Below are 72,089 nucleotides of genomic sequence, written 5' to 3'. Positions count from 1 at the left end.
TTTATTTTTGGATGAATCATAATTTATATAACCAATCCAGCAGTTGACAGGCTTTTTCTTAAAAGGCCAGATAGTAAATATTTTTGACTCTGCTTGGTATGTCATCTCTATTAACTACTCAACTCTACCATTTTAGTACAAAAGCAACCATAGACAATATGTAAAGAAATGGGGTTTGCTGTGTTCCAATGAAATGTGCTTATAAAATAGGCTGAAATTTGCTGACCCTTGAAATAATCCCCTATTTATAGACATTTAATTGTTTCCAAGTACGTGATTTGTGTTTAGAATTTTCTTATCAATACATGTCGAAAGAAAAATAGCATAAATTGGCTTTTCTAACTCTGACATATTTTCTTAAACATTCTAATCCTTCAACTTGGTTTTTAACTTTTGAACCAATTAAAAACACGTATTTACCTTGTCCTGAAATGCAAAAGTTTGAATGTAAAATGTTAAATGTTGGATTTTACTTAACTAAGTATAGTTCCATTCTTAAAGAAAACAAAATGGATCTTTAATGCAAAAAATTAAATTTCCAGGCCTTAAGAGATGACAAAAATGGCATTGATCCATATAGTCCTTTTTATTTACGTGGGAATTTTAAAACGTGCAGTATACCTGGTAATAGGCAACTGAGGCAGACCAAAAAAAAAAAAAAAATACAAGGCATAAATTCCAAAACAAACTTCTCACTCTTCCCATCTCCCACAATTTCCTAGGTCAGGTCATGCCTTAATGGTAAAGAGCAAGCAATAGAGAAAAATCTGAGATTTTGACTTTTCCAATGCACAAAAGCATAGCTGTATTTCTGAGGATTTTCAGGATTACAAGTTCAAAAAAAGAGAGAATGTTATTTCTAAATTAACCATAGGAATTCAGATAAGCTAAGATTTTTTTCAGGGGGGAGTGGTAAATGTGGGCATAAATACAAATAAAACAAACAATCCTCTGATTACACGATTCACAAAGCCCACAGGAAGTGAAGAACTGCTGATGAGTGGGTTTGATAAATGTGTCTCATCCTTCCAACGTGTGTTGGCATCACAGAGACTAGCGGACGCTCCTCTCCTGACTAATGTAGTGACCCAAACTGAAGGAAAGACGCAGGTGGCAGAAAGAATGAGAGCAATGGATATTGTATTATTCACATCTGTGATTTCCCAAAGAAGAATTCAAGACTTGCTGTGTGCTTCAAAAGCAGATATTGCAATTTAACTGTTGCAAATTCATCACCCTACATTTTCATTGAAAGTTTTCTTGTTCTTGGTGCTGATTAAATCCGAGTGCATTATGTGCTTTTCTCTTATGCCTTCCTATGCTGTATACAAACACTCTAATCTTATCTTCCGCTACACTCCTTTCCAAATATTCTCTAAAATTTGATAACTGGACTTAGAGAAACAACAAAAACTAAGATGTACTCTAGACCTTTTGGTGCTCCTAGATATGAAAACCGAGACATACAGTAGAACCTACTGAGAGGTGACAATGTGCTAGCAGCCCTCACTCTCGGCGCCTCATCGGCCTCGGCACTCTGGTGGTGCTTGAAGAGCCCTTCAGGCTGCCACTGCACTTTGGGAGCCCCTCTCCGGGCTGGCAGAGGCCTGAGCCAGCTACCTCTGCTTGCAGGGTGGTGTGGAGGGAGAGGCACGGGCTGGAACCGGGGCTGCGCACAGTACTCTTAGGCCGGCGTAAGTCCCGGGGGGCGCCGCATGGGCTCTGCGGGCCCCGCACTCGGAGTGGCAGGCTGGCCTCCGCCCAAGGCAGTGAGGTGTTTAGCACCCAGGCCAGCAGCTGCAGTGGTTGCGCATGGTCCCCGAGCACTGCCGGCCTGCCTGCACTGCGCTCGAATTCTGGAATTCTGGCTGGGTCTCAGTCGCCTCTCCATGGGGCAGGGCTGGGGACCTGCAGCCCCACCATGTCCCAGCGCCCCCCTCCATGGTGGGCTCCTGCGTGGCCTGAGTCTCCCCCATGGGCGCTGCCCCCTGCTCCCTGGCACCCGGTCCCATTGACCACCCAATGGCTGAGGAGTGTGGGTGCATGGCAGGGGACAAATGGGGACTGGTGGGCAGCTCTGCCCCTGGACCAGTGCAGGATGCACTGGGTGAAGCCGGTTGGCCTGCTGAGTCTGGTGGTGACTTGGAGAGCTTTTATGTTGGCGGAGGGATTGTATCTACACCAATCAGCACTCTGTGTCTAGCTCAGGGTGTGTAAATACACCAATCAGTACTCTGATTGGTTAGTATCTAGCTGACCTAATGGGGACTTGGAGAGCTTTTCTGTCTAGCACTCCGTGTCTAGCTAAAGGGTTGTAAATGCACCAATCAGCATTCTGTGTCTAGCTCGGGGTTTGTGAACACACCAATCAGCATTCTGTATCTAGCTCAGGGTTTGTAAATGCACCAATCATGCTCTGTGTCTGGCTGACTTGGTGGGGACTTAGAGAACTTTTCTGTCTAGCACTGGGTGTCTAGCTCAAGGTTTGTAAACACACCAATCAGCACTCTGTCAAAACAGACCAATTAGCTCTGGTAATATGGGCCAATCAGCTCTCTGAAAAATGGACCAATCGGCAGGATGCGGGTGGGGCCAAATAAGGGAATAAAAGCAGGCTGCCCCCGCCAGCCAGCAGCAGCAGCTGGTGACCTCAAAGGGTTTTGTTTTACGGTGTGAAAGCTTTGTTCCTTCGCTCTTTGCAATAAATGTTGCTGCTGCTCACTTTTTGGGTCCACGCTCCCTTTATGAGCAGTAACACAAAGTGCTAGACAGAAAAGCTCTCCAAGTCACCAGCAGGTCTGCAGCTTCATGCCTGAAGCCAAGGAGACCACGAACCCCCCGGGAAGAACAAATAACTCCAGACCTGTCATCTTTAAGAGCTGTAACACTCACCGTGAAAGTCTGCAGCTTCACTCCTGTCAGTGAGACTACGAACCCCCCAGAAGGAAGAATCTCCAGATACATCTGAAGGTCTGAAGGAACAAACTCTGGACACACCATCTTAAAGAGCTGTAACACTCATTGCGAAGGTCTGCAGCTTCACTCCTGAAGTCAGCGAGACCAAGAACCCAGCAATTCCAGATACACTACTAGACAAATGTTTTTACTTTCTATGTTTTATTAAGTGATTTCAGTGTATTTCAGTTAGCTTTAATAAAAATGGGACTCAGAAAGAAAAGAAAAACTCTGGCTTCTGGGTGAATATTGGACACTTAAGGATATCCTCCTCCTCCTCTATTACACAGAAATTCTGGTGAAAATATGCATTTTAAGAAGAATAAATAGAAATAAAATGAGAAATCCACGGTGCTGAGAAGTAGTTGAACTACCACGTCATAAGGCAAGAGCAAGACCTGGATTTTAATGTCCATGCAGAGTTGGAGTCACTACCCAGTCCTTGGCTCTGGCCATTCTCACTAGGATCCCCAAGAAGCCAAGGTCTGGAAGCACCCTATTTGCTTGAAAAGTGAAACCTGCATCTCTCTCCTACCAGTCCTTGTTTCTTTTCCTTTTCTTTTTAAAATTAAATGTACAGGGTTTTTTTAGTTGATAAATAAAAAATCATATATATTTTTGGTGTGTTGTGTGATGTTCTGATGCATATATACATTATGGAATGATTCCAGTTCCTGTTTCTTGACAGAAGCCGGCTCCTTTGCTCTGGGCTGCTGGTGGAAGCTGACTCACCAGTGGGAAATCAGAGTTCATAGCCAGAGCTATTGATGAATTCCTCCTTTCCATCCTGAGTCAACTCCAAACCAAGGCACTCACATACAAACAGGCTCAGAGTTGGGAACTGTGTAGAAGACGGATTGACACAAGCACAGAATGGCCTCTATAGTGAGGCTTACACAGCCCAGGAAATGTGTCAATTAAAAATCTCATGAAAGTTAAATCCCATGTAAAATTAGCATGTGGACGTTACACATTAGCACATTACAGAACGTCTGAGTAGAATTCAATGCCAAGAAAGTCAGTTTACAGAACACAAAACTGAGAGAATGCACATCAAAGGAATTAAATCTACTGATAAAATCTGAGCTGTATTATAATGTAAAATCATTTAAAATGTTAAGAGTAATTAAGGAAATAAACTCCGTACAATCAAGAATGAGAGGATTACATATCATGAAAGTATACATGCATACTTACATACTTGCAAGTTTTTTTGTATACAGACTTAGCATTTTGACACTTTTCATCTCTTGTCTAGAGATGATGATAAAGGTTTAAATTTCTTTCTGTTATAAATACCTCATTTATTTTTTGTTTTATTGCATCATCTAAAACTTCTGGGTATAATTTGACTACAATGAATATTTATGAAGATCCTTGTCTTTTTATCGTTTTAATGAAAGGCTTTCAAGATTATAAAATTGAGTGCGATGCTATACCCTGTATTTTGTATTTTTCAGAAGAATATTCTTTGAAAAAATTCTTTTTTATGTTAGAAAAAGCATACTTATTTCTGATTTAACATGATATTCTTTAATAATATCAAATGCTCTTTTAAAGAATAAATCAAATCTTCATTTTAATTAAGAAATTCTAAATATTAAAGTACACTTATATTTCTAGTATAGTTCCTAATTAGTCATGTGTGTGTGTTTTGTGGTACTTGGAGAAGTCTGAAGCCTTAGAAAGTTTTCTATTATATTATTAATAACTGCTCTTGTTATGTTTGTTTTGGTGCCTTCTTTAAAAATACCAAAATTTATAAGTTTGTGTTCTTTTTTCTATATGATCTCCTGATTTCTAATAAGGTTTATGCATTGTTTGCCCTGTATTCTGGGAGATAGTATTTTCCCTAGATGTCATGATTCCATGTTCCACAGCATCACCTTTTCTATTTAATTCTTTGTATATGGATTTAAATTGTGCCATTGGTTTTTTATTTTTCTAGCAATATTTCCTTTTCTCACCATCTCTCATTTTATCTATTATCTTCTTCTCTCAAACTATTGCCTTTTTATCTCAGGTGGTTCTCTTAATATGGCTTCTAGTTTCCATTTTTAAATGTGCTCTTTTATTTTATTGACCTAACAGTGCCTGAAAGTTCTGAAGTTGCTGTTTTACAGAAGTGAATTCTTCCTCTAGTCGTGTAACTTTTATTCCCTTTCCATGACTCTATTCATTTTTCTCAAGTCAGTTGTTTTCCTTTTCCTTATTTTTAAATGATTACTTATCACCAATAAGGCAGGATCATGTGTTTGTCAACCAAAAATAATCTGAAACTTTCTTTACCTTAATGGTTGTTTCATTGTGTTTAGGCAATCTTATCCTCAGATTTAGTGCTAGACAGACTGATTCCTCTTCCACTTCATAATGTTACCACGATCTAAGATATTTTTGTTTGTTGTTATGCTTTACCTTATCCTATCCTCACTTTCTGGCTAAAAGATTCTCTGTAGTGGTAAATCACTGAAAATAATAATAATAACAGCATTGCATGGTTATGCTTCTTTCAAAGCTCTTCATTCCAACTGTAGACCTTTCCATGTAGGTACTTTTTCCTGAAGGAAGAAAACATAAGCCTTCAGAAGATAGGCTAGCATACAACCACAGGTGAACTAAAGCCAGTTATTCTATTATACAAAAAATATGTGACTAAAGGTATTTTGTGTATCAAACATGATAAAGGTTCTAGAAATTATGAAGTTGAGTAAAAAAAAATTGGGGGAGCAATGAAACTGACAGAGGAGATCTGGAATCTCACATTATCCCTAAGGTTATACACAGCCTGAGAAGAACAAATTGTGACACCACTCTATCAAAAAGCTATGAGATTGTTTTAGATTCTGAAAATTATGAAAAACAGAACAGGGGAATGGGTTTGTGAGAAATAGACCATGAGCATTTCCTGTTAGAAATTTAAGATCTATTTCCCATTAAAATGAGAGATGCATTTTTTTCTTAAACAGTACTCAAATAAGTTTATGAATGGAACTCAGTGAGTCATTGATAAAAAAAATATCAAGGTGATAGATACGGATTAGATAGATGAACTATTGATGCTAAAGGATAAATGGGATTTCAAGGAGGCATCTAGAGACTAGAGATGCCACTCATAATTATTTATTTTATTTTCTCAGAGGAAAGATGCATTTAATATGCCAGATTTCTCTAACAGGAATTCATATGAATAAAACAGGAACATTTGAGACCCAACATATCTTCCCACAACCTATGTAACTATGTGACTCTCCTTTCCCGCATCTGGCAGAAAACATGTTAACTCTGGAGAGGATGACCGGGGAAAAACTTGGAGTTAGCCAAGAGTGGAGATTAAATATCTTCCTAAAGAGAGTGGAATTAAGTAAATCTATGCATATCAAAGATACAGAATCCCATCTCCTTTCTCAGATCAGCTCACAAATGCTGTGGACCAAAGTGATGGTCCTCCAAGTTTGACTCTGGAGAATCACTCTATAAAAATCTGGTTAGCGTAGGAGAAAACACCTATACATACTGACATTTGGAGGTGCTATAATGCAGCTCCCCGCCTTATGCACGGGTCACAGAGTCCGCAAGTCAGTGATGCACACAGAGATTCTACTCAAGAGTTTTGGTTTCTTGGTCTTAAATATAAAAGAAAATTGAGGGATCATCAGATATTGAGGAAAGCAATTACAGTGAAATTAAATACCCAAACAAATTAGAAAAAAAAAATGTCCTCAGAGAAAATATATTGGGATCGGAAGAAGCTGTGCTTGTGCTTTGAAATACACCTAAACCTCCATGTACACAGATTGTGTTCTAAAAAAAAGTTCAAGTGATTCTTTACTAGAGAACTAGGCAGTTCAGGTGCTAAATTTAGTCATGTGGGCTATAGACAGGCTACAGAAAAATGAAGCTTTACACCTTAGTCTACTTCAGTGGCCTTTTTTTTGTGTGTGTGTGGGGGGGGGGTTGTTTTTTGGTGTTTTTTTTTGTTTGTTTGTTTTTTGAGACAAAGTCTCGTTCTGTCGCCAGGCTGGAGTGCAGTGGCACGATTATCAGCTCACTGCAACCTCAGCCTCACGGGTTCAAGCAATTCTCTTGCCTCAGTCTCCTGAGTAGCTGGGACTACAGGCACCTGCCACCATGCCTGGCTAATTTTTGTGTTTTTAGTGGAGACAGGGTTTCACCATGTTGGCCAGGATGGTCTCCATCTCTTGACCTCATGATCTGCCCACCCTGGCCTCCCAAAGTGCTGGAATTACAGGAGTGAGCCACTGCGCCAGGCCTACTTCAGTGGTTTTAACGCAATATCAAAATTCCCTGGTAGGCTTTTTAGAACACGTATTTCTGGGTGCTACTCTAGTTTTGATTCAATAGGTCTGGGATGAGTCAGATAATTTGTCTTTCTAAAAAAATCCAAGGCGATTTTGACCAGGAGAGTCCAGGGAGCCACACATTGAGAATCTGTGGTCTAGTTCTAGCATCTCTTTTCATCCAAATATTTCCAGAAAATTATCTTAAGAAAATAATTGGACAAGTGTTTGTGAGGAATTTTTTCAAACAATGAATATTAAGGGGAAAAAACACTTTGCAAATATTGTACCTGAATTCAAAATTTTTATATATATATAAATTATATATATATTTATATATATATTTAGATATAAAATATATATATATATTTATGGAAGAATCTAGATGATTATACACCCAAATATTAGGATCAAATGATATAGATGTGTACTTTTGTTTATTTTTGATTTGGTGGCTTCAAAATGTCATACATTGAACATGAATTACTTGTGTAACAATTCGAATACATCCTATTTTTAAAAGCTATGGCTCCACTTTTAACCTTATTCTAAACACATTTGGAAATGAAATGTCTAATTAGGTCCACCATATCCACATATCCCAATAAATGGGCGCATGTATATAATCTTATGCATGTATACATATATGTATTCAAACACACTGTCGCATTCATACACATGTTAACATTAGCTACGAACTTGGATACCAGTTGAAATTTAAAATACTCAGAGGTTGGAAAGAAAGGGAAAAACCTCCAAAAATGCACTTAGACAGTTCTTTTTGAAGAATTTTACATTGAATTTTAACATCATGATCAGTGCAGACTTCTATTCTAATTGAATGATGCCAGAAGGCTAAATTCTGGATCTTGCCTGCTTTATGCCTCATAATTTTATCTAACCACATGGTTCTCAACCAAGCTTTGTAAAATAATACTCTTTTTTTCTTTTTTCCCTCCGTGAAATAGATTTCTAAATATAGTGCATAAGGGTAGCTTCCTATCTTTTTTTTTTTTTTTAACAAAAGCATCACACACTCCAAAGCTTTGCTTTTGTTATTGAAGAGAGAGGAAGAGATATGTTGACCATAAATAAAATTTGACCTAGCGAACTCTGTTTGACTACCTTTGAGGAAAAGTAAACAATAACTTAAAAAGAAAAGTCAGATCCTGTCCTTTGTTTCCTTTCTCCTCTAGGACTAGGGCAGGAATTATTGTATGCACCCAATCCCATTTTGAGCAGTCAATATTAGCCAAAGGCAAGGGAGATAATATATGTCAAATATTTGCAGTGCAACATTATTTCAACTGGGTTACTAGTTTTCTATTTCCATGTAAAGTTATGACAATGTTAACTGACAAGAGATATATAGATGAACTTTACAATATTGTAGAATTGCCACAGATTGTCATCCTCAACTTGTGGAACTCAGATACCTAGGAAGGTTCGAAAATTCAAGTGTACTTAAGGTCTTGTCTATAGAATGAATAATGTTTTGTACAGAGACACAACCACCCACCCACCCACACACACACAGATACTTTTTTGTCAAATGATTATAGACATAATTGTGGGAAATAAAATACAAAGTATTCTAAAAGTGAATTTGTAGTTGCTTTTTCCCATAATGTATTTCCACACTCACTGAATATTTAAAATTAAACAATTGATAAGTAGTATCAAAAAATTGCTTGCCATTTTTTAACTTGAAAGGAGTTATTTTCACTCGTTAGAAAGTTAAAATACCATCAATATAAGTTTTGGACTTTGTTCAGTGAGAGATACAGTAAAGTGACAGGAAAGGATGCACACAGGAATATAAACAATAAAAAGCATAGAAAAATGGGACAAGATTGCCTGAGCTTATATACAGATTTCATTTGCAAGCTATGTGATATTGGGACTGTTACTCTCTGCTCCTCAATTTGCTTCTTTGTAAAATATGTGTAGGTTATGTACAGTACCTACCTCTTGGGTTTGTTATGAGAATAAAATGAGTGCTTATGTGTAAAAAGCTTAGAGCAAGTTCTAATACCTAATTAAGCAGATTAGATTATTATTTAGCACATGTTTCCTCTTTCCCTCAAACCATGCAAAGAATGTATATCTGCCCCATTGATGCTGATATTGGCTATGTGACTTGTTTTTGACCTATACAACATGGGTAAAAGTAGCAGTGTGCCCGTTCTTAAGGACCACTGCCTATTTCCACTTGACCTTTTTGTACTTCTAGTTCACCCAGGTGAGAAAGAAATGCCATAGAGAATGACTGGTCTTTTCCTTGGCCTCAGAATGTGTTGCAGAGTTTCCCCAGTCAAATCTGCCTTTTCATGCAAAGTTAATAATAGTCATTAGGCCTCTCCACAAATATTCTGTTCATGTTGCTTCTAAGCACATTGCAGGTTTACACTTTTTCTGCCTAATATAATTCAGTCATAGCCTGGTAAGCTGCCTTTGGTCAACATGAGCAAGATCAAGGTATGCTATTTCCAAGTAGAAGCTTCAAGAATGTAATAGAGTGCTCTATTACACTCTCTTTTTCTTCTCCTATGGTGACCCACCATTGCTCCATATGGTATCTCTAAATTAATCTGGGTCTCAGAGTGAGGATAGCAATAAAACAGATCAGAAACTTCAGACAATGTATAATCAACATATAGCATAAGTTTAAAATAAATGTTTTCATAAGCCATGGAGATTCTGAAGTTGTTTGTTACCCAAGTATAACAGCCTATAATGACTGCTAAAAGAAAATTGGCATAGGAATGATGTCAGCAGATGGTGAAATAGAAAATCCCCCAGCACCACTATCCCCAGAAAAATATAACTAGAAACTACTCAAAGAGGAGATTATCACCAGAAATTCACCAGAAATTAGAGGAGAAGTGGAGAAACCTTCTAGGCTTTCATAGTCAAGAGAAACTGTGACCAGTAGGAACAATTATTTTAGACTGTGCCAGCCCCTTCCCAAAGCCAGCATAGTATCACTCACTGAGAATTTCCCTAGACACACAGCTTCCAAAATGGAAGGAAGAAATTGGAGGTGGACATTCAATCTCCACACTGGTCTAGGAATCTTCATGGGAAGCCCACTATTGTCCCATTTTATGTGAATGATTGGGTATGGCAGGAGCCCTGAAACCCTTGGGGTGAATTGGGGAACCAAGAATGGAGGTGCTGATTGCAGTGAGTGGCACTCAGTTCATGGCAGCACTCTGCACTCAGATCAGTGAGGATGCTTTGCTGATGAGACTGGCTGCTACTGCAGGGGGGTGGAATTTGTGGCAAGGCCTGAATCCCTGGCTATATTTTCCAGAAAACCCAGTTGTCCATGTCCAGCCTTTCCCTGAGCAGGTAACAATGAAAAGGCTGGTGATTCAGTTCCAGTGCTTGCTTGAGTCTATCCCAGATTAGAAAACAATCACAGAGCAGTGACTTAATTCCGGTGCAGTGTTTTATTTTTAGTGCTCAATATAAGCCCTCCCTAGAATGAGAAGCAACAACAGACCAGCAATTAAGTTCTGATATTAGATAGTAAAAGTATAACACCATCTGCAAAGAACACCTACAAAAGCTGGAAAAGGTGGCAATGTTCTCAAATATGCAGCCATCAATGTAAAGACACAAACATTATAAAACCTTGGGGAAATATGACATCACCAAAAGAAAATAACAAGGCTACAGTAATGGTCCCAGAAGAATTGAAGACCTATGACATGCTTGACCAAGTATTCTGAATAATTCTCCTAAAGAAGTTCAGAAATCACAAGAAAATACGAATACTAAATTAAATAAAATTTGGAAAACAATACAGGAACAAAATGAGAAACTTGACAAAAAATAGAAACATTCTTAAAAAAACAAATAGAAATCCAAGAAATAAATAATACAATAACTGAACTGAAAGCCTCATTAGAAAGCTTCAACGAGACTTGATCAAACAGAGGAAAGAATCAGCAAGCTTGAAGACAGAACATATGAAATTATACAATCAGAGGAGCAAAAAGAAAAAATAATAATAATTAAAAAGAGTGAAGAAGGCCTGAGAGAATTATGGGACACATCAAGTGAACTAACATTCACATGACAGAAATTCCTAAGAAAGATGAGAGGGGGAAAAAAGGCCTAGAAAGCATATTTAAGAAAATAATGATTAATTATTTTTAATTTGGAGAAAGATGACAACATTCAGATATAGGAAGCTGAGAGCTAATCAATCAAATTCAACTCAAATTAAATTTACCTAAGTCACATAATAATTAAATTATCAAAAATCAAAGGCAAAGTAAGAATTCAAAGCAACAAGAAAATAAAACATATTACAGTCAATGGACCCTAACATAGCTTTCAGTGGATTTATCAGTAGAAATCCTACAGGTCAGTAGAGAGTGGAATGATGTATTTAAATCAAGGAAAGGAAAAACAATTGGAAACCAAGGATACCATACCCAGAAAAACTATTCTTCAAACACAAAGGAGTGATAAAGACTCCCAGACAAACAAAAGCTGAGAGTATTGATCAACGCTGTATCTGTTTCACAAGAAATGCTGCAACTGTTTCTTCAATTCGAAATAAAAGAACACTAGTGTGTAAAAATAAAGCATCTGATGGTATGAAGCTCACTGGTAAAAGTAAGAATACGTACAAATTCAGAATACTCTAATGCTGTAATTGTGGTATGTAAATGTGCTTTTATCTTAAGTTGAAGGCTAAAAGACAAAACTATTAAAGACAGTAACTACAATAATTAGTTGAGGGATTGGCAATATAATAAGTTGTAAATGAAAACAAAAAGTCAAAATGTGGTGGGAAAATGGTGTTAATATACAGAGTATGATTTTCTTATATTCATTTTCTTTGCAATCAAAGTTAAGTTGCTATCGATTTAAATAACCTATTATAACAAGAAGGTTTTTTTGTAAGCTTCATGGTAACCACAAAACAGAAACCTGTAGTAGATACACTAAAAATAAATACCACAGAATTAAAATATACTGCTAGAAAAAAAATCATTTAACCACAAAGGAAGACAGGAAGAAGGTAAGACAGCAAGAGAAAAGCAGGAAGAAAGGATCTACAAAACAACCTGAAAACAAAGATGGAGACATCATACTACCTGACTTCAGGATTATACTATAAAGCTATAATATCCAAAACAGCATAGTACTGGCATAAAAGCAGATACATAAACCAATGGAACAGAATAGAGAGCGCAGAAATAAATCTCTGCATTTATAGCTAACTGATTTTTGTCAAAGATATTAAGAACATATATTTTGGAAAAGACAGTCTCCAATATTTGATGCTGGGAAAACTAGATATCCACATGAAGAAAAATGAAACTAGATCCTGTCTCTCACCTTATACAAAAAATCAACTCAAAATGAATAACAGACTTAAATCTAAGACCCAAACTATAAACTACTAGAAGAAAGTAGAGAAGAAACACTTCATGATATTTGCTGAGGCAAGGAATTTTGGGGTAGGATCTCAAAAACACAGGCAATAAAACAAATATGGACAAATGAGATTACATCAAACTAAACAGCTTTTACACAAAAAAGAAAACAGTCAACAGAGTAAAAAGACAACCCACAGAATGGAAGAAAATATTTCTGAATTATGCATTCAACCTAGGGTTAATATTCAGAATATATAGAAAAATCAATATAATAGTACATAAACAAAAAAATAAAATTGAAAAAATGGGCAAAAAACCTGAATAGACATTTCTGTAAAGAAGACATACAAATGGACTATAGGTATACAAAAACTGCTCAACATCACCAATTATCAGGAAAATTCACAATGAGGTAATACTTTATTCCACTTAGAATGGCTATAACAAAAAATAACAAATGCTGGCAAATGCGTGGAGAATGAGGAACCTTTATACACTCTTGATGAGAATGCAAATTAGTACAGTCATTATGGAAAACAATATAGAGATTACTCAAAAAACTAAAAATAGAACTATCATATGATCCAACAATTCCACTACTACATATATATCCAAAGGAATTTAAATCAGTATATTGAAATGATATCTGTGCTCTCATGTCTATTGCAGCATCATTAACATTAGCCAAGTGATAGAATCAACCTAAATGTTCATCAACCATAAATAGATAAAGAAAACGTGGTGTGTATACACACACATACACACACTCACAGTGGAATACTATTCAGCTGTAAACTGTAAAAAAGAATAAAATCCCGTCACTTTACCAACATGGATGAACCTGGGGATCATAACATGAAGTAAAATAAACCAGGCACAGAAAGATAAATACTGCATGATCTTTTTAATATGTGGAATCTAAAAAAGTTGATCTCATAGAAGTAGAAAGTAGAACAGTAGTTATCAGATGCTGGGGAGGGGATAATGGGGAGACATTTGTCAATGGGTACAAAGTCACAATTAGAGAGGAAAAATAACTTCTGGTGCTCTATTACATACTAAACTTCCTACAGCTAATAACAATGTGTTGTATATTTCAAGATATCTAGAAAAGAGAATCTTGAAAGCTATCAACACAAATAAATAACAAAGGTTTGAGGTGCTGGACATGCCAACTATTTTAATTTGATCATTACACAATATATACATGCATTGAAACATCACACTGTACCCCATAAATATGTACAATTATTATGTGTCAATTACAAAGAAAAAATAGATACAAACATGGGAATCTGCCATGTTTAAAAAATAATACCTTTGTTTATACATAATTATCAAAACACAAAACTCACTTTTTAAAAGTGCAAATTTCAGTGGTTTTTAGCATATTCACAGAGTCATGCAACCACCACCACTATCTAATTTTAGAACAGTTTTATTACTCCAAAAAGAACCTTATACTTCTTAGAAATCACAGCCCATTTCCCCTTCAACTCCTAGCAACCACTAATCTACATTTTGTCTCTATAAGTTTGCCCATTCTGGACATTTATAAATGGAATCATAAAAAATGTGGTCTTTTATGACTGGTTTATTTCACTTAGCATAATGTTTTTAAGGTACATCAATGTTGTAGCATACATTAATATTTCATTCTTTTTTGCCAAATACTATTTAATTGAATGGATTTGCCAATTTTGTTTATCCATTCATCAGTTGATATATATTTTGGTTGTTTTCACCTTTTGTTTATTATTAATAACACTGCCATAAACATCTGCGCACAGATTTTTCAGTGGATATATATTTTAAATTCGTTTAGATATACACCTAGGAGTGGAATTGCTGGGTCATATGGTGACCCAATGTTTACATTTTTGAGGAACTGCCAAACTATATCCAGAGTTGCCACATTATTTTTTATTTTTACCATAAACATATGAGTTTCAATTACTTCACATTCTTGCCAACATTTGTAATGCTATGTCTTTTTTATTCTAGTCATCTCAGTGGATAGGGAGTAGTATCACATTGTAGTTTTGAAGTTTTGATTGCATTTCTCGCTACAAATCCTGTATCATTTTCTTTACTGCCTTCTGTTGAGAAGCATGGACCTCTTCCAGCACTGTAAGAGCTTGTCTTACACTATTTGAAATGCTATGGCAAAATACCATAAACTAGGTGGCTTAAACAATAATATTATTTCTGATAGTTCTAGAGGCTGTGAAGTGCCAGATCAAGAAGCTGTCTTATTCCATTTCTTGTGAGGTTTCTCTCCCTGGCTTGTGGATGACTGCCTTCTCACTGTATCCTCACATGGTGAGAGAGACAGAGCAAGCTTGCTGGTGTCTCTTCTTATAAGGGCACTAATCGCCTCATGAGGGCTTCTACATCATGATCTCATTTAACCCTAATTATTTCCCGAAAGCCCCATCTCCAAATACTCTCATGAATACCATGATGGTGTGATGGAAATAGGTGCTTTGCAGATGTCAGGTTAAGACGAAGTCATACTGGTTTAGGATAAAGCCTAATCCAAAGACTGATATCTTTATAAGAAGATAGAAATTGGGACTCAGACACAGAAACACCAGGGAGGATCCTATGTGAAAAGTAAGCCAAGATTTGAGTAATTTGGACCAAGTAATATCAAGGATTGCCAGCAATAACCAGAAACCAGGAGAGAGACACAGAACAGATTTTCTTTCTGAGCACTCAAGACGGAACCAACACTGCCAACACCTTGGCTTTGGACTTCCAGCCTCTAGAACTGTAAAAGAATAAATGTTTGTTGTTTTATGCCACCAGGTCTGAGGTTATTACAGTAACCCTAGGGAACTAATACAAAAGTTATACTAAAAGAGACTGACTTTTCGAATATTAAAATGACCACTGGGTCTGCAATTTTTACAAGCAGGAAGAAGGCTAAGAAATCGCTTTTGGTGTGAATCCATCTGGCCCTGGACTTTTTTGGTTGGTAGGCTATTAATTATTACCTCAATTTCAGAGCCTGCTATTGGTCTATTCAGAGATTCAGCTTCTTCCTGGTTTAGTCTTGGGAGAGTGTAAGTGTCCAGGAATTTATCCATTTCTTCTAGATTTTCTAGTTTATTTGTGTAGAGGTGTTTATAGTATTCTCTGATGGTAGTTCGTATTTCTGTGGGGTCGGTGGTGATATCCCCTTTATCATTTTTTATTGTGTCTATTTGATTCTTCTCTCTTTTCTTTATTAGTCTATCTAGCAGTCTATCAATTCTGTTGATCTCTTCAAAAAGCCAACTCCTGGATTCATTGATTTTTTGGAAGGTTTTTTGTGTCTCTATCTCCTTCAGTTCTGCTCTGATCTAAGTTATTTCTTGCCTTCTGCTAGCTTTTGAATGTGTTTGCTCTTGCTTCTCTAGTTCTTTTAATTGTGATGTTAGCGTGTCAATTTTAGATCTTTCCAGCTTTCTCTTGTGGGCATTTGGTGCTATAAATTTCCCTCTACACACTGCTTTAAATGTGTCCCAGAGATTCTGGTATGTTGTATTTTTGTTCTCATTGGTTTCAAAGAACATCTTTATTTCTGCCTTCATTTCATTACGTACCCAGTAGTCATTCAGGAGCAGGTTATTCAGTTTCCATGTAGTTGAGCAGTTTTGATTAAGTTTCTTAGTCCTGAGTTCTAGTTTGATTGCACTGTGGTCTGAGAGACAGTTTGTTATAATTTCTGTTCTTGTACATATGCTGAGGAGTGCTTTACTTCCAATTATGTGGTCAATTTTGGAATAAGTGTGATGTGGTGCTGAGTAGAATGTATTCACAGCTGAATTCTACCAGAGGTACAAGGAGGAGCTGATACCATTCCTTCTGAAACTATTCCAACCAATAGAAAAAGAGGGAATCCTCCCTAACTCATTTTATGAGGCCAACATCATCCTGATACCAAAGCCTGGCAGAGACACAACAAAAAAAGAGAATTTTAGACCAATATCCCTGATGAACATCAATGCAAAAATCCTCAATAAAATACTGGCAAACCGGATCCAGCAGCACATCAAAAAGGTTAATCCATCATGATCAAGTGGGCTTCATCCCTGGGATGCAAGGCTGGTTCAACATACGCAAATCAATAAACGTAATCCAGCATACAAACAGAACCAGAGACAAGAACCACATGATTATCTCAATAGATGCAGAAAAGGCTCTTGACAAAATTCAACAGCCCTTCATGCTAAAAACACTCAATAAATTAGGTATTGATGGAATGTATCTCAAAATGATAAGGGCTATTTATGACAAACCCATAGCCAATATCATACTGAACGGGCAAAAACTGGAAAAATTCCCTTTGAAAACTGGCACAAGACAGGGATGCCCTCTCTCACCACTCCTATTCAACATAATGTTGGAAGTTCTGACTAGGGCAATCAGGCAAGAGAAAGAAATCAAGGGTATTCAGTTAGGAAAAGAAGAAGTCAAATTGTCCCTCTTTGCAGATGACATGATTGTATATTTAGAAAACCCCATTGTCTCAGCCCAAAATCTCCTCAAGCTGATAAGAAACTTCAGCAAAGTCTCAGGATACAAAATTAATGTGCAAAAATCACAAGCATTCTTATACACCAGTAACAGACAAACAGAGAGCCAAATCATGAATGAACTTCCATTCACCATTGCTTCAAAGAGAATAAAATACCTAGGAATCCAACTTACAAGGGATGTAAAGGACCTCTTCAAGGAGAACTACAAACCACTGCTCAGTGAAATAAAACAGGACACAAACAAATGGAAGAACATACCATGCTCATGGATAGGAAGAATCAATATTGTGAAAATGGCCATACTGCCCAAGGCAACTTATAGATTCAATGCCATCCCCATCAAGCTACCAATGAGTTTCTTCACAGAATTGGAAAAAACTGCTTTAAAGTTCATATGGAACCAAAAAAGACCCCACATTGTCAAGACAATCCTAAGTCAAAAGAATAAAGCTGGAGGCATCACACTACCTGACTTCAAACTATACTACAAGGCTACAGTAACCAAAACAGCATGGTACTGGCACCAAAACAGAGATATAGACCAATGGAACAGAACAGAGTCCTCAGAAATAATACCACACATCTACAGCCATCTGATCTTTGACAAACCTGAGAGAAACAAGAAATGGGGAAAGGATTCCCTATTTAATAAATGGTGCTGGGAAAATTGGCTAGCCATAAGTAGAAAGCTGAAACTGGATCCTTTCCTTACTCCTTATACGAAAATTAATTCAAGATGGATTAGAGACTTAAATGTTAGACCTAATACCATAAAAACCCTAGAAGAAAACCTAGGTAATACCATTCAGGACATAGGCATGGGCAAGGACTTCATATCTAAAACACCAAAAGCAATGGCAGCAAAAGCCAAAATTGACAAATGGGATCTAATTAAACTAAAGAGCTTCTGCACAGCAAAAGAAACTACCACCAGAGTGAACAGGCAACCTACAGAATGGGAGAAAATTTTTGCAATCTACTCATCTGACAAAGGGCTAATATCCAGAACCTACAAAGAACTCAAACAAATTTACAAGAAAAAAACAAACAACCCCATCAAAAAGTGGGCAAAGGATATGAACAGACACTTCTCAAAAGAAGGCATTCATACAGCCAACAGACACATGAAAAAATGCTCATCATCACTGGCCATCAGAGAAATGCAAATCAAAACCACAATGAGATACCATCTCACACCAGTTAGAATGGCAATCATTAAAAAGTCAGGAAACAACAGGTGCTGGAGAGGATGTGGAGAAATAGGAACACTTTTACACTGTTGGTGGGATTGTAAACTAGTTCACCCATTATAGAAAACAGTATGGCCATTCCTCAAGGATCTAGAACTAGAAGTACCATATGACTCAGCCATCCCATTACTGGGTATATACCCAAAGGATTATAAATCATGCTGCTATAAAGACACATGCACACGTATGTTTATTGCGGCACTATTCACAATAGCAAAGACTTGGAATCAACCCAAATGTCCATCAGTGACAGACTGGATTAAGAAAATGTGGCACATATAGACCATGGAATACTATGCAGCCATAAAAAAGGATGAGTTTGTGTCCTTTGTAGGGACATGGATGCAGCTGGAAACCATCATTCTCAGCAAACTATCACAAGAACAGAAAACCAAACACCGCATGTTCTCACTCATAGGTGGGAACCGAACAATGAGATCACTTGGACTCGGGAAGGGGAACATCACACACCTGGGCCTATCATGGGGGGTGGGGAGGTATTGCATTGGGAGTTATACCTGATGTAAATGACGAGTTGATGGGTGCAGCATACCAACATGGCACAGGTATACATATGTAACAAACCTGCACATTATGCACATGTACCCTAGAATTTAAAGTATAATAATAATAATAATAATATAAATAAATAAATAAATAAATACTTCTTAAAAAAAAAAAAAAGAAAAAAAAAAGGAAATCTCTTTTGGCACCCTTCAGGTCATTTTCCCCAATACCCTCTTCAAATGTAGCCAAAATGAATAGGAGTAGGAAGGAAATCTTAAAAGTCTACAGCAGTGTTAAGAGGGAAATTCATAGCACTAAATGCCCACATCAGAAAGCTAGAAAGGTCTCAAATCAACACTCTTTAACATCACAATACAAAAAGCTAAAGATGCAAGAGCAAACTAATCCAAAAGCTAGCAGAAAACAAGAAATAGCTAAGATCAGAGAAGAATTAAAGGAGATAGAGACATGCAAAATCCTCCAAAAAAATCAATGAATCCAGGAGCTGGCTTTTTGAAAAAATTAACAAAATAGATAGACCACTAGCTAGACTAATAAAGAAGAAGAGAAGAATCAAATAGAAACAATAAAAAATGATAAAGGGAATATCACCACTGACCCTACAGAAATACAAACTAGTATCAAAGAATACTATAAACACCTCTATGCAAATAAACTAGAAAATCTAGAAGAAATGGATAAATTGCTGAACACATATACCCTACCAAGACTAATCCAGGGAGAAGTCAAATCTCTGAATAGACCAATAACAAGTTCTGAAATTGAGGCAGCAATTAAAAGTCTACCAATCAAAAAAAGCCCAGGACCAGATGGGTGAATTCTACCAGAAAGAGAAAGAGGAGCTGGACCAGACAGATGAATTCTACCAGAGATACAAAGAGGAGCTTGTACTCTTTCTTCTGAAACTATTCCAAACAATTGAAAAGGAGGGACTCCTCCCCAACTCATTTTATGAAACCAGTATCATCCTGGTATCTAAACTAGGAAGAGAAACAACAACAAAAAGTCTTCAGGCCAATATACCCGATGAACATCGATGCAAAAATCCTCAATAAAATACTGGCAAACCGAATCCAGCACACATCAAAAAACTTATAAACCATGATCAAGTCAACTTCATCCCTGGGATGCAAGGCTGGTTCAACATATGCAAATCAATAAATGTAATCCGTCACATAAACAGAACCAAAGACAAAAACGACATGATTATCTCAATAGATGCAGAAAAAGGCTTTGATAAAATTGAACATCCCTTCATGTTAAAACTTCTCAATAAAATAAGTATTGATGGAACGTATCTCAAAATAGTAGAAGCTATTTATGACAAACCCACAGCCAATATCAGACTGAATGGGAAAAGCTGGAAGCACACCCTTTAAAAACTGGTACAAGATAGGGATGCCCTCTCTCACCATTCCTATTCAACATAGTATTGGAAGTTCTGGCTAGGGCGAGCAGGCAAGAGAAAGAAATAAAAGATATTCAAATAGGAAGAGAGGAAGTCAAATAGTCTCTGTTTGCAGAACATGTGACTTTATATTTAGAAAACCCCATCATCTTAGCCCAAAAACTATTTGAACTGATAAGCAACTTTAGCAAAGTCTCAGGATACAAAATTAATGTGCAAAAATCACAAGCATTCCTTTACACCAACAATAGGCAAGCAGGGAGCCAAATTGTGAATGAAATCCCATTCACAATTTATTCTCACTACGAAGAGAATAAAATACCTAGGAATACAGCTAACAAGGAATGTGAAGGAGAACTTCAAAAAGAACTTCAAGGAGAACTACAAAGCACTGATCAAGGAAATAAGAGAAGGCACAAACAAATGAAAAAAACTTCCCATCCTCATGGATAGGAAGAATCAATATTGTGAAAATGGCCATACTGACCAAAGGAATTTATAGATTCAATGTTATTTCCATCGAACTACCATTGACCTTCTTCACAGAACTAGAAAAACTATTTTAAATTTCATATGGAACCAAAGGAGACCCCCTATAGCCAAGAAAATCCTAAGCAAAAAGAACAAAGCTGCAGGCATCACACTACCTGACTTCAAACTATACTGCATGGCTATAGTAACCAAAACAGCATGGTACTGGCACCAAAACATACATATAGACCAATGGAGCAGAACAGAGACCTCAGAAATAACACCATACATCTACAACCATCAGATCTTCAACAAACCTGACAAAAACAAGCAATAAAGAAAGGATCTCCTATTCAGTAAATGGTGCTGGGAAAACTGGGTAGCCATATGCAGAAAACTGAAACTGGACTTCTTCCTTATGTCTTACATAAAAATTAACTCAAGATGGATTAAAGACTTAAATGTAAAACCCAAAACCATAAAAACCCTAGAAGAAAACCTAGGCAATACTATTCAGGACATAGGCACAGGCAAAGTCTTCATGACAAAAATGTCAAAAGCAATTACAACAAAAGCCAAAATTGACATATGGGATCTAACTAAACTAAAGAGCTTCTGAAGAGCAAAAGAAGCTATCATCAGAGTGAACAGTCAACCTACAGAATGAAAGAAAATGTTTGCAATCTACTGATGTGACAAAGGTCTAATATCCAGAATTTACAAGGAACTTAAACATATTCAAAAGAAAAAGCAAACAATCCCATCAAAAAGTGGGCATAGGTCATGAACAGACACTTCTCCAAAGAAGACATTTACACAGCCAACGATCATATGGAAAAAGCTCAAAATCACTGGTCGTCAGAGAAATGGAAATCAAAATCACAATGAGATACCATCTCCCACCATTCAGAATGGTGATTATTAAAATATCAGGAAACAATAGATGCTGGCAAGACTGTGGAAAAATATGAATGCTTTACACTGTTGGTAGGAATGTGAATTATTTCTACCATTGTGGAAGACAGTATGGATATTCCTTAAGGATCTAGAACCAGAAATACCACTTGACCCAGCAATCCCATTACTGGGTATATACCTAAAGGATTAGAAATCATTCTGCTATAAGGACACATGCACATATATGTTTATTGCAGCACTATTTTCAATAGCAAAGACATGGAACCAACTGAAATGCTCATCAATGATAGACTGGATAAAGAAAATGTGATACATATACACCATGGAATACTATGCAGCCATAAAAAGAAATGAGATCATGTCCTTTGCAGGGACATAGATGAAGCTGGAAGCTATCATCCTCAGCAAACTAACACAGGAACAGAAAACCAGACACTGTGTGTTCTCACTCATGAGTGGGAGTTGAGCATTGAGAACACATGGACACTGAGAGGGAAACAGCACACACCAGGGCCTGTTGGGGGATGGGAGGTAAGGGGAACCTAGATGATGGGTCAATAGGTGCAGAAAATCACCATGGCACACCTACACCTATGTAAAAAACCTGCATGTTCTGCACATATATCCCTTTTTTTTTTAGAAGAAATAAAGAAAAATACATAAAATAAAAAGTAAAATCAAAGACTACTGAGAACAAACTTCCAGGCAGCCACAGCTAGAGAAGAAATCATAGCCTCATTGAGGAATATTGCCCACTCCAGAGTAAGTAAAGTCAGGGCTGGCTTCACGGTTGTGTGATCTGTACAGCTATACAGTCCCCCAGGTTCAGAAGGACCCCATATTTGGTTTAATGCTCTGCTAAAATTTTTTGAAAAAGGGGTCTTGCATGTTTATTTTGCACTGAATTCTGCAGGAGCAGAGTAGAATCCCCTCATAATGTCTGCAGAGTGAGATATCAGAATTTGTTATAAACCAGTGACTACTTTGTGTCTCCCACTCTTAATGGGAGTTTTATAGCTATTGTCCTGTCCCCATTCCTCCACTGAATACTGTCTGTGACAGGAAGAAAACTTGTCTTTTTAATTCACTCTTCTCTTGAACAAAAGGAACTACCTTCAGAGCAGATGAGAAGAATGCCAGCCATCACTCAGAGACCCTGGACTTAGAGCTTGCTTCTGTGGTTAACACCCTAGGAAAGGGATAATAGTTCGTGTAGAAGGGATAATGCATTTTCCATGTACAAAAGAGGGTGGAACAAATATTTGGTGACAAGTAGGATGAGCTTTAGTAGTCGTTTGACATCCACAATATCTGGTTCTCTGTAGCAGAATTATACTTCCCTACTCTGTGGAACTCAGACACAGGCATGTGACTTGCTTTGTTTAAGGCAATCTGAGCAATAGTTATGTGTTACACTTTCAACCAGAAGCATTAGTATGTATTTCCTCATATTTCTTGGTGAATTTGGCCACTATTTCAGATCATGCTGCCCCAAGAGTCAGGTCTTAGATCATGGAGTACAGTGATACAGACCAGAATATCCAGCTCACTCCCAGTGAACAACAGTCCTGGTAAGAAAGCCACTGACATTTAATGCTACTGACTTTAGGGTTGCTTATTATTACTGCATAATTTTCCACCTTGCTTGATCAAGAGTAACCATCTGTAAATGTTCAGTCATCCCAAGAATAAAAATTGATACCCTTTGCAGAGACTACACATCAAACATGGGTAGATAACTGCCACACAGATTTCATGGGCACAAACATGCATGCATGTACATACACACTCATTTGGAATATAAATGAGAGTATTTTTGGCTTAGTTATATAATACTCTTCTTAAAACAAGATTTGTTGCATGCTAATATGGTTCGTTTGAGATTGTTCTATTGTTTGGAATGCTATAGCTGTAACAAAATACTGTAGACTGAGTAGCTTACAAACAACAGAAATGTATTCTTACAGCTTTGGAGCCTGGGATGTCTAAGAAAGAAGGTGCTGGCAGATTTGGTGTCTAATGAGGGACTGTTTCTCATAGATGACACTTTCTAGCTGTGTCCTCACATGGTGGAAAGGGCAAGGCAGCCCTTTGGGGCCTGTTTTTAACTGAGGCTAATCCCTCTATGAGGACTCTGCCCTCATGATATATTCACCTCCCAAAGGCCCCACCTCTATATGCCATCAACTTGCTGATTAGATTTCAATGTATAAATTTGGGGGGTTTGCAAACATTCAGACAATAGCATAGTAGCTATAGACACTCTAACTGGAGGACTATAAAAACATAATATACTCTCATCTGAATGGAGTTATATAATTGTGCTTTAATCCTGCCTGAAATTCTTGGTTAAGATTTTGCAAAGAGAAGTGTTAGAGTCTGTTTACACCTTCCTACTATGAAGCTGTGACAGATTGGAGCTGTGACACACACACACATATAGATACACACACATACATATAGATGCACACATGCGTAAAGAGGAGAGTTTGACAAAAATAGTTCTCGAAAATTAAAATGAGTAGGTCTAACATTAAGAATGTTACCACCTTATATTTGGAAACATTACAACAAACGACCCTGGTTATATATACAAAGATGAGACAAATAGCTGCTTCTCAACATTAAGCAGCTTATTTACTATATATCTCTCAGATTTTCCAAATGGCAGCTATGGTTATCTTACCATATTCTAACAGCTGTCAAGGATTGGCCCATGATGGTGTAAAATATAAACCATCTGCTCCCAGTGGGAAAACTGATTATTCAGGAAGCCTGGTGCTTTCACATTACTTATAGGCCCACATGGTGTTTAGTTGTATAGGAACATGGATAAATGGGGCATTCCTTAGGAAAACAGGTGCCATCCAGAAGGGTTTGAAAGAAGCATAAAATTGATCCAAACTTCACACTTCTGGAGCATAAGGATATGCAATTTTTCTCCCTGCAGGAGTTGGTCCACCAGTGCAAACATGCTGAACGAATTATCCCCTGAGAAAAGCCTCAAGAATGACACAAAAAATTAAGATGCTCTTAATTAAAATGAATGTGTACCAGAATGATAATAATTAAATTTCCTCAGTCTGCTTTAAGAGTCAATAATCTAAGTACCATAGATTTCCTGTACGGTCTTGTTCAAGTGATTTAATCTTTCTGGACTTCAGTTTCCTCATAAGCCTAACTAGATTACAATATCTTTTCTTCCAGACTCATTATGTTTTTATAAAACGCATATGACATAATATTAAGCATTTTTAAAAAGATGAGACATAAAATGTCAAACACAATTATTATTATGGATCCTGACCAACTGCTCAAACACCTTCACTTATGTGGATTGAATTCATTCTTGGCAACAAGCACTGAACTGAATAAAATAATTTATAACATTTGTCCCATGAAGATGAAAAACATGGCAGAGATTGCTGGTTTCCTACACACATTCATTTTTCTTTCTTTCTTCAGAATAAAAGGCTGAGAAGCTAAGCAGAGAGCAGTAGCTGACAGACTAAGAAGCCCAACAGATCTTTTGAGAACTCCTAGAGAAGGAGAACAAAATAATTGAGTCCTGTGCTGCCAAAGAGCAGAGACTCTCACAAGTATTGAAGGATTGTATTAGGGATTTCTGACAAGGTATACTTTAATAGTAATGGTAAACAACAGCATCCCTTCCAGACACTAAAGCCAGGTTAGAATCAGCACAATACCAATATGGATTGAGGTGATCTCTCATTACACTTAATACCCACAAAAAGCTAATGCCCTTCTAGAGAAAAATACACTCATTAAGAGGAAGATAACCTCATTACAAGTCTTAAACTACCCTTAAAAACATTCACGTGTAATGTCCAGGACTTCAACTAAAATAATCAAGTACGTAAAAAGAAAAGTGACTGAAAATAAAGAGAAAAAACATGTTATAAAAATAAGCAGACAGAAGCTGTAGATACTGGAGTCATGAAACACTTACGTCAGAGTGTTTGTAATAAATATTTCCAATAAATTAGATAAAAGATGGTGAATTGTAGCAAAAACTGGAAACTATAAATAGACCTTCTAGAATGCAAAACATGATTGACACTAAAAGCTCAATAGAAAGACTTAATAAAGAATAGAAAATTGATTCAACAAACTAAAAATAAAAGAAAATATTAACATTGAAGCAAAGAATGATATAATATATGTATATGTATACATATGTGTATATTAGATATATAATAGCTCCATATTTTATACATATACATACATATATTATGAATACATACATATGCGTATGTTACATATGCATATATAATATTCACATTTTATACATATATCATTATTACATATATGAGTCTCCAGGAGGAAATATAGAAAGCTTGTGGCAGAAGTAAAGTAGTAAATTGAGAGACAATAACCAAGAATTTTCCCAAATAAAGGACCTGAAGCCATAGATTCAAGAAGCACTGCAAAGCTCAAGCAGAATGAATACAAACAAAACCAGCATTGGGAAATGGCTGAAACCCCAAGATCAAGAGAAAAAAAAATCATAAAACCATCCAGAAGAAAGGATACATTTCTTTTTAAGGAAATAATAATAATACTCTGACTTCTCAACACAACTAATGAAAGATAAAAATAATAGAATGGTATCTTCATAGTACTGGAAAAAGCAACAACAAAAACCACACACACAAAAAAACTGCCAAACTAGGATGCTATAATTACCAAAACAACATTCTACAATGAAGGAAAAACAGAAACATTTTATGCAACAAAATCTAAGAACATTAATCATTAGCAGTTATTTACTAAAGGAAACATAAATAAGTAGTTTTTAGGCAAAAGAAAAATTATACAAGGTGGATGCCTACAAATGAATAAAAAATGAAGAAGAAAGGAAAGGAGGAATATAGCAGCAATATCTAAATAAGCTTTTACATCGTGGAAAATTATTAATTATGTTGATATTGTTTAAAATATTGAGGAAATTAAAATTTAATACAACAGTAGGGCAAAAGACAGGGGTTTTTTACATTATATGGGAAGAAGTAAACTGACATACCTTATGTTAGACTCTAGTGAGTTAAGAATAAATATTGCAATCTATAGTTCAACTAATAAAGAGCAAACTAAGAAAAGAAAATGGAGTAAAAAACATTTACTTACTCTGAAAGTAGTCAAGAAATGTAAGAAGGAAAGGTGTAGAACAGGTGAGAAAGTTGAAACTAGATTAGAAACATAAGGGAATTAGATTGGAAGTATATCAGAAATTACACTGAATGTAAATTAAATAATCCAGGAAACAGCTAAGATTATTCAACAGGAGTTAAATATATACACGGAAAGCAGATACTTTGTGTTAGTTTTCTTTTAACGTGTAACAAATTATCATAAACTTTGTAGCTTAGAATAACACCCATTTAGTAGCTCACAGTCCTATGCCAGAATCCCCTGTAGACTAAGTGGGATTCTTTGATGGGATCTCAGAAGGCTGAACTCAGGGTGTCCATCCAACTTTCATTTGCATCTGGGGTTCTGAGAGAAAATTTGCTTCAATGCTTATTAAGATTATTAAGAGTCTCCAACCTCTTGCCACTGAAGAACTGAGGTCTCCATTTCTTACCAGATGTTGCCTTGGATGTCCTCTTAGCTCCTAGAGGATGCTTTTGAATCCTTTCCAGTTGGCCTTCTCTAACATCAGCGCTATTGATGAAATATTTATTTTGCTCTTATCTTTTGCTCTTGCTTTGATTCTCTCTGACAGCCCCTCTACTACTCACCTGTTAATTTTTTAAAGGGATTTTGTGATTAGATTAGCCCACCTGGAAATCACTCTTTTGATTAACCCAAAGTCAATTGATAAATAACTCTAGTTACATCTGTAAAATACCTTTTGCCATATAGCATAATATAATTATGAGAATGATATCACTTGATATTTGCACTTTCACTTTTATTCAAAGGGAGGAAATAATACAAAGGGGAGAGTCAGGTTATCATCTTAGAGTTTTGTTGACCATATTGCATATAAGAGAAAATCTTTAAATACGTAACTATATAAAACTTGAAAGTAAAAGAGAGGAAAAAGTATAGTATGCAGGTCCTAATCAAGATACAAACTATATATCTATATAAATATCAAAAGTGCATAATTAAGAAATATTAATAAAGATAAAGAGACACTTCATAAGGATAAAAGGTTAATCTGCTAAGAAGCTATAGCAATGCTAAATTTCTGATCGTCAATAAGAACAACAGAAAACCAAACACCGTGATGTTCTCAACAATTACAGGTGGGAACTGAAAAATGAGATCACTTGACCGGAAGGGGAACATCACACACCAAGCCTATCATGGGGAGGGGGAGCGGGAGGGGATTGCATTGGGAGTTATACCTGATGTAAATGACGAGTTGATGGGTGCTGACGAGTTGATGGGTGCAGCACAGCAACATGGCACAAGTATACATATGTAACAAACCTGCACGTTATGCACATGTACCCTAGAACTTAAAGTATAATAATAATAAATAAAAAATAATAAAAAATAATAAAAAAAAGATTTAGCCATAAACTAAACAATAGATCTAAGAGGAGAAATCAGTAAATCCACAAAATAGGTGATGTTAACAGACCTTTCTCAATAACTAATAGAGCAAGTTGGAGGAAATTAACTATATATGCACAAAATTGTAGCGACATTAACAAAATTGATCTAATTGATGTATCCAGAATATTGAACGAAATAACTACATAGTACATATTTTTTAAGCATATATGAAACATTGACCAAAACTGACTATATGCTGGGCCTTTTTTTTTTTTTTTTTTTTTTTGAGACGGAGTCTGGCTCTGTCGCCCAGGCTGGAGTGCAGTGGCGCAATCTCAGCTCACTGCAAGCTCCGCCTCCCAGGTTCACACCGTTCTCCTGCTTCAGTCTCCCGAGTAGCTGGAACTACAGGCGTCCGCCACCTCGCCCAGCTAATTTTTCTGTAGTTTTAGTAGAGACGGGGTTTCACTGTGTTAGCCAGGATGGTCTCGATCTGCTGACCTCGTGATCCACCCACCTCGGCCTCCCAAAGAGCAAGGATTACAGGCGTGAGCCACCGCGCCCGGCCTATGCTGGGTCTTAAAGCAAGTCTCAACAAATGTCCAAGGACTAAAATAGCAACAAAAGTGATTTTTAACCACAGCAGAAAAAAGGTAAAAATTGATGATAAATATATGCCTTCCACACATAAAACTATAACTTATTGACAGAAATTAAGAGAACTAAATAAATGAAGGTATATAAAATAGTCATAGACTAGAAAAATTAATATTATAAAAATATCTATTTAAACATATCTGTAGGTATTATATTAATGTAAAAATTACTGTGTTTTTGGTAGAAATTGATGAGTTGATTTTAAAATTTATATGGAAATACAAAGGGGCAGGAATAGGCATGACAACTCTTGAGGAAAAAAGTTGGGGGACTTAAGCCAAATAGATGTCAGTAAGTTATTTATTCTGATAAAGTTTTTTATTCATAAAGTTATTTATTCTGATAATAAACTCACCTCATTGGCTCTAATTCTATTTTTTTCACTTTAAATATCTGATAGTTGTCTACCTAATGTTTCACTGATTTTATCTGAAAGAAAGATTCTGTCTTTTCAGTCAACTATGCATTACTATAGCTGATCCCACACTGATGCCACATTAGTATAGCTGACGTACACACACCCACACACTCCAATATGTGTATATTTAATTCAGTATATACATATTCAATGTCAAGTGCTATAAAGTAAAGTGACAGGGACAGATAAATAAATCAAAATAGCAGGATAGTGAGTCATAAAGTAGATCATTCATAGTGTTCATTTATTGTCACTTCATTTATAAGAAAGGTATTGTAGAACAGTGAAAATAGGACAATTTTTTATGAAATTGTGCTCCATCTGCTGGATTGGAAAAATCAAAAAAAGGAAAAAAAGCTTGACCCTTGTCTCACACCATACATGTAATTCAATTTCAGGCTGACTGGGATCAAATTCCAGAAGAAAACAATATGTTTCTAGAAAATAAAAGGAAAATGTATTTATACATTTTCGATGAACAAAGATTTGTTAACAGCATTAACCACTAAGAAAAAGATTAATCAAATAGGATATATTAAAAATTAAGAGCCCATTAGGAAAGTCAAAAGGCAAAACACCAAATGGAAGAAGATATTTGCAATATACATAGTTGACAAAAGCCCCAAGCCGGAATTTATAAAGAACTCCTGTAAGTTAACAAGACCAAGAAAAATAACCCAATGGAAAAAAATGAGCAAAGAGATTTTTATTAGCAATTTTACAAACGAAGAAATCCAAAAGACTGCTGGAGTGGAAAAGGGTGCTCAACCTTATTAGTTATTATGAAAATGCAATAAGAAAACAATCATGAGGCATCACTGCCTACTCAAAAGCTACAATTTAAAAATGATGTAATGCCAAGCTTTAGCTAGGTTTTAGGGCAACTGGAGTTTCTCATTACTACTGATGGGAATGTTTAATGGTACAAAAACTGTGGAAAGCTGTTATATATGCTTAAGTTCAACAAGTATATAACCTACAACCACGCACACCCCCTCCTAAGTATATGCTTAAAAATGCATATTACACAAATCATCATACATACATAGTAATGGCCACACCAGTACTATCTATAATAGCCAAAAATCAGAAAAAGTATAATTGTCTGTCAGTAGTCTAGTGGACAAATATTGCTCCACTCATGCAATAGAAAAAGGCTATGAAATTTAACAAACTATTGCTACATACAACACAACAGCATCTCACAACACACACGACATAACCTGTCACATGAATTTCAAACAATGCCGAATGACAGAAGCCTGACACAAAGGAACATAGATTTTATGGTTCTCATATAACCTTCTATGTAGACAAAATTAATTGATGGTATTAGTAGGTTAAGTGTTATATCTGGAGAGGAGTGTAAGTTTAGTGGCAGGAGGGGTGTCTCTAGGGTACTGATAAAACTATATTCTTAAAATCTGGGTGGTAGTTAAATATGTGCTCATTTTATAATGCATCTAGCTATACTTATTATTTGTTGCACTGTTTGCATATTATACTTTATTATTAAATTACCAAAGGAATTAAAAATAATGCTTGAGGGGTAATATTATTATATACATATTAGATACTTTTATAAGTATTTTGGTATAGTTTCTGAATGAAGAATTCCTAACCTCAGAGCATGCTATACTCTAAAAAATCAACTTTTTTTGCCATTGTGTTGAATTTGAATATAATCTAAAGAGAAAGGAAATATATTTTGTTCAATGCTGCTATTACATATGTAAGCCTCACCCACCTTGGTGAGGTAGGTAGGTAGCTACTGACGAGAAAACTGAGTTGCTAAAAAGTTAAACACTTTGCTTAAGATTGCATGTCTAACATCTGCTAAAGGAGAAACTCAAAATTGGGTCTGAGTCCAAATCATGTTTCTTTCTCCTTGACCAAAATATGCAAGAGATTGTGTCAAGAAAGAAAAGAAAAGAAAAGAAAGAGAGAGAGAGAGAGAGAGAGAGAGAGAGAGAGAGAGAGAGAGAGAAAGAAAGAAAGAAAGAAAGAAAGAAAGAAAGAAAGAAAGAAAGAGGGAGGAAGGGAAGGAGGGAGGGAGGGAGGAAGGAAGGAAGGAAGGAAGGAAAGAAAGAAGGAAGGAACGAAGGAAGGAAGGAGAAAGAAATTGGCATAAGACTGTATCATTTTATGAGCAGTGAATTTACACACCTAAAATTCCAAGCCCCAGCTCCAGGAAATGGATCATTTGTACACATCATCTTTGTGGCAACACAAAAACTCCATGTTCTTATATAAACAGTGGAAACAAATAGAACTACTGGAAGAATAGAATTCATAACCTATTCCCAAAACTGACAGAGGAAGAGAAAAAATCCCAAAATGTTTTTACTAAATCTGGCTTCTAAGGATTTTCAGAGTTTATGAAGTTCCAATAATAAAGTTACCTCAGTGGCTTTGATTTTTTTTTTTTTTTTTCCTAGAGACTGAGTCTAGAAAAGTCGCCCAGGCTGGAGTGCAACGGCGAGATCTCGGCTCGCTGCAACCTCCGCCTCCTGGGTTCGAATGATTCTATTGCCTCAGCCTCCCCAGTAGCTGGGATTACAGGCGTGCACTACCACACCTGGCAAATTTTTATTTTATTTTATTTTTATTTTTAGTAGAGACGGGGTTTCATCATGTTGGCCAGGCTGGTCTCAAACTCTTGACCTCATGATCTGCCCGCCTCAGCTTCCCAAAGTGCTGAGACTACAAGCATGCGCCACCATGCCCGGCAGTGGCTCTGAATTTTATTTCCACTCTAAATGCCTGACATTTGTACCTAATGTTTAATTAAAACAACCAGCAGTCCTCCTAGGTAGTTATGCATTGCTGCAACTGACATATATTTACTACTTCACTCAGCACAAATAGTTTGCTTGCCCATTGTGTGCCAGGTGCTATGCTAAGCCATGCACATAGAACAAAAGATAGGCTCTCTTTTCAAAAAAAAAAAATTCTGACTAGAAGAGAGATGAAATAAGTCACAAGGCATTTACAGCCCAGAACAAGCACTTCTTTTATTTATTTATTTATTTATTTATTTATTTATTTATTTATTTATTTATTTTGAGACAGAGTCCAGAGCGAGCACTTCTATGAAAGCTGTAAGTATAGTATCCAATGCAAGAAAAAAAGGAGTCGGAGAAGCTTAGAAAGAAATATGAGTGTATCAGGAAGGGACTGTGAGTGGAGCCAGGCAAAGGCAGTTTAGGAGAGCTCTGAGAGAGCAATCCCTGGCAGAGAAAGGAGCATGGAATTGAGAAAGTAGACTTTTCACAAAATTAAACCTAGTTTAGTAAAATTTGTGTATTGAGTGTAAAAAGGATGTGTGTCAAGGGATGAGTCACAATAAATCAACAGAAGGCATATTACAAATGTCTTTGGGATTCATTTTAAGAAACAGACTCCTCATGAAGATAATGCAAAGTCATTGAAGAATTCTGAGGTTGGATTTTGGTTCTTAAAACTATCACTGTGGGTACAATTGGAGTACAAACAGAAATTCGAAGAGATTGGAGTCAGGAAGGGAAAACATGCAACAAGGCTTTTGAAGGTAACCAAGCAAGAGATGAAGGTGACCTGAATTTGCATAGAATTAACATCATGGTGTAATGTGTAGAATAGGAAGATATTAAAAAGAAACAATAGACAGAATTTGGTTTGAGATTAAGAAAAAAGGAGAAGTCAAGGGCGACACCCAGCTTTCTCATTGGGTGTGTGGTAGCACCCTCTAGTAACATGGGGACTAATTGGAGAGAAGCACATTTATAAGGAAGATGTTAGGATACATTTTGTATCTGTTGAATGGAAGGCACCAGTGGAGCAGTCACGCTAATATTCTAGTAGGCAATTGAATACATAGGACTAGAACTCTAAAAAGAAATGTGGCTGGAAGCTAGAATGTGGGGGTCATAAGGTCATGGTGATTACTGAAGCCAGTGGTGAGGACAAGATCACAGGAGAGGTGGGTGATTGTTAATAGGCCAATAGGCCTCACTGGTCATTGGGATTCTGGAGAGAGAGGCACTTCCTCTCCCCTATCTCTTCCACATTTTTTCTTCTCTCTTATGTTGGTGCCTGTGCCAGAGTAGCCACCAATCAATTTAAAAACCAACATAATAAGTAAAGAAGACCTGCTTCAGAGAACAAAGCCAAGACCATTTTACTGACACCTGGATCCCCCATTGCAATGAATGCTGCCAGGTGAGCTTAAGAATCACCTACATTTTCTACCTTCATCTAGGAAAGCGAAAGAATGAATTCCCTTTGTGAATTTAGCCCTCTGCTGGCATCAAAAAGAATAGATTAAATTTGTTATGTCAGCAAAGATTCCCTTCTCACAGATTTTGCTATTAAAAAATTAGGTCTGCTGGCCAAGCGCGGTGGCTCACGCCTGTAATCCCAGCACTTTGGGAGGCCGAGGTGGGCAGATCACGGGGTCAGGAGATCGAGACCATCCTGGCTAACACGGTGAAACCCTGTCTCTACTAAAAATACAAAAAAATTAGCTGGGCGCAGTGGCACGCGCCTGTAGTCCCAGCTACTCGGGAGGCTGAGGCAGGAGAATGGCGTGAACCTGGGAAGCGGAGCTTGCAGTGAGCCGAGATCATGCCACTGCACTCCAGCCTGGACGATAAAGCAAACTCCGTCTCAAAAAAAAAAAATAATAATTAGGTCTGCTTAATGGTGTCTTATATTTACACAATAATTTATAGTTTTCAAAACACTTTCACAAATTGTTTTATTTGAGTCTCATGCAACTCCACAAGGTCCACTATTATTCCCATTTCATTGACAAGCAAAGAAGAAATGTGGATGTTTCGAGTTTATTACTTATTAATGCTTATAATCCAGTTTTTTCCTTTTTTTTTTTTTTTTTTTTGATACAGCCTCACTCTGTCACCCAGGCTGGAGTGCAGTGGCATGTTCACAGCTCACTGCAGCCTCGGCCTCCTGGGCTCAAGCAAATCCTCTTGCCTTAGCTTCCCAAAAGCTGCAACTTCAGACTTGCACCACCATGACTGGCTACCTTTTGGAAATTTTGTGTACAGATGGGAGTCTCATTTTGTTGCCCAGGCTGGTCTTGAACTACTGGACTCAAGTCATCCTCCCGTCTTGGCTTCCCAAAGTACTGGGATTACAAGCATGAACCACTGTGCCATGCCATAATTCAGTTTTCTGATGCCAGTTATATAAAGTGAAAGTCAAATATCCTGACTGGACTGATATAATCTAAAAGTTGCCACTTCTCACCATTCTTTGTCTGCTTTGGTCTGCGTTCACATTCTGTTAGAAGAGAGGCAGCAGTGTTATAGTCAAAAGCACACTTGAGATTAGACCTGCATTCCAATTTCAGCTGCATCCAGTCCATTCATTTGTGTGTGCCCTAACCTTCCCATTTATGAAATGAGAATAGCAGTACTTGTCTCATGGGACTGTCATTGTGTGGGGATGAATAAGACAGCACAGTGTCAAGTGTCAACTGCAACGCGCCATGCACAGTGGACAGCAGTGATTTGTACACTTCCACATCAGTATCATCCAAGGGAGCTTTTTAAAAATGCTAAAGTCACTTTGAGAGGCTGAGGCAGGTGGATCACCTGAAGTCAGGAGTTTGAGACCAGCCTGGCCAACATGGTGAAACCCCGTCTCTACTAAAAATACAGAAAATTAGCCAGGCATGGTGGCAGGTGCCTGTAATCCCAGCTACTTGGGAGGCTGAGGCAGGAGAATTGCTCAAACCCGGGAGGCTGAAGTTTCAGTGAGCTGAGATTGAGCCACTGCACTCCAGCCTGGGCGGCAGAGTGAGAATCCATCTCAACAAAATAAACAAAGCTAAAGTCTGGGTCCCCAAATTCCTGGGAGCGGGTTCAGTACATCTGTATTTCTAAAAATACAATTGAAAAACACTAGTTTAGGTGTCATGAACTTGACAATTACAGTGAGGCAGCAAAGTCAGACTGCTATGAGTGTGTGCTCAGGACTCAGATGTCCCCAGGGCAAAACCTCAGCTCCACCACTCACTGGCTTTGTGATCTAAGCAAAGTGTTTCATCCTGTGATCCTTAGTTGCTGCATATTTAAAATGAAACAGCAGATCATTATACTAATTAAAGGCATATAAATCCTTTGCCACAGCACCTTATGCAGAAAAACCTTCAAAATAGTCACTGTTGCAATAAATATTAATGCATGCCTTCATGTTTCATGAGCTGGGTGAGTCACTGAAGCCCTTACCATGTAGCTTCTGCCTTCGGCATCACAGTCCTGGCTCCTGTGAGGCAGTCAAGTTATTATCTCAGAGTGGAGACTGGAAGCAGTGAGAGCTCAGCCAGCGCTAACTCTGAAACTTCCCTTGTTTCCACAAACCTCTTTCCAGGACCCCAGAAAACTGCAAAAAGAGTTTGACTATGAAGCTTAGAGAATTACTGGAGACAGATCTACTGACAATCATAAAAGACAACTTTGAAAAATGTGTTCTGAAATGTCCTGCAGAGAAAAACCTTAAATCTTGACTTTTGTTTGCCTCTGACTCCCTGCCCATTTAGGAGGCACAGGACAAGCAAGTTCCCATCTGAGATGAAGCCACTGGGTAGGAAGAGGTTCTCTCATAAATGTGACCAATTCATTCATGTGAATGTCTGCACTGACTCCTCATTCATACCCAACTGTGAGGTGGGGGTAGGATCCCACTTAAAGAGGAGAAAATTTCACCTGGAGAGTTAGAGACACTGAACCAGGCCAGCATATTTTAAGAAAATCACTCTCCTTAATTTTTCTGTCAGTATGATTCGATGCCTCCCAAGGTTTTATTCTTTCATTTGAAGCAACAGTTCTATAGCATAGTTCTCACTGCTCAAAGGGTGATGAGGTACTGTCATCAGTATCACCTAGGAGTTTGTTAGAAATGGACATTGACTTCTCCGTCCAGTCAAATACTTACAGTAGTATCAATTTCACATCACTTTTATTACTTCTTCTAAAGTACTACATTTGAGGGAAAGTTCCTGGCAAACATATTGGTCTTTAAGTCTTCTCAAAGGAAAAGAGAACCCCAAATCAGCCCAGCAAGAGCTCTGACATTAGTGCAGTGATTATGCATACAACACTAGGTAATCAACCTGAGAAGTTTACTGCCCACCCACTTGAGAGGTTAGTGTTATTAGCTAATTAAAGAGAGGATCTGTCCTCTTTTATATATCGCACTTAATGAATTAGATAATCCCAGCATAGTTACCATGGTATACTATTTATAAAGACCTGTCATATGGTTGTAATTTTTCAACTGATTAGAGCTTAATTTCTCTTGTAAATTGCCTACAAGTAACAAATACACCATAGCAGGGTGTCCAGGTTTATGGCAAAGTAAAATTTATCTGGTTGGGTTTATTTCCCTCTGAAGTAAAACACAGAACTGAGGTTTTCATTTCCTTTATATCCAGATTCATGGGAACAAGGAAGACACAGATGAACTGACTGTAATAGAAATGAAAATACACAACTGTAATGAAAGAGAAACAGTGGTTTTTCCTTTACATATATTATGTTCTCCTGTTGCCTTATTTGTGTCTTTCTGGAATGACAAGACATTTGTATAAAAATAAAGAGGAGACCTTCTACCTGAGCATATTTGAATCATTTATTTTTTCACTCAAAGCCTTTAAATAAACCAGTTCATATTATGTTCTTCTCTCTCCCTCTGCCTCTACCACCCTCTGTCTCAAATGCATCCACCTCATTACAACAAGCATCACTCATTTTTAGATTCCAATTTGCCACCATCCCACACAGACCTGCTGTTCCATCTCTTCATGTTAATTCCCATAAATAACTGATATCAAAATGCAGTCCTGGAGATACACTTCAGAAAACTTCTTGTGTTGAGAAACTAGAAACTAGAAGGCTATTCAAGGCATTGGAAGTTGCTAGAGATTTGTTTAATCCTTATTTGAGGTTTCAGCAACACATTAATAGCAAAAGGTTAGCACTGTCCATCGTAAAATTGCAGTAATATATAAAGCATAGCAAATGTAGCTTTAAAAAATTTCAAGAGCAACTTCCAAGTAACCCATATGTTCATAGGCTGCTTATATCGATGCAGGATAATTTATGTACCAAACACATATGTGATTCCTAGGACACATTTAGGAGTGTACAGTGTTTTAAAGGTTTTTAAGTTGAGATCATCTATTTGTATGTATGACTTGATGATGAGTGTCTATATTATGCACTTAAGTCATCCTATCATCTAAAAGGAATACACTGCAGCTTAACTTTTCCAAAGTGTTCCATAAACTTGATACCTAACTTCTAAAGTTCATGAAATGTGAATTTAAAAGCAATCTAAGCAATCAGTTTATTTTTTTTCTTAGGAAGGGCCTCTCAGAAAGAATTTTAAGATTCTGAGGTCAAATGGCGGATAGAATTAGTCAGGGTTAATTGCCATCGCTATGAAATCCTTATAGAATTGTCAGCTATATGCAAAAGATAGTGAGTTTTCACAACTGCATTTTCAGTGCAACTGAAAAGATCAAAGTATGTTCTTATTGTGAGAATTTGTATTTATTTTTCTAGGACTTTTCTTTAATATATTTTATGACACTGTGTCTTGGCACCTACTTCTAATGAGGACAGTTGGATGCTCTAGTAGTTAAATGCCATGAATAGCCTCAAGAGGAACAAAATTTAACCTGGATTGTTTTCTTATAATTCAGTATTTTTAAAACTGTGTTCCTTAGAATCCCATATTCTCTAAACAGTGAATGATAAACCACAAAGAAGGAAAGAGAAAGGAGCTGAACCCTTGGAGCTTCTGTCTCTTGTCCCTCCTACAACAGAATCATCTCCATCTCATAAACTTTATGAGTAATGGGTTCTATATCAGATTTCACTTCAAGAAAGGGCTTTGCTAAATATAATAGTGCTGAAAACTACTATTTTAGTATATTAATCAAACATGGCTAGAAAGCTTAATAATTCTGAGAGATATGATATGACATATAGATATGATGACCAAATATCTCACTTTACAAATTACTGAAGTGCCAACTGTGTGGAAAAGAGATAGTTAACTGGATTTCTATCTACACCCTATTGCAGAGGTTGGCAAATTATCTCAGCTTACACCAGTGGTCCTAATGCTTCCTTCCAAAAAGTCTCAATTGAAATTATAAATCATATAGCCACTCCACATTTAGAGGCTCAACATTTAGAAAACAAAGAACCAGTAACTTAATATGCAATGAAATTCTGTAGGGAGGCAATTCTGAGTTCTAGGCTATGATTCCTCCACAAAAAGTAAAAGACAACTTTTTTTTTTTCAACAGGTCTGAGAAGACATCATGGGTGATAATATTGTCTTCCAAATAAACTTCAGTTTTGTCTGACAATTTGGAAATATGTTCATTTATCCTATAATAGTCATGACTTTCCTAAAATGGTCATCATTTATTAGAACAGATCATTTTACTTTTTCTGTAAAGTTCCAGACAGTAAATATTTTAGAGTGTGCAGGCTTTATCATCTTTGCCACAACTACTCAATTCTGTCATTATAGCAGAAAAGCAGCCACAGACAGTATGGAAATGAATGAATGTGATGATTTCAAGTAAAGCTTTATTTCTAAAAATAAGCAATGAGCCAGATTTGGCATCTGGGCCATAGTTTGTCAGCCCCTGGAATAGAAAGTAAACAGTAATCCAGTTAAATGTCTTTCCCCAATACAACTGATGCTTCAGTAATTCATCAAGTGAGGATATGAAAAATAATTCCCTCCATGTCAAGTGTTGTTAAGTCTTCTGCTGAGTTGTAATTAAGATGACTTATTAACAGTAGATTCAAAAGGACCTATTATCCTAGGTATTCCAAATTCATATTATAGCCATTCAAATGAATTGCCTGCCTGCATATATTTTGTCTTGAGCATGGAAAACCTTGACATAACAATCCAACCAGGGCGCTAATCAACCTAATTAAGCAATAGCAGCATGGAAACAAGCACACCCTTAGTTAAATTAATATTTCTTTCATAAGAAGTCATGAAAAGAATATGGGTTTACAACAGCATCTGAACCATGAAAAATACATTTATTTCAATGCTGAGTGGGAGAGAGTCACTGGGACTCTTCCACAAAGTAAAATCTTTTCTATTTAAAAGCTAGCTATGGAACACACCCACTCACAAGTAAGCATCCTGAATGCTTTCCAGACGCATGTCTGAACAGGGTCGCACAGATCTATAAAAGCCATGGCTATAAAAATTAGTGATTTTTTCTAAGGAGACAATGTGTCAGCAGAGCTCCAGTGTTTGAAAGACAATTACAAAGTTCATAGTCGTGAAATCTGGATGCAAATTCTGACTAGCCCCATTCATATGGTTTCGTTTTGAAAAGGTCACTTCACTCTCTGAGTCTTATGTTTCCTGCATGCAAAAATGAGCATTTTGAATTAGATAGCATGCCAAGTTTCACCCTACACAGAAGCCACTACAGCAGAGAAACAGGAGGCCTGGATTCAGTCCTTGTTCCACCAGCTTAGTGACCATCAACAAGTCACTTAATTTCTCAAAGCTTTTAAAGTGGACCTAAAAACAATGGTGACTGTTCTGTAGGCATATTGTAGGTAATAACAAGCTAATGTGCAAAAAACTCTTAGCTTGATATGCCTGGTATAAAGTAAATATTAACTGCTTTTTGATATTTGGTAGATAGATATTCCAGTAACGACATTGAAAGTACTCTTTAAACCCTGCAAAACAAAAAGCTGGATACATAAAACTAGGGCCCAGTATAACTGTTCCTTTAAAAGATGATAAATATATACTATAGATGATTAATAGATAAGCAGAAAGATGACAGATACATAGATAGAAATATGTGTTCCTCTCTTCTTTGTGGCTCTATGAATAAAATGTGTCAAATAACATTTAATTTAAAAATTCTTCCAGAAGGATAATGAGATATTAAAAAAAAAAAAAAAAAAAATCCACCCACCCTAATGGTGGGGAAGGAACCTGGTTGGATAGTCTCTTCTCATTTATCTTAAAGACAATTGAATTTCCTAAAGAAGTAATTTGTTTAAAAATCAAACAAATAAAATATTAAAAATTACAAAATAAAGACAAGAGTCTTCAGATCAAAGAGCTTAATGAGTAGTGAGTATCAATGCTGTAATGGAGAAGTCTGAAGTAGCCAAAGGCAAGAGGAAGAGAGACAAAGAAGACAGGCCAAGGCTGAAGAAAGGCAACCTGTGGACAGCTCATAACTAAGGAATGACTTGGATCAACCAGGAAGAAACACCACGGTCCACTTGACAGAAGTGGCCTAAACAAAGGGCCAGATGGTAAATATTTTAACCTCTATGCACCATATAACCTCTGGTGCAAATACTCTCATATTTTTAGTGTGGAAGCAATCACTGAGAGTAAATAAACTAATGGTATGACTGTTTTCCAATCAAACTTTATTTACAAATCAGACCAAAGCCGCATTTAGCCCACTGACTGGAATTCGCAGCCTCCTACTTTGTATCGTATCTCAATTCTTTGCTTTTATTAATTTCTTAGTAGGATGGAAAATAGTTTTCAGTAATAGATTCGGGAAGGACATGCGGATGCTATTACTTGAGTTTGCCTATCTGAGAATATATTTCTGTGACCTTCACACAAAGACCATAGCTTGGTTAAATATAGAATTATTAGAAGTCAGTTGGATTCTGTCATGCTGTTCCACTGTCTCTTCTAGAGTATAGAGTGCCTACAGTTTCCTTCTTTTGAATTGTCTCAAGTCCAGATGATTTCCCACATTACATTTTGGCACATAGCTTTTTAGCAAATGATTTTTCAAATGTGCTTCTTTTAAAAATTGCTGATTTAAAAAAAAGGTAGGAAAAAGTAATCAATTTATTTGCTTTTCTTACATTGTTTTTGATAGATGCGTGGAGAGAGAATGAGAAAGAAGAAAAACTGAAGAAGTTTTCGATATTTTTATTCCTCTGATAGTTTTACATTAGATATATCATCTTCTGGAATGTGAAAATATGAAAAAGAAATTCTCTAGAGTCTTGTGCTTTTCTTATAACTAGTCTATCTCACCGGAGGACAATTCACAAATCAGTCACCTATTTAAATGATTGAATGATTTCACAATCTATTGCTTTTCCTCTGTTGGCTCACATGACAGAGAACATTCTGATGGATTTTGATAGAAAATGGTCCCCTGAACACCACAATGAGAAGAAGTTTTTATATTTTGTGTGGTGTTTTGTTGCCAGATTAAAATCCAGTTATTTGCGAGTGGCTGAAAACTTCAGTCATATGCAGGGACATATCAAGGAGTTACCCTGCTCTACTGAAATGTGCTAATTTTGTAGCAATCCAAAGGCTACTAGCTTTACCTCCGCCTGGCTGGCAGTGTTACCTTTATTAGGAGTGCATTGTGAAATAGTCCCTCACGATGAGCACTTTTGCACCAAATGTAGCCTGGAATTTAGAACTACAATTTCATGCTCTATGTGTCAGACCTTGATTGTGTTTTGGAGTGGTGAAGAGACCATTAGTACTCTGGGTCCAATTTCTCATTATATGCAAGAGGTAGCTTGAAATCAATCCTTTTCTCAGGTTACCTTATCTGCAACAGAACATGTATATTTCCCTTTTTTGTATTAATTAGGAATCTCCTTTAATTGGTTTATTTTTTAAGTAAGTTATTTCATAATAATTGTGATTCAATTTTATGGCCACAAAAAATTATTTATGATGGAAAAGTAAGCCTTGTGATGACATTAGATACCTTCCACCATGGAGGGAACAGTAATTTGTCCTGTGGGATACTGATTTGCTTTTCCTGTTAGCAGTGTTTCTGCCAAAACTACTACCTATGATCTAATACAAAGTCATCTTCACCTCTTACAATTCTGCCAACATTGCATCCAAAAAAAAAAAAAACACCACTTATTTTATAATGAAAGACATAGTGTATCAGGTTTACCCCTACAGATAGTATTGGTTTTAGTGCATATTGCATCACCTAAAAATAATTGGCCTTATGGAAGAGTGGATTGGCTCACTGAAGGTCAATTTCTAGATCAATAATCGATTGCTGCTGAACAAGTCACTCCCAAAATTTTAATTAAAACAACAATTTATTTTCTCATAATTCAGTACGTTGAAAGGCAGTTCTAATCATTTTGCTTGGGCTCCTCATTTGACTGCAGTAGCTGAATGTTATGTTTAGGCTAGATGGTCCAATTTGACACTTTGCTAGTGTCTGGGTTCTCACTTGGGATGAATGGTTGGGAAGGCCAGGCCTCTTTCTTCTTCCAGCCTGTTTTACACAATGACAGACATATTCTGAGAACAAAGCATGAAGGACAATCAGTGGTCAAGACTCTTCTTGTGTCAATGCTACACATTGACAAAGTAGTCAGATGGCTAAACCCATACTCAATAGAAGAAAGAGGACATTAATATAATAATCTACCACAATTTACCACACTGAGCTTTTTGAGACTTTTCCATGCCAAATTCTGTTAAACATGCATATCAGGTGGTAGTTCCTTGTCGTTGAACAGATGCCCCCCCAAATAGAGTAGGGAGATGAGGCAAAATGTGCCATGTTGAATGCTGGCTTTGTTTCCCATTGAAAAATTGCCTTTCAAATGTCGTATATAATAGATAACCTAATCTTTACAGTCCTCTGAAATTGGATGTCAGGTCTTATTGATAGACTTACTAGTGAGAGTTTATGGTAAATTGGTAATTTATAGTTTTTGGAAGTTTCTGAAATTTTAAAAATAATCTTACAGAAATGATTCATTTGAATAATGTAAATTTATGTTTTTATCTTTATGTTGAAGATATTTTAACGTGATTTTGTAAATTTCTTGTATTTACTGCATGATAGACACATAGAAGTACTACCTGAAAAATTATCAAGGGATTTAATATGAATTTTCCTAGTGAATCCTTCGAACAAGATGAAAATTGTTGCTACAAGTGCTTTTTGATAAATGTAATCAATTCTCTTGATAATAATAATTATGGATATAATTCACCATTTATTACCTGTCACCACTGAGCAAATAGCAAAGAAGGAATTAACCTTTGAGCAGAATTAAATGAACATGAAAGAGCTCAATGCTATAGGAGTGAAAATATTTATACAAATGCTAATTGAGAATTTGGCATTTAAGTTAAATGGCATAAAATAATGTTTTTCAGGCAAAGAGGAAAAAGCACCAATAAAACCATCCTTACAAACTTTATGTAGGCTAAACATTAAAGGGCTTGAATTTGTAAAAGATTTTTTATTTTTTAATAAGGCTAGGGCTATGAATAAAGTTTATGTCTCAGGACCTGCATTTATATGTGGCTATAGTTTAAAACTAATTTAATAATAATGGCTGTCAAAGAAACTCAATAATATGTTCAGCCAAAATATTCAAAGTTTTGCTTTTGAGGTATGTTTCAGTAATACCAATGCAACTCTAATTTATTTTTTGAAAATGCCAATCTGATCCCATTAAATAAAAAAAAATGTTAAAAATATTTTTTTCTAACCATTTCTATTGGTATTCTACAGAAACACTTAAACTGAAAATGGTGCTCATGGGACTGATTGACTGGACATATATAAACAAAAGTAAAAGCCCATATATAAACAAAGTCATGTTATTTCATTTTCCTAAATTCTCTTGGTATAGGTAATTAGCTTACACATAAATCCATCTATCCCTAGAGGTTGTGGCTTTTGGAAGGAAGGCTTTTCATGGGTAGTAATTAGGGTTAGGCTCAGCTACAAGTAACAGAGATCCAAAAATTGGGGCTTAAATAAAATAGGGCCATTTCCCTCTCATGACCAACTCTAGGTATAGGCAATCCAGGGTAGATATGGTGGATTTGCATTCCTCTGAATCCAACCTGCTTCCAGTTTTGGTCTCTTTCTGCCTAGGTTGTGGCCTTTATCCTCATCATATGAAATGGAAATCCACACATCACTCTACTATGCAAACCTTGGTTGGAGATAGAAGAGACCAAGGGGTAAAGAGCACCCTCAAGCTTTTTCTTTAAAGAAGTTTCTTAGAATCTGTCATCTACCTGTGATACACACTTCAGTGTATATCACATTGACCAGAACATAGTAACATAGCCACACCTGGCTGAAAAGGGGACTAGGGAATGAAAACTGTATTTACATTTTCTCAGCTTAAAATTCTTATTTCTATGGAAGGAAAGAAAACAGATATTTGAAGGAAACTAGTTGTCTCAGCCACAGATTCTCTTCTTGATCTTCACATTCCCTGAACATTTCCTAGTACTTAACAAATTGACTTTAGGTAAGTTCTTGTTGAGTAAATTAATAAGGAAAGAATGAGTGGATGAAGCAGAGTAATGTATTTCAACTGGAGTATTAATTAATGTAATTGAAGATTCCAAATAAGATCATCCTAATCAATTTCTCAATCTTTATAATAAATATGTTGAGATAGAAGTCAACACTGAAGTTAAAACTGTCATTTTACCTATGACACTTATGGAAAAAGAATATTGGATAAATGCACCAGTAGCTGTAAATAAATTAAACGTCATATCCTAGCTACCAAGAATTGCAATTTGGACAATGAATAGATCCCATTTTTTGAGGGCTGACCATATGCTTGGAACTCTGTGTAGTGCACTACAGACATCATCTCATTTGATCTTCAAATCTATTTCGGACAACGGGTACAACTACCTCAGAGATGAGAAACTAAACTCCACAAAAGTTAGGTCAGTCTCTCATGGTCACTGGAAGCAAGAAGCAGAATTCAGACATGGAGCTGGCTGCCTCCCAAACCTTTCTTCACTGAGAATGTCAGATACCAAATTAGGAAATGAGATTGGATTGGCAGCCTACAGCCAGATTATGGATAGCCTTGAATTCAGGCCAGTGAATTCTTTTTTATTCTGACACAAATTGAAAATTGTTAGAAATGTTGAAGAATGTGATAAATATGAGGTCTTAGGAATATTATCTTAAGATTGTTGTACAGAATGCAATGGAAGGTAAAGAAGGAGCAGAGAGGCCAATTCAACACTCGCAGTTCTCCAGGAGTAAGTTAATTCCTAGACTAGAATTGTAGCTTCAGAAATTGGAATATTGTTACCGAAGTAGGTACATTACAAAGAAAAACAGAGAGAAGAATTTGGAAGACACAGGTGTGTGCTGCAGTTCTACATGTCTCCCAGGTTTGAAGTCACAGTGTAGAGGCTGTAAAACAGCAGCCAGAATCTCATCCCCTGTCTTTGGTTTTCCACGTCCCCACATGCCTGTAGTAGGCTCACCTTTACCCAAGTTGTAGACTTATCTATACAGTGGAGCAGGAGATGCATATAACCCTGCAGACCACTGTCTGGTAGAGCTGAGTATTCCAGGTCTTAGAGTTCACACTTCCCCCAAAGTCTTATCTTTTTTTAAACTCAGGACTAGAATGGGGTGCTTTGCTGGCCCACACTATAAATCCATGGTAACTAAGTGGAGGTCTGAGTGGACTTCCACTTAGTTTTCTCTAATCCTTTCTTCTTGCTGAGTCCTTCCTGTGGATGAAATTTTAATCCTAAAAAATCTTACCATTGTACTGATAACTTGCTTTATGAGAATCACTGGTCTTATCAATTTTGGCATACCAGCCACAGGGTCTTCTTGCTCCTAGGCTCCACTTATGCTTTGGGGATCCCCAATTGGAAGCTCAGTTCCAAGATCTAAACCTGTTTTGACTCGTGGACCTGGGGCTTCCCAACCAAATCACTTACTCAATTGCTTATTCAAATTTAGAGGACTTAGATTAGGTCCTAAAATAGTATCTCTTTTTCCTGCCCTTACATACTTCATGACATGGCTCAGAGTGGTACCATATAATCATATAATTTATGAGCATTGTTGAAAGTATTGGATTTTAGATGTAGGTGAGTCAAAAACATCAAGCAGTCCTTTTGGAAGATGGAGATGAAGAATCTGAACTCTGCAAGAAGTAAAGCCTGTAAGTTCAGACCTGAGAGTCATGCTCATTTGAAGTTAGGTCACAGAAATTGCTGGCTAAAATAAAGCACTAGAAAAGAGAGACAGAAGGGAACCATTAAACTCATATGAAAACCTCCAAAGATGTAAAATTAATTAATTATAAAATACATAATATGAGTTGACATAAAATTAAGCTAAAATTGGACTCTGTCATGGAAATTCTGGTGCATGTAAGTTTTATAATTTTTAAATTGATTTAAATATCAATAGGAACTGAAGAGATGAAGGAGAAAAGGGGCTGGTAAAGGCCAGTAACCTTCAGGAGTGGAGTCAACATAGAATAGTGGAAGAATAGATTATAAAGACTTAATAAGGGATCACATGAAAAGAACATGAAAGCAGAAGATATAGAAGATTCATAAAAATTAGAAAAATGGGAAGAACAATCTTGGGAAACTTCAGAGGAGAAGATTTTACCTATTTTTAGATAAAATAAAGTTTTGGTTTTCAAGTAAAAGCATCTGTATTAGTCTTGCCTCAAGAGATAAACTGTAGAAGATACCTCCTCTGAATTTTTTAAACTACTTTGAATCATGCGCAAATACTGAATGTTAATTGTATGCAATTAAGAGGGTGAATACATGATTCTCTGATTGTAGATTCATCAAGCTATTGACTTTTTTTTCTTGCTAGTTATCCAGTAGTTTCTCCATGTGAAATCACTTTTCTGTTTGTTTTATTTTTAATATGAGCATCTGACCTCAAATAATTGTATGGTTTCTTTTTCTACTAATCTAGTATGGACTACATAAGAGCCACAAATATTTCTTTTACCACTCTTTCTGAACAGCTTTATTGAAATATAGTTCACATATTATACAATTTACTCATTTACAATGTATAATTTAATGCTTCCTCTTATAGCCAGAGTTGCAACAAAAGCAGTTTTAGAATTATTTTTATTACCCTGAAAAGAAACTCCACATCATTTCAAGGTGACCCTCTAATCTTCTTCTCTCTCCTCACTCCCAGATCTATGTGGCTGCCAATATGTTTTCTGTCTCCATAGATTGTCCTACACTGGGCTTTTAATATAAATTGAATCATACAATAAATGATTCCTGAGACTGGTTCCTTCCATTTAGCATAGTGTTCTCAAGATTCATCAATGTTGTAACATGTATCAGCACATTTCTTTTTATTGGCAAAAATAGCACATCATATGGATATAACATATTTATTTATCAATGGATGGACATTTGGATTGCTTCCATGTTTTTGCTATTATAAATAATGACACTAGAAACATTCACATGCAATTTTTGTGTGGATATATGTGTTTATTACTCTTAGGTATATATTTGGAGTGGAATTATTGTATCTTATGTCACTGCATGTTTAAACATTTGAGGAACAGCTAGACTGCTTTCTAAAGCATAGAATTGATTATTAAAAATTAGTTAAGGAACACATGAAGAAAAAATGGAAGCAGAAGATGTAGAACATTAATGAAAACCAGAAAATATGAGAAAAAACAATTTGGAGCAAGAATAGAGAAGAGAATTGGGTAAAATGAAGTTTTGGTTTTCAAGTAAGAGTACACTCACTCTTAAAGTTTTGGTTTTCAAGTGACTGCATTATTTTGCATTCCCACCATCAGTGGATAGAATTCCAACTACTCTACATACTGTCAATACTTGGTTTTATCTGTCTTTTTTGTTATTACCATCCTCATTGATGTGAAATGATATATCATTATGGTTTTGATTTGAATTTTTCAGATGAGTAATGATGTTGAATATCTTTTCACATGTTTATTAGCCATTTGGATATCTTTAGAGACTGTCTATTCAGATCCTTTGCCCATTGTTTCACTTGGTTTATCTTCTTACTATTGAGTTATAGAGTTATTGAATTTTTCATATATTCTTGATACAAGGTCCTTACCAGATACATTATTTGCAAATATATTCCCATGTTGTGGGTTGTCTTTTCACTTTAAGAGTGCCATTTAAAGCTCAAAAGTTCTAAATTTTGACGATTTCCAGTTTTTCTATTTTTTCTTTTGTTGCTTATGCTGTAGGTGTCATATCTGAGAAAACTTTGCCTAATCCAATGTCATGCAGATTTACGTCTATGTTTTCTTATAAGAGGTTTACAGTTTTAGCTCTTACATTTACTTATTTTATCCATTTTGAGTTAATTTTTGTATGTGGAATATGGCAGAGATATAATTCATTATTTTGCATGTGGATATCTAGTTGTCCCAGCATCATTCATTGAAAATATATTTCCCTATTGATGTATTTTGGTGTCTTTGCTAGAGATCAACATACCATAATCTATAGGGGACTGCTGTAATTGTGAGGGCGTGATTTTAGACTCTGAATTCTATTCCACTGATCTATCCATCTAGCTTTATGCCAGTGCCACACCGTTTTGTTTACTGTAGTTTTGTGATAAGTTTTGAAATCACGAAGTGAGTCTTTCAACTTTGTTCTTATTTATCAAGGTTGTTCTGGCTGTTCTGGCTCCCTTGAATTTCCATTTGAATTTTGAAATCAAATTGACACTTTCTACAAAGAATTCAGCTTGGATTTGATAGAGGGCCAGTTCCTAAGGCTGGAAAGTAGACTATTTTTAAACTTCCAGTGTACTTATTCAAAAGATTGGCCATGTTAGAAACTTTTCTTCAGTAAGTACAGTATGCGAGTCCAGTCCAGGATCTGAGTAAATTAAACTAGTGGTTTATTTAGCCACCCTAAATACCTTGTTCAGTTATCTTGAAAATCTTCCTACCTTACCTCATTACTTAACAAAATTTCCAAAGATCTATTGTAACAACATATCCCTAATCATGTCAGAAATGGAAGAGTCATCACAGCTGAAATACCAATTTTAAACATCATGCTGACTGTAAGCTATTTCCTGTTATTAGCACTTCTTTGCTAATTACCCTCATTGCTATAAAGCTTTGACCCCAAACTCTCAAAGTGTCCATTTCCTTCCTTAATGAATGACTTCACTTCATGCATTATGAATTAAATAACATAAGCAAAGTCTTCACCTTCCTATACCTGTCTCTATATTCATCTTCTTCTTCATTTCTATTACTGTAATGAAGGTGTTATTCCTATACAGAAGTTAGAACTTCTGTGTTCTGCCTCCCTTCTCCACTTGCCTTCTAAAGATTTAAATTTTCAGTCACCCTTTTTTCTCTCATCTGTCTCCTTTGTCTCTCTTCTACTGAATCATTTCCAAGGACACACAGGAAGAAACACTCCAATTTCTTCCTGCTGTATTTAAAAATATACCCCCCTTTGATACCAGTTTCTCTTCTAGCTACCATTCCATGTCCCTACTTTATTTCCTACCCAAATTCCTAAGAGGAGCTGCTGCATACTCTCTCCACTTCCTTATTTCCACTACACTCTATTATGACTTTTCTTTCCATTACACTGACATTACTCTAAATAAAGATTAGTGATCATCCAGCTGAAAAATTCAATAGCCGGCCTGGTGCGGTGGCTCACACTTATAATTCCAGCACTTTGGGAGGCCTAGGTAGGCAGATCACGAGGTCAGCAGATCGAGACCACCCTGGCTAACATGGTGAAACCCCGTCTTTACTAAAAATACAAAAAATTAGCCGGGCGTGGTGGTGGGTGCCTGTAGTAACAGCTACTTGGGAGGCTGAGGCAGGAGAATGGTGTGAACTCGGGAGGTGGAGCTTGCAGTGAGCAGATATAGTGCAACTGCACTCCAGCCTGGGCAACAGAGTGAGACTCTGTCTCAAAAAAAAAAAAAAAAAAAAAGAAAGAAAGAAAGAAAGAAAAAGAAAAATTCAATAGCCACACTTCTTTCTTCATCTTGTTTGATATATTGAAAGTATTCAAAACAATGAACTACTTTTTTTTTTTTGAAATGCTCTTTCCTTTTAGTTTCTAGAAGAACCCTCACTCGTTTCATCTACCTTGCTTGCTGCTCCTGTGAAGTCTCTTATGCTATTGCTTCTCTTCTATTGTGCCTCTAAATGTTGTCATATTTTTAGAGCTCACTCTTTTCCCTCTTTTCTCTTTATATTCTCTTCTTGAGTGATCCCATTTATCTCAATGGGTGTATATTCCACACTGGTGCTGTTTCTTAAGAATATCTGTATTATTCTCAACTGGTGCTGTTTCTCAAGAATATCTGTATTATTCTCAATATCTGTATTATTCTCAATTCAATAAATTGAATACTTTCCTAGCTTTGAATCTTAATGCCATAATTTTTAGCTGGGAGAATTGTTTCATATTGACCAACTATTCAGTGCCTGACTTTCCCCAATGATAAAATGGTAATAATGGAATTACCTCCTAAGAGTACTATGAAAATTAAATGAGTGAAGTTATGACAATCATACTGATGGATAGAAAGCTGCCAAAAGAAGCTAGCTATTGGCCAGGTGCTGTAGCTCATACCTGTAATTCCACCACTTTTGAAAACTGAAGTGAGCAGATCCCTTGAACCCAGGAGTTCAGCCTGGGCAACATGGCACAACCCTGTCTCTTCAAAAAATACAAAAAAAATAGCTGCGTGTGGTGGCATACACCTGTATTCCCAGCTACCCAGGAGGCTGAGATGGGAGGATTACCTGATGCCAGAAGGTTGAGGCTGCAGTGAGCTGTGATAGTGCCACTGCACTCCAGCCTGGGTGACAGAGTGAGATCATGTCTCAAAAGAAATAAATAACGTAAGAAGGTAGTTATTATTATAGCTTTTTATTATTATAGCGTTATTATCATTATTATTGCCACTAAATATAAACACACTTTAGCAGAGGAAATGTTAAATTCCAATACTGGGGCAATATTAGAGAGAGAAGCTGAGGCAGTAAAGTCAGGAGGAATAGATGAGTCTTTATGAAAGACAGTCTACCAGAGATGTTGCTGAGCTACTGGAGTTTCTGTTGAGAAAGGTGATGAAGGTCGCTCCAGCTCTCCAGGCTTCCCAGCTGCTGAAAGGGTCTTCTGGGCTTCTTTGCCTTCACAGATTTATAATAGCCCCCTCACCTTAGATAACCTGAGTATGTCTCTTCCTTGCAATCTAAAAGAGCGTAATATTGCATAGCTTTTTCAATAATTGTTAAATTATTTAGAGTACATTCCCAGGAGTATAATGATTGGGTCAAAAAGAATAAGCTTTTCTATGTTTCTTGACTGAATATTTATGTATACTTTTTATAAGTACTGAACCAATTCACACTGCGCCAGCAAAGTGTATGTATCTGCAACCTTACCCGCATTGGGTATCAGCAAAGATAAAAATATTTATTATATGTTAATTGTGCCTCAGGACAAAGCTATAAACTATATTCTCTATTGAGGTTAACAGTGGCAGAGCAAAAGGGAAGTACCCTATCTCAGCCCTTAGGGTTGTCCTGCCAGAACCCTTTGTAGACATTTTGATACCCTTTCATACAAATGATTTAGAAAATCAATTTAATGCAGAAGTCCTGAGTTTCAACAGTGTGAATAAACATGCATGGTTAAATGAGTATGTGTGCTAATATTTACTGGATAATTTACATATGTGGCAACCTTTTGCTGAATTTACAGACTTACCCTGAAATGATACAAAGGGTTTTATTTTATATATGGTTTTATTAATAGAACTGAGTTACTAATGTTTTACTAGAAATAACATGTTCTTAACTTCAGACAGATTTCAAGTGAAGCTTCATTATTTTCCAGTAGTCTGAACAGTTTTCTAACATTAAAAGTAGAATAATAATGTCTATTTCTACAATGTAATGTGGCAATTAAATAAAATAATATATATGCAAGTTTTTGATACATTCTTGTTCACTGATGGTTTTGGAGATTTTCTGCCTTGGTGAACTATCTCTTTTCAAAAAATTGCTGTTAGTCAGTTGCTCATATGCATATCTTGGCTTTGTCTCCAGGTAGGTGAGAAAATAAGGATCATAAACTTTTCTTATTTCAAGTTGGCAAAGCAAAACTCTACTGTCCTTATATTTACATATACAGGGTTATCAGCTATGCAATTTGTCAGCAAACTTTCTGTGATCCAGTATCTTAGGTTAAATGTATTTATTCAACTGAAACAGATTTATAGACCATGAAAAATCCATCAATGATAATTTTTTCAGACAGAGGAAAATGCAAACGTGGGTGTGTTGGGAATAGTACTTTCAAAACAACCTAAGTGAAAAATAAGAAAAGGGACTAGAAAATAATTAAATAGGTCTTTCTCCCTCACTCCATTCAATACATTCCAATCCAATGCAGATTGTATTGACTTCAAAACACTTTTCCTGCCCTTTCATGCCTAATAGTCTCTTTCTCCTTTGAACATTCCCATTCTTATTATATGTATCATTCATGAAGTTTTGATGAAAAGCTAATTTGGACCAGTTTTCTAAATCTATCCTTCATTTCTCCAAATCATGTTGCCTGAAGGAGAGGAATCACTCATTTTCATATTTTGAATTCCCTACAGCAACTACCATAGTGACCTAAGTTCATAGTAAGAATGCAAGTTTTATTGATCGCTATGATTACAACTCAAACCTGACATTTCATGAATATTTCTTACAACTGGACAATGCTATTTCTATAATTATTTTTAATTGTTAAACTTGGAGTCCAAGCAAAGACTAATCCTGAAGAAATAGTAATCATGGGTTATTCATATATACAATATAACGCAGGTATTAAAATTAGGTTTCTAAAATGTGTAATGACATGAGAAAGGCTTGCAACATAATGCTGAAATAGACAAATACATCAAAACTTATATTCATTATGTACCCCAATTAGTTTCAGGAAAAATACACAAAAATAAGTTAAGGACTTCTAAGTCAGGCACAAACCAGCTTATAGCAGAACCTCCCACCAAAACAAACAAAAATCTGGTATAAAAAAAAAAATCTATGTGAAGGCATTGGAGAGCTACCACGGCAGCGAAGATTTGAGGATCCAAGATGCTGAGGGGAAAAGAAAAAACACTTTAATGTGAGCCTGACCTTTCAAGATGCTTTTTAGTTCAACGTCTTTGCTTATTCCTAAGAACAGCAGGGTCAAGTATTCATAGTGCTGAGCCAAAGGCAGTAGTTAAGAGACAAAAAGGCAAACCAAAATTCATCAGTTGTTTGCAACTGGAAAGACAAATAGAGCTCAGAGTTACCACAACAGCCAGACTGAGAGGGTCAACATCTGAGAAAGAAGAAAGTAGAGTGAAAATATAACATTCTGTACCATTTTACAGCTTGAGGTATTTGCTGAATTGTAAGCTGCACAAATGCCCAAAATTAAATCAACAGAAAGTAGCAACTACCAAGTTAAAAATAAAAGAAAAGCTTCGGGAAGAGCCACAGTGATGTTGTGAGAAAAATTGGAGTTCACCAGCACTCTGAGAGGCTGAGGTGGGTGGATCACCTGGGATCCAGAGTTCCTGACCAGCCTGACCAACATGTTGAAACCCTGTCTCTACAAAAAACACAACAATTAGCTGGGTGTGGTGGTGCCTACCTGTAGCCCCAGCTACTCGGGAGGCTGAGACAGAAGAATTGCTTGAGCCCGGGAGGCGGAGACTGCAGTGAGCTGAGATCACGCCACTGCACTCCAGCCTGGGGGACAAAGGAAGGCTCAGTCTGAGAGAGAGAGAGAAAAGAAAATGGAGATCAAGGTTTTCCAATGAGGAGGAAAACTTGTTAAAACCCCAAGATCTCAGTTGAAACTGCAAAGGTATAAACTCAGTTTGGAAGAGTTCAGTCCCAGAAAGGATGAAAGTGATCTATCCTGTCTTGCTAAACTGACCACCAAAACCAAAAATAAGTCAGCTTTGGAGGAGATACCCTCTGGATTCACAAAAGTTTGTTACAATGAAGTCCAATATTGAATTTAACACAAACACACACACAGGCAATCCAAGATAAAAGGAGAGAAAAAGATAACAGAAACAGACCAACAAGATATTCAGATATAAGAATTATTAGGCTCAGAACTTTAAAATTTTTGATTATCATCTCCAGAGTATAGTATCTATTTTTGATTACTTTTGTTCAAAAATATAAAAGAGAAAAATGGAGAATTTCTTCCATAGAAATGGAATCAAGGAAACATTTATATAAAAATTTTACAGAAATAAAATCCTCAAGTTAAAAACTTAATAATTATATTTAACCACAAGTAAGAGAAAGCAGAGAGAATTAGGAAACTGGGGTCCAGGCAAGAAGAAATTGTGTAGGCTGAAGAATGGATACCAAAAATGATAGGTAATATATTTAAAAATAAGAGATACAGGAGGTATAGAAAAGTCTAACATAGGTGTACTTAGAGTTCCAGAAGGAAGGGAGAGAGAAAAGAGGAGAAAAATGTTACTTTGGAAACCTTGAAGTTTATATGCAAATGCACACTTTCATCAACAAGGTAGTAGAGTTCTAATTGCTTCACACCCTTGTCAACACTTTGTATTTGTCAGTGTTTTCCGTTTTACCCATTCTGGTGGATATATAATGGTATCTTATTCTAGCTTAAATTTGCATGTGTAATACTGCTGAAAATAATTTGATATAATTTAACACCACTCCTGTCAAGAACTTCCTTAACATTATAAAATAATCTCAAAGCAATAACTCACATTATAATTAATGATTAAAAATAGCTAGAAAACGCATGAAAGCCAGCTCTGGAAAATGCTAACATTTATGGTCCAATAGAGGAGAAACTAAAGCAAAAGAGACTCCACAAAACAGCATGTGAGGTAGAAGGAACTTGAGGCAGGGTTGGGGATTCTAACATCTAAAAGAAAAGAGCATTTCAAGAAGCAGAAAATGGTCAACTCTTTTGGATGTTTCTGAGAGTTTAAATAAAATGAAGAAAGAAGAATGACCACTGGATTTTTCAACAGGTGCTCAAGAAATCTAGTATATTAGAGGGAGGGTATGCAGTGTAATGGAAAGAAGTCATACTAGTATTAAATGGAGATAAGAAAATGAAAATAGTGTGTTCAGAATCTCTACCTAAAACTTTGTCTTAAAAAAAAAGTGGGCCTCTGGCTGGCAAGATGGCCAAATACGGACAGCTCCGGTCTACAGCTCTCAGTGAGATCAACACAAAAGGTGGGTGATTTCTGCATTTCCAACTAAGGTATCTGGCTTATCTCACTGGGACTGGTTAGACAGTGGGTGCAGCCCACGGATGGCAAGCTGAAGCAGGGTGGGGCATCACCTCGGCCAGGAAGTGCAAGGGGTTGGGGAACTCCATCCCCAGCCAAGAGAAGTCATGAGGGATTGTGTTATGAGTAACAGTGCATTCCGGCCCAGATACTACACTTTTCCCAGGGTCCTTGCAACCCGCAGACCAGGAGATTCCCTCAGGTGCCTATACCACCAGGGCCCTGGGTTTCAAGCAAAAACCTGGAGGGCCATTTGGGAATACACTGGGCTAGCCGCTGTAGGTTTTTCTTTTTTCTTTTTTTCCATACCCCACTGGCACCTGGAATGTGAGTTAGACAGAACCATTCACTCCCCTGGAAAGGGGTCTGAAGCCAGGGAGCCAAGTGGTCTAGCTCAGTGGATCCTACTCCCATGGAGCCCTGCAAGCTAAAAGCCACTAGCTTGAAATTCTCACTGCCAGTGCAGTAGTCTGAAGTTGACCTGAGACACTCCAGCTGGGTGGGGGGAGGGGCATCCACCATTACTGAGGCTTGAGTAGGCAGTTTTCCCCTCACAGTATAAACAAACCCTCAGGAAGTTTGAACTGGACAGAGCCCACCACAGGTCAGCAAAGCCGCTGTAGCCAGACTGCTTCTCTAGATTCCTCCACTCAGGGCAGGGCATCTCTGAAAGAAAGGCAGCAGCCCCAGTCAGGGGCTTATAGATGAAACTCCCATCTCCCTGGGACAGAGCACCTGGGGGAATGGGCAGCTGTGGGTGTAGCTTCAGCAGACTTAAATGTTCCTGCCTGCCGACTCTGAAGAGAGCAGTGGATCTCCGAGCACAGTGCTTGAGCTCTGCTAAGAAACAGACTGCCTCCTTCAGTGGGTCACTGACCTCCATGCCTCCTGGTTGGGAGACACCTCTCAGCAGGGGTCCACAGACACCACATACAGAAGAGCTCCGGCTGGCATCTGGCGGGTGCCCCTCTGGGACAAAGCTTCCAGAGGGAAGAACAAGCAGCAATCTTTACTGTTCTGCAGCCTCCACTGGTGATACCCAAGCAAACAGGGTCTGGAGTGGGCCTCCAACAAAGTCCAGCAGACCTTCAGCAGAGGAGCCTGACTGTTAGTAGAAAAACTAACAGAAAGGAATATGATCAACATCGACAAAAAGGATGTCCATAAAAAAAAAACAAAAACAAACAAAAAAAAAACATCTGAAGGTCACCAACATCAAAGACCAAAGGTAGATAAATCCACAAAGATGAGGAAAAACCAGCACAAAAAGGCTAAACATTCCAAAAACCAGAATGCTGCTTCTCCTCCAAAGGATAATAACTTCTCACTAGCAGAGAACAAAACTGGATGGAGAATCAGTTTGACGAATTGATGGAAGTACGCTTCAGAAGTGGGTAATAACAAACTCCTCTGAGCTAAAGGAGCATATTCTAACCCAACGCAAGGAAGCTAAGAACCTTGTAAAAATGTTAGATGAATTGCTAACTAGGATAGCCAGTTTAGAGAAGAACATAAATGACCTTATGGTGCTGAAAAACACAGCATGAGAACTTCGTGAAGCAGACACAGTATCAATAGCCAAATCAATCAAGCGGAAGAAAGGATCAGAGATTGAAGATCAACTTAGTGAAATAAAGCATGAAGACAAGATTAGAGAAAGAAAAATGAAAAGGAACAAAGCCTCCAATAAATATGAAACTACATGAAAAGACCAAACCTATGTTTGATTGGTATACCTGAAAGTGATGGGGACAATGGAACCAAGATGGAAAACACTTTTCAGGATATTATCCAGGGGAACTTCCCCCAACCTAGCAAGAGAGGCCAACATTCAAATTCAGGAAATACAGAGGACACCACAAAGATACTCCTTGAGAAGAGCAACCCCAAGACAAATAATCATCAGATTCACTAAGGTTGAAATGAAGGAAAAATTGTTAAGGGCAGCCAGAGAGAAAGATTGGGTTATCCACAAAGGGAAGCCTATCAGACTAACAGTGGATCTCTCTGCAGAAACCCTACAATCAGAAGAGAGTGGGGGGTCAATATTCAACATTCTTGAAGAAAACAATTTTCAACCCAGAATTTCATATCCAGCTAAACTAAGCTTCATAAGCAAAGGAGAAAAAAAATCATTTACAGACAAGCAAATGCTGAGAGATTTTGTCACCACCAGGCCTGCCTTACAAAAGCTTCTGAAGGAAACACTAAATATGGAAAAGAAAAACCAGTACCACCTACTGAAAAAATATACCAAATTGTAAAGACCATCAACACTGTGAAGAAACTGCATCAACTAGCAGGCAAAATAACCAACTAGCATCATAATGACAGGATCAAATTCACACATAACAATATTAACTTTAAATGTAAATGGGCTAAATGTTCCATTTAAAAGACACAGACTGGCAAATTGGATAGAGTCAAGACCCATTGGTGTGCTGTATTAAGGGGACCCATCTCACATGCAAAGACACACATAGGCTCAAAATAAAGGGATGGAGGAATATTTACCAAGAAAATGTAAAGCAAAAGAAAGCAGGGGTTATAATCCTAATCTCTGATAAAACAGATTTAAACCAACAAAGATCCAAAAACACAAAGAAGGGCATTACATAATGGTAAAGGGATCAATGCAACAAGAAGAGCTAACTATCCTAAATATATGTGCACCCAATACAGGAGAACCCAGATTCATAAAGCAAGCTCTTAGAGACCAACAAAGAGACTTATACTCCCACACAATAACAGTGGGAGACTTTATAACCCACTCTCAATATTAGACAAATCAATGAGACAGAAAATTAACAAGGATATTCAGGACTTGAATTCAGTTCTGGACCAAGCAGACCTAATAGACATCTACCGGACTCTCCACACAAAATCAACAGAATATACATTCTTCTCAGCACCACATTGCCTACCAATCAAAAAAAGTCTAGGACCAGATGGATTCACAGCCAAATTCTATCACAGGTACAAAGAGGAGGTGGTACCATTCCTTCTGAAACTATTCCAAACAATAGAAAAAGAGAGAATCCTCCCTAACTCATTTGATGAGGCCAGCATCATCCTGATACCAAAACCTGGCAGAAACACAACAAAAAAAGAAAATTTCAGGCCAATATGCCTGCTGAATATCGATGTGAAAATCCTCAATATATTACGGGCAAACCGAATCCAGAAGCACATCAAAAAGCTTATCCACCACGATCAAGTCAGCTTCATCCCTGGGATGCAAGGCTGGTTCAAAATATGCAAATCAATAAACATAATCCATCACATAAACAGAAGCAATAACAAAACCCACATTATTTCCATAGAGGCAGAAAAGGCCTTTGATAAAATTCAGCACACTATCATGCTAAAAACTCTCAATAAACTAGGTATTGATGGAACATATCTCAAAAAGAATAAGAGATATTTATGACAAACCTACAGTCAATATCATAATGAATGGGCAAAGGCTGGAAGCATTCCCTTTGAAAACTGGCACAAGACAACGATGTCCTCTCTCACCACTCCTTTTCAACATAGTATTGGAAGTTCTGGCGAGGGCAATCAGACAAGAGGAAGAAATAAAGGGTATTCAAATAGGAAGAGAGGAAGTCAAATTGTCTCTGTTTGCAGATGACAGGACTGTATATTTAAAAAGCCCCATTGTCTCAGCCCCAAATCTCCTTAAGCTGATAAGTGACTTCAGCAAACTCTCAGGATACAAAATTAATGTGCAAGAATCACAAGCATTCCTATGCACCAATAACAGACAAACAGAGAGCCAAATCATGACTCCCATTCACAATTGCTACCAAGAGAAAAAAATACCTAGGAATACAACTTGCAAGGGATGTGAAGGACCTCTTCAAGGAGAATTACAAACCATTAATCAAGAAAATAAGAGAGGATACAAAAAAATGGAAAAAACATTCCATGCTCATAGATAGGAAGATTCAATATCATGAAAATGGCCATACTGCCCAAAGTAATTTATAGATTCATTGCTATCCCTATCAAGCTACCATTGATTTTCTTCACAGAATTAGGAAAAACTACTTTAAATTTCATATGGAATGAAAAAAGGAGCCCATATAGCCAAGACAATCCTAAGGAAAAAGTACAAAGCTGGAGGCATGACACGACCTGACTTCAAACTATACTACAAGGCTACAGTAACCAAAACAGCATGGTACTGGTACCAAAATATACATATAGACCAATGGAACAGAACAGAGACCTCAGAAATAATGTCACACATCTACAAGCATCTGATCTTTGACAAACCTGAAAAAAGCAATGGGGAAAGGATTCCTTATTTAATAAATGGTGTTGGGAAAACTGGCTAGCCATATGCAGAAAATTGAAACTGGACCCCCCTCCTTACACCTTATTCAAAAATTAACTCAAGGGGTATTAAAGACTTAAAAGTAAGACCTAAAACCATAAAAACCCTAGAAGAAAACCTAGGCAATACCATTCAGGACATAGGCTTGGGCAAAGACTTCATGACTAAAACACAAAAAGCAATGGCAACAAAAGCCAAAATTGACAAATAGGATATAAGTAAATTAAGAGCTTCTGCACTGGAAAAGAAACTATTATCAGAGGGAACAGGCAACCTACAGAATGGGAGAAAATTTTTGCAATCTATCCCTCTGATAAAGGGCTAATATCCAGATATTACAAGGAACTTAAACAAATTTATAAGAAAAAAACAAACAATCCTATCAAAAAGTGGGTGAAGGATATGAACAGACACTTCTCAAAAGAAGACATTTATGAGGCCAACAAACATATGAAAAAAAGCTCATCATCACTGGTCATTAGAGAAATGCAAATCAAAACCACAATGAGATACCATCTCACACCTGTTAGAATGGTGATCATTAAAAAGTCAGGAAACAGATGCTGGAGAGGATGTGGAGAAATAGGAACACTTTTACACTGTTGGTGGGAGTGTAAATTAGTTCAACCATTGTGGAAGACAGTGTGGCAATTCCTCAAGGATCTAGAACAAGAAATATCATTTGACCCAGCAATCCCGTGACTGGGTATATACCCAAAGGATTATAATCATTCTACTATAAAGACACATGGACACATATGTTTATTGCAGCACTATTCACAACAGTAAAGACTTGGAACCAACCCAATTGTCCATCAATGATAGACTGGATAAAGAAAATGTGGCACATATACACCATGGAATACTACGCAGCCATAAAAAGGATGTGTTCAAGTCCTTTGCAGAGACATGGATGAAGCTGGAAAACATCATTCTCAGCAAACTAACACAGGAACAGAAAACCAAACACTGTATGTTCTCACTCACAAGTGGAAGTTGAACATGGACACAGGGAGGGAAGCATCACACACCATGGTCTGTTGGTGAGTTGGGGGCTAGGGGAAGGATAGCTTTAGGAGACATACCTAATGCAGATGACGGTTGATGAGTGCAGCAAATCACCATGGCATGTGTATACCTATGTAACAAAACTGCACTTTCTGCATGTGTATCCCAGAACTTAAAGTATAATAATAATAAAAAAAGTGGTGACTTAGAATTTAGCTGGATGAAATGGCATCAAAGGAAGGTAATATTTTAAATATGAGAAGTATAAAGAGACAAAATTAGCTGCAACAATCTTAAAGAAGAAAAATAAAGTCGAACGACTTATACTGCTAGGTAACAAGACTTACAAAGTCACAATAACTAATAGAATGCAAAATTGGCTCAAAAATGACCAAAAATTATTTATAATAAATAATTTATTATAAAAAGAAATTAAATGTTTACTTTTGTATCATAGCAGACACAAAATTAATTTTCATTTAGATTTAAAAGTGAAATGAAAAAATAATAATGCTTCTGGAAGATAAAACCGAAAAATATTTTTATCATCTGAGGAAGGTAGATAAAATGTCTTACAAAGGACACAAAAAACACTATAAATATGTGAAAAAAATGAAATTAATTTCTAACATTAAGAATTTATATTTGTCACTTTGTACCATTAAGAATTCAAAAGAGCAAGCCATAGAATGGAAGACGGTATTTGCCATATATATAGCCATTGAAGGATTTTTATCCAGCATATGAAGAATTCAGAGGAATAAATGATATAAAGACATCCATCATAGTTAGAAAACTGAGCAAAATCCTGAAGAATACTTTACAGAAAGAGGATATCCAAATGGACAAGAGATATATCAAAAAATGTTAGACAGTAATAGACATGCAAATTAAAATACTACTATATATCCACCAGAATGTTTAAAATGAAAAACACTGATACACATTTGGCAAAAATGTGGACTCTGAAACTCTACTGCTCAGATAGTAGAAGTGTAAATTAGTGCACAACTTTAGAAAAGTGGCTATAGGTATCTACAAAGTTGAACATATACATACACTGTGGCCCAGAAAGTCCACTCAGACATATATGCAACAGAAACATGCACACACATACACATATTAAAAGAAATGTGTAGGATAAATTATAACAGTATTATTCATAATAGCTAAAAAATATTAAAAAGTTTATCAATAATAGGATAAGTACATTATAGTATAGTCCTACAGTGAAATATCATACAGCAATGAAAGTTGTTATCAAACTATTTCTATGCACAGCAGAATGGATAACCTCACAAATACAATGTTGAATAAAATATGTTGGATATCAAAGGGTACATTTATATAACCTTGAAAACAGAAAAACAAATCTATATTATTAAAAGTCATGTTAAGGGTCACTGTGGTACACAGAACATTGCCTCCCTAAAGATGACCCCATCCTAATCCTCAGAACTGTGAATAAGTTACATAGAGCAGAAAGAATGACAGATGTGATTAAGGTAAGGATATTGAGATGAGTAGACTATCCTGGTTCATCTGGGTGGGCCCAATATAATTATAAAAGTCCTTGTAAGAGGAAAACAGGAGGAATAAAAGAAAAATATGTTGAATAAAAATGAAATGACAATGTTGAATGTCATTTGAGTTAGAAGTTAGAAAAAAAGTTAAGTGACAATGAAACCAGAAGTTGGTGTGATGAGTTTTGAAGATAGAAGAAGAGGACACAGGCCAAGGAATGCAGGTGGACTCTAGAAGCTACAAAATATAAGGAAATAGATTTTGCCCTGAAGCCTCCAGAAGGAATAGAGCTCTAACAAACTTCTGAACCTAGAACTGTAAGAGAAAATAAATGAAACCACTAAGCTTGTGGTAATTTGTTACAGTAGCAATTGAACAGTAGGAAAATGGGGCAGAGATTGGGGGAAGGAATAGGGAGATTTCTTGGTTGCTGGTACTGCTCAGTCACTTGATCTGCGTAACTGTTACATGAGGATGGTCTTTGTGGAAATTCATCAAGCTCTGCACTTTTGAGTAGTGTACTTCTCTTCAATAGAAACAATTTTTAAAATATTTAATTAACGTGATCATGGTAAAATGATAACTGTTGATGATTGTCTGTGGGTTTCTAGTTTCTTGTTCCTTCAGGGTTGTCTGCGATGAGCATCTATGTTCTTGGAAAGCTAACAAAAAGTTCAAAACTTTAAAATCAGTAAGTCCCAGTATGAGATAGTTGTTTAGGTGCCGTCACAGGTTTGGTGGGAGAGTCACACAGATGAAAAACACAAACTTTGATTCTGTAAAACTAAATGTTCTGCCAGAAGAATAGAGATGTAAACAAATTTGAATTTTAAAGATCAAAAAGGTAGCAAATAAAAGGTAAAGCTTAACTAGGGATACTAGAATATATTTCTTGGAAGATGATGTGGATGAACAAGATGAGAGAAGATGGGTCCTTAAACCAGCATGGTGTTTTAAAATGTATGTCATTTAGTCTTTATAAAACCTATGAGTATTGGGTCTATATTTCAGCTGATTCAGAAAACACCACTAAATTAATGGCAGATATGAAAATCCAAATAATTAACCTTTCAGATCCAAGACTCTTCCTGAGCAATTGGCTAAGCAGCTGATTTGGGTCTTGGGGAACTTGGTTGCAAAAGCTATTACTTATTCTAGGAATTATAATCATATGTTATGTTTTGCTCAGCTTTACTTTTCACTGCTGCTATTTGTTTGCAATGGAGTCAATGTACTACTGAAAAGACTAAAACAATGGTCACATAAAGAATCGCCTTCATTAAAGATGTAGCTGTTTAGCCTGACTCAATTTACAAAGTCACTTTCTTCATGTTGCTTTACATCCAACCTATCCTCTATCAGCTTCATAGCTCATCCAATCAATCCTCCCTCACTGGGGGACATGACATTCTAGGAATAAGCCTTCCTAGCAATGCGGGACTAAATTCCTGAAAAAGGAGGCAAGAGGCCGGGTGCAGTGGCTCACGCCTGTAATCCCAGCACTTTGGGAGGCCCAGGTGGGTGGATCACCTCAGGAGTTTGAGACCCACCTGACCAACATAGTGAAACCCCATCTCTACCAAAAATACAAAATTAGCTAGGCATGGTGGTGCATGCCTGTAATCTCAGCTACTTGGGAGGCCGAGGCAGGAGAATTGCTTGAACCCAGGAGGCATAAGTTGCAGTGAGCAAAGATCATGCCATTGCATTCCAGCCTGGGCAATAAGAGTGAAACAACTCCGTCTCAAAAAAAAAAAAAAAAAAAGAAAGAAAAAAGAAAAAAGAAAAAACACCAAACAAAAAAAAGGGGCAAAACTACTGAGTTTTCCTATGATGACTTCTTCAAAAAATCTTGATGACAAAGGGGAACTGCGAAAATAAACAAACTTTAAAAGTTGTTGAAACCCCAAAAAACACTTTAATCCTTGAGAGAGATATGACTGTGATGAGTCATGTAGCATATAATTGAAACTTTTGCTTCTTAGATTATATGTTAGCTCTCTTCCTCACTGTTATTGTTCTGTAAATGATTAGGAAAGACCAGAGACCAGGCCTCCTCCCCTTCTCTTTTCTGAGTCCCAGAGTCTCACTGTGTCACCCAGGCTGGAGTGCAGTGACATGCCTCCTCCCCTTTTAATCACTAACATTTGTCGTAGATTAACAACCTCTTTTATTGCCCTGTGCTTAGATCAGATGGAGCAAAGATCCCATGACTGTTAAATCTTCAGTGTGAAGTGTTAAATATATTTTCCTAAAAGAAAAAGGATAATTCAACTAATCAGATTGTTGTAACAATGCATTAAGCCTTGAATAGAAAGATGTTGAAATTCTGTTAAAGCTTACCTAAACCTTGTCTAAACAAAGGAGTCCAAACTTCCACCCTTTGGAGCAGTGACGTCCACTCTTTGGAATTTGTGTTCCCCAGGTAGCTGCCTTCAAGTTTCGTGCTTGAATAGACTCTGTATTCAACCATTCAAACAAACAAACGCTATGAAATACATGGTGTTATCAGCCCAAATTTGAAAATGAGTAAACTGAGGCTTTAAGAGGTTAAGTACAAGGCTCTCTTGCACCAAGTCATAAAAAATAAGCTATGTCTACTCAACCCAGAATCTGAGTGCAGCAGACCTCTGTGTTAACATGCATGTCTTATGAGGTTACATGAGTTAATAAATGTGACACTATGAGAAAAAATGTTCAAGAAAGATAAAACACTAAAAAGATCAATGTAAAAGAGTTTTGAAATACTGGTTGCTTTTTTTTTTTTTTCCTTTGTTTCCTTTGCTTCCTTGTACATGAGCCTTCCCTGGTCAATCGGAGAAATGCACATGGCCTCAAGAAGAATTTCAGAAAAGAAAAAAAAGAATAGTCAATATTGAGTGTTGTTATTTTTGTTTGAATGTGTGGCTTTTTTTTTTTTTTTTTTTTTTTTTTTGCATCCAAAATAGGCTCTTAATGCCCACAGTGAAGAAAAATTGTTTTAAAATTCGGAAATATTTTATTTCTAAAAGGCAGTTCTGTAAGATTTTTTTCAGAAGGGAATTTTTTTTAAGAAAAATATTTAAAAATAAAAAGTCCTGAAGGAGGCATTTTGTGGTGTTTATTACCATGACAATTTATGTTACAGACTAGAAGGCTGTGTAGTGACCTGACCTGAGATTAGGGAAGGAGAGTGAGTGGAGTGTGACCTTTGGAGGGAATAGAACAGCACGACAAGAGTCTGCACTACTGCCGGGCGCGGTGGCTCAAACCTGTAATCCCAGCACTTTGGGAGGCCGAGACGGGCGGATCACGAGGTCAGGAGATTGAAACCATCCTGGCTAACCCGGTGAAACCCCGTCTCTACTAAAAAATACAAAAAACTAGCTGGGCGAGGTGGCGGGCACCTGTAGTCCCAGCTACTCGGAAGGCTGAGGCAGCAGAATGGCGTAAACCCGGGAGGCAGAGCTTGCAGTGAGCTGAGATCCGGCCACTGCACTCCAGTTTGGGCGACAGAGCGAGACTCCGTCTCAAAAAAAAAAAAAAAAGAAAAAGAAAAAAGAAAAAAAAGAGTCTGCACTACAGAGGAACAGGGTGAATGCCACTCAGGATTAAGAAAATATAAATGGAATCATTGTGTAGAGATAGCCAAGTATCCTGGTGGAGACTGTCACCAGCCAGGGAGCTTCTTCAATCTAGTGTCAAGATCAGTATGCCACTGCATTCCTTTAAGTGGAGGTTGCTTTTGAATAGCCAGTGAGTAATCGTCGTTGTTGTTGAGAGGGTCACCCATACACAGCTTCCTACATACCTACCTCTCATGAGTCTTCCAGCAGAGCTGATAGTCATCCATGCCCTGAGAGTAAATGAGCTGCATTAGAACTGCCCTTCGCGAGAACCTCACATAGTTTTTGAGACTTGAGACACTCAAGCAGGAAGTAGAATCCTTGAGCTAGAATAAGGTAGTGGTAATTAAAAAAAAAAAAGCTGTAACTCCTGTATGTGGGTGAAGCTCAACAGTTCTATTAAAACCAACATCATTTGAGAAGTATCGTTCAGCACAGCTGTAAAGACTATTAAAATGAAAATAAATGAATAGGATTAATTTACAATAAAGAAAATGTTTTTTTTTTGTAAGGCCAACAAATAAACTTCTAACAAAGTTAATGATTAATAAAGAGAACAAGCCTGAGTCTGTAATAAGAGTGAGGAAGGAAATGTAACCCCAGATACAAGATTCTTTAAATTATTAGAATTTATGATGTCAACTCTAGCCTAAAAAATACTAAAATATCAATGGAATGCATGGATTTTCTAGGGGAAAAAGTACCAAAACAAAATGTTAAAAAGAAAAAATTACAAAGCTCCTCTTAATAAAAACAATAATAAACTAGCTCTAAATAATGAAAGATGCCTTCAAAGAGAGTTATTTACAACATTATAAAAAGAGATAGTTCCTACAATATTTAACTTGTCTCAAGACATGAGAAAAAAAATCATTTAAAAATTTTAAATATGAATTATGTTTTAAAAACAGGCAAGTACAGAAAAATGTTAAAACAGTCTATATTTACACACAGTAACAGATGTCAACATTTAGCCATGTCCTTGCCAACACTTAATATTCTCAGAATTTTATAATTTTCCAGTTTGCTTAGTGTAAAATAGTATTTAACTGCTCTTTGAAGTTGCAGGACTCTGATTTTTACTAAGTTTGAGCAACTTCTTAAATGGTTATCACGTTTAGGTTTCCTCTTTTCTGTTTGCCTCTATATATAATTTGTTCTTAGTTCTACTTATTATCTTCCTGTTTGTAGAACACAAATTCTGAGTACTATCTTTTGACAAAGACATTTGTATTAATTATATTCCCTCTCTTTTGTCTTTAGACTTTACTAAGGGTGTTTTTTAAATAAAAGTTTTTTCTTATAGTCCAATGTCTCAATGCTTTCCTAAATAAAATGTACTTTTTAGTTGGTTTTGTTTAAGAATTCCTAATCCAAAGTTGTATATTTTTCCTATCATATATTAAAGTTTTGCTTCTTTACAGTTAAATTTTTTAACCACATGAAATGTATTCTTATGTGTGACTTGAGATACAAATCTGATTTTATTTTTTTCTCTATGCCTAATAAATTATCACAGAAAGATTTATTGAAGAGTTTAAACTTTCCTCTACTCATTCATAGAATTACCTTTTTCTTTTATCAACTCTGTATGTATGATCAGGTCCTTTTCTGGGCTTTTATTTGTACTTACTAATTATACCATCCTAATATTTATAACTCTATAATGTCCTAATAATTGCAGGACAAATTTTTTCTTGTTTACCCTCTAAATCTCTAATCTCATGTCCTTCCATTCTTTTTATTTCTATGTTAAAAATGTCTGAGTTGATTTAATTATTTTATCTCATTTCTTGTATTTTCTTTTTGTTTGTTCTATTTGCTGGGGGATTTTATCAATTTTATTTTGTAAGCCCTCTATTACGTTTATTTCTTCTGTTATAATTTTTAATATTTAAGAGTGTTCACTTGCTATGGGAATGTTCCTTGTGTATCACCCTGTTCTTGTTTAGGAATCCAGAGAATTCCTTATCCATGATCATATTATTAAAATTTTTGAAGTGATTTCTTCTGTTTCTAGCTTACCACTATTTTTTCTTTTATTTTCTTTTTCTTTGATAGGTTTGCTTCCTTTGGCCTTTTATGTAGAAGGTTCTCCTCAAGTATCTGGCCTTATAAAGTCAATTCTATCTCAGTTCTCTGACAGAATGTGCTGACTTGTGGATGACAACTGTAGTATGACATGTGGTGAGCTGGCTTTTGAATGAGAAACTCTGCAGTAGTACTAATCTGATGTCTGTAGTTTGGCTGGAACAAAATTCTAAGCTTTCAGTTTAAGGCTATTCCTACAATGTCTTTGGGCATTTACTGCTGCCACTAACATGTCTCTCCATATACTTCCTATTATTCTCCTGTGGGTAAAAGGTTTGGGGGGTAGATTTAATATTTTCTTTTTATCCTTTTTATTTGTATTTCTACTTCTAGGTATTTAGTTGTAGATTTACTTGTATTTATTCTATGTATTGTTCTGAGGGCACTTTCAATAAGAGGGCTCATGCCTTTTTTCATTTAGAATCTACATTTCTGAGTTCAAATTTCCCTGAGGTAAAAAACAAAATAGGTTCCTGATCAGCCACTCAATCAACTCCCTTGTGTCATGTGTCCATGGAAATTCAGTTAGTTGGAAAAGAGGAGAGAGCATTAAACATGTTTATCTAATCTTATCCTTTCAGAAAAGGCCATGAGTTGGAAACTTCCAAGAGATAGAGGTTATGGGACTCAGAAACCACAGAAAATAAATACAAATAAACTAAAAATAATTAATTGAGTTAGAAATTCATATTCTGAAATCCATGAAATCCTTTAGGCTTTAGAAAGGATCCATAAGCCCCCTGAAATTATATGCAGAATTTTCTATGCCTGGACATATATTACTTTCTGAAGTGGCTCATGACCCTCTGAAATGTAAGGAACCACTATTTTAGATTTATATTTTTATATATATGAAAAAATATTTATTAAAAATCTCAGCAAATAACAAAGAGTATGTAGAGTTTCATCTATCTTGTGTGTGTATAAAATATTATATATATTTTAGGATACTTCTGGGATTACAGGGAATTTTTTAAAAAATCATTTTGCCATTAACTTATACTAAACTTGTACAATAGTTCTGTGTCAAAAAGAAGTAAATAAAAAGGTAATGTGAAGGCAAATAATGATAAAAATAATTTTGTGCCTATGCAAAATAATGAGGGCAGATATTTAAGATACAGCCATACATTGTCTTCAAAATCTAACTCCATAAATCAGACCAATAAACAACTTTATAAAGAGATACTACGTCAAATGGATTAATGCATTCAGTGTATTATCATTTTCCTTTGGCTCTAAAATAAGTCATGTACAACAACCATACATTTATTAAGGAGATCAGTGATGTCAACTAGATTTTAAAAAGGTCCATACTAGGCTAGCAGGCATTATTGGTTCATTTTCATGAGCATAAAAGGGGTATCAGGTATCACAATTCCTATCTCCAGTGGCTTTGCTTCTGGCAAACCACAAACAAGCTGTCTCCACAATTAAATTTAAAAGTACTTAACTATGCACTTGCCTAAGTGAGCACAAATATAGGAGAAAATCTACTCTGATGAAGCTACTCTCATTTCTTTTGTGGTCTAGCCAAGGGAATAACAGAAGGGAACATAACATTCTCCCTGATGTGCTTTGCTTTCCTTCTGATTGATTTTTCACGATTACTAACTTATCTCTTTATATGATTAGGACATGAAGAATAGGCTGCTTAGAAGAACTCTTAATAGCACAAATTAACCTTGCCTTTGTTAATTTATTTGATAAAATTTCTCTTCATTAAGGTGATTCCTTACACACAAGCTTTGAGATTTATCACACTGTGGGAGGGCATTAAACTTACCAGCTTCCGTCTCTTTCCTACCCACTCCCACTCCTACTTCATTCTTGAAGTACTTTAAGGAATGAAAGTACTTAGAGCGCTTTCATTCTTTAAGACATAGAACAAAAAAGCCTCCTTTGTATTATAGTTGTCTTCACACCTTTAAAATATGAGTTACTCCCTCCAGTGACTTCCCATACTTCAATATGTATTACATTTTATTTTAGTGTGTATAACATTATACACTCACATGCTCCATAACATTCTGCCAATGACAGCATATATAACTGGATCATATAAGATTATAATAATGTATTTTTAGTGCACCTTTTCTGTTTAGACATGTTTAGATACACAAATAGTTACCATTGTATTACAATCTCCTAGAGTATTTAGTACTATACAAGTACTACATTTATGCTACTCAAGTTTGTAGCCTAGGAACCATAAGATATACCATATAGCCTGGGGTGTAGTAGACCATATCACCTACATGTATGTGAGTACATTCTTTGTTATTTACATAATGATGAAATTGCCCAACAATGCATTTCTTAGACAGTACCTGCATTAAGTGACACAAGACTTTTTTATATTTATTGATTTACAGCTCTATCTCTTGTGAATTTCTCACAAGAAAGACCACACAATTCTTATTTGAGTTCCTGCTGTCTTCAAAAAGCTCAATAGATGTTTATTAGTAAAATGAAGGAATAGGAAGATGACATAAAATCCCAGAGGAGCTAAACCTCAGAACTCTAATTCTACATCCTGGTTCTCTCTGCTTTTTAAGGTAGAATGTATATACCAAGACTTAAATAGTAGTCATAGTATAGAAAGCTTTCTTGGGGAAGCAGTAAGAAATAGTTCACCCAATTGGGTGATAGTCCCGGTCAGCTGCAAAGTGAAGAGAATGGCATCTATATTCTCCTGTTAGTATAGAATTCCTTCTCTTCCTTCTACTTCTGCATACTCATGAAGGGGGACAAATTTCCCTATCCTAATTGAGTATTAAATTTATTTTTAATTTTCTCATTTTATTCATCATTTTTTGCCTTGTTTTTTCCTTTTGCTTTCCTTTTTCTCCTCTTTTTCTATTTTCTCTTCCATAATCCAACTTCTAGGGAAGAAAAGAAGAATGCTTTGCAAAGTGGGTGGGGAGAGACAGAACCTAAAGTAGATAATTTATATTTCATTTTTTCATTACCCTTTAGGCCTCACTCCCAAATTATGATAAATTTTCATCCTCAAAAGTATCATTCGGAAATGTAAAAAATATTGAAGATGGTGGCTCAAGCCTGTAATCCCAGCACTTTGGGAGGCCGAGACGGGTGGATCACGAGGTCAGGAGATTGAAACCATCCTGGCTAACATGGTGAAACCCCGTCTCTACTAAAAAATACAAAAAACTAGCCGGGCGAGGTGGCGGGTGCCTGTAGTCCCAGCTACTCGGGAGACTGAGGCAGGAGAATGGCGTAAACCCGGGAGGCAGAGTTTGCAGTGAGCTGAGATCCGGCCACTGCACTCCAGACTGGGCGACAGAGCGAGCCTCCATCTCAACAACAACAACAACAAAATATTGAAGACAAGAATATTTTGTCTTGGTTTGTATGGTTTGACTTCAAATTTTTCTGTTTTTGTCTTGAAGACAAGAATAATATACAGTTTGACTTCAAATTTGTCTGTTGTGAGAAAGGAAAAATGACTATTTCATGCTTATTAGGAGAAACAGAGGTATACCAGTTCAACAATATGGATTGTTAAAGATTTTTCTTTTACTAGTAATAAATTATCAAAAACATTTCTCCTGCAAACATTATAAGAAGATCAGTAGTTGCTATCATACCAAAGGCGTATCCTCTTCTCACCCTTCAAATCAGGGACGGTAGTGGGGCTCTGTGCTAGGGTCCTGGTTGTAACACACCTATAAAATCTCCTCCCTTTGAGCGTACATTTGTCTAAGATGGAAGAACACTTTTTGATTAGGTTGTGTTATGTTAGACCCCATATTAGCCAACTAGAGAGAGGCTCCCTTGCTGGTTTTGACCAAATAAGCTGCCATAGTGTGAGTGGGCCACGAAGCTAGGACCAAAGGGTGTCTTACGGGATGAAAATAATCCCTGGCCAACAGCCAGCAAGAAAACACAGGTCTCACTCCTACAACCAGTGTATTAGTCCATTCTCACACTGCTATGAAGAAATACCTGAGACTGGGT

At 36.6% G+C, this 72,089-nt stretch overlaps 1 long non-coding RNA gene across 1 annotated transcript; it reads right to left on the bottom strand.

Moving 5' to 3' along the window:
• Positions 1-51,055: 51,055 nt before the first annotated feature.
• LOC116270302 lies at positions 51,056-71,196 on the bottom strand. The gene is made up of 3 exons (XR_004178317.1): positions 66,207-71,196; positions 64,756-64,871; positions 51,056-51,443 (listed from the first exon to the last, which is right to left on the bottom strand). It is a non-coding gene; the product is annotated as an uncharacterized LOC116270302 (long non-coding RNA).
• Positions 71,197-72,089: the final 893 nt, after the last annotated feature.

This window comes from Papio anubis, chromosome 14, assembly GCF_008728515.1.
Source record: "Papio anubis isolate 15944 chromosome 14, Panubis1.0, whole genome shotgun sequence".
Taxonomy (NCBI): domain Eukaryota; kingdom Metazoa; phylum Chordata; class Mammalia; order Primates; family Cercopithecidae; genus Papio; species Papio anubis.
Note: the sequence above shows the minus strand (reverse complement) of the source record. Positions and strands in the feature narration are given on the sequence as shown.